The following is a 72,089-nucleotide window of genomic DNA, read 5'->3' as shown; positions in this document are numbered from 1 at the left end:
TGGAGTGACTAGTATGGCCCAAATAGGATAGAAAATATGGTTTGCGTACCATTAATTTGAATGTAATTGGTCTAATGCACCAAATTTGTTTTTCAATTTAAATATGGTCTGCGTACCATCAAATAGTTGTAATTAGTTTAATTATAGCTTATCCTATTTGAAGAAAATGGCGCCTCCCACGGTGAAATTCAAGACGAAGTTACCATTTTCAAGACGAACTTTGAAGTTGAAGCTTCAAGATGAAGTCGGGCCATACTATATCACATGTATCTTATGCATGCTTTAAGTTATTTATTGCTTTAAATATGTCTTAATTATGCATGAGATTGTGGCTTGATTATGTTGCATGATTAAGGATTTTAGTTCACTTAAAATCTAACCAACATAGTAAGAGCCTTAAGTTTCCAAACTTAAAAATTGAGTTAAAAGGTGCCATGCCAAAATAAACACTTACTTGGATATCCTTTACATCAATCTAGTAATAGTTTTCGCTCAGCTAGGTGTTACTTATTGGTCCTAAAGGGGTAAGGTACACAAATAATTGTGAGTACATGTTAGTTTTGGTGAAACTCAACGATATAAGTAAGGAGTCCTTTTATGTCGTGGAAAAATCGATAGGTTTACCTAATAAGTTCTTAGACGTACCTATTAACCAAGAGTAGTTTCTAGATTATTAGCAAAAGGCTTTTGCTTACCTAAAATGTTTTAGAATTGAGTCAAAATTCATAATGTGCTTAATTCTTCAATGGTTTTAGAGTCTTGGAATCATTTTATTCACACCTGCCAGAACAATAAAATCGAATAAAATGCTAATAACTTGTTTGAATTGCATGATTGCTTTAATTTCAAGTTATTATTCATGATAAATGTTTAGACTTAGCATGCTTCAATGTATGTTTTAATTATTGTTTATAATTAAATATCTTGCACTGCAATAAATCCTTTTAGAAAGGTAACAGTAAATTTCCTCGATTGGTAATGAATCCAAGAACGATTCATGGAAATAAGAGAAAATGAGCAATTCAAAATGTACGTTTCTTTTAGCGACTCTTATGGTTGTTTTCGAATATCAAAGTCGAATGGCAAACCGATTGGTGCTTGTGAATTCAAAATACAATGTAGTTTTGAGATCATAAAGCATTGAGTTTAAACGCTCAGCTTTACCAATGGTTAACAACCTAATATCTTTGTCCATTTAATTCTCGAATGAGTCTAGTCCTTAGAATTTCGAATAGATCGATTCTTAGAGAACTTTAGAAGCTTCTGGTAAGATCGTCTAGTTGAAACAAAATATTCAACATAAATTAAATGGTAAGAACCTTGTTGGAGTGACATTGGACATGTCTAACAAAGTATAAAAGTCAACACTAAAGAATTCAATTCTTAAGACTATAAGAAAGGGTACAAGAAATAGGAAAACAAGGAACAAATGAAAGGAATTTACGATTCCGTTTCTACCTATAAGTTTATGTTTAAAGAGAAGTGACCTGGCAATCAAACTTCCTTGGTATCATATACCGCTTGAGGTTCTTACTTCGGCAACGACTCAAACAATGGAAGCTAGGATACACTAATGGCCTACAAGTGGGAAATGAAGCATGGCAATGCTACACTAGTTGTAGGGTCATCTGGTTTGTTTTAAGTCCTTTCAAGGCTGGAACTTAATGGCTATTTTGTTCCATAATCAGCATACCTAAATTTCTGCTTCAAACACAGAATGACTCACATTCAAGAAAAGCAAAAACAATGTTTGTTTGTTTATTTGAATAAAATTGTCATTTACGGGTTGAGTCAATATGCTTGATTTAAACAAATAACTCTTTAACAATAAAAACTTTACTAGGTTCAAATCAACCCCTTGATTTGAGTTCCACTAATCTTTGGCATTGTTGCTTAGACCATATCAACAAGTTAACATTCAAAAGCTCTATTTTGATGGACTTTTGAAAGTTCATTGATTTCTAGATCAGTTCAAGACAAGCTAGTCTTACTTGTTGAAAGTAACAAAAGATATGAACTATTGTTAGAACGCCTAGACGATAGAGTTCAAAGCTAAAGAAAGGTTTTATGACTTTATTATTTCACACAGGTTTGAGTGAATATAGGTTTATTTACTCAATGTGATATAAGTTTGAATCTGTTTAGCTAGTTCAAAGATTCAGAAGTATAAGTCCCACTTGGCAAGAAATCATAAAGATCTAGGTTAGATCATGTTAATGATTACTTGAGACCAAATATGATCATCAATGATTGTGTAATGTAATTTCACGATCTAGCTCCATAAAATATGGCATATCTAAATTGGAATGATCGAAGTCGATTAGTACTTGATTCGATCAATGATGGATCATAAAGGCTTTTCCTATAATTTCTAAAACAAAATGCTCAACTACCACCAAACTAAACCAAAATCGGTCAAAGCTATTGAAAAGTAATTTCAGAATAACTTTTCATCATATATCTAGAGAGTTCCTAAACTCAGTGGGAGCTTAGTGTTTGTTATTCAACAAACTAAAGCCCAAGTATAGATATACGTTTCATTGTGATTTATTCAAATGAGACACAAGGGTATTGTTTCTACCACGAATTTTTGAGAACATAATGTTTGTTTGCTCGAAATGATGTCCTTTTGGAGATTCGTTTCCAAAATGACAAGTGGGAGAAAATAGACCTCGAAAGTCTTCGAGGCGAACAACAAACATAAACGGACATTCAGGAGGCTTTTCGAAGTTCTTCAGAAAATCCGAACATGTATTCTTTAAGGACTTTAGAAGTGGCTTTAAAGAATAGACATCTCTTAGAAGACTTTACAAGTGCTTCAAGGAGAACAGAATATTCAAAGGACTTTCAAGTGGCTATTGATATTCTATTGTTTGATGTTCTATACCCAAGTAGGCATAGAGTTCAAGTCACTGAAGCTATGCAATTCTTCTATTAGATAGTGAAGAAACCTACAACTTGCAGTCAAACTATTATCATGTAGATTAATAAGTTTGTGACTTGTAAGAAAGCTATGACGAAACCTAGATTCCCTAAATGGTTAGAGGCCATATATAGACTCCATGTTTTAAATGGTTAGAGGCCATAAAACATACTCAATGTTTTGATGACAAAATTGAAATTTTGTTGATTAGCAAGAATAGTTTCACACCTATTGGTTGCAAGTTTGTTTTAAGAATAAAAACCATCAAACATGAAATTGTGTTCACACATAAAGCTAGATTAGTTGCTAAAGGTTACAAGCAAATTCACAGTGCGGATTGTGTTGAAACCTCATGCAAAATCATAATGCTTAAGTCTATAATTCAAGCAATGATTGCATATTGGTACATATGGCAATTGGATGACAAAACGTATTCCTCAATCAAATGTTGGAAGAAAACTATGTCATGGCATGTCATAGGATTTGTGGATCCAAATAATGCTTGAAATGAATGCTAGCTTATGAAATCTAAGTACAGATTTAAGCAAGCAATTGGGAATTGGAATTGTATTTTAGTGAAGCTAATAAGTATTTTAGTTTATTAAAATGTACATGATTCTTATAGATATATAAGAAGTTTAGTGGGAGTACATAAAAACTTAATTGGTCCTATGTGTATCACACACATATCTCTCTATTGTGAAATAACATTCAAATGCTAATGACTTAGGTTTGAAATTATTCATCAATGATGGACCAAGGCGAAACTTAGTACATACTGGGTATTAAGATCTATTTACAAAGATCTTATGATATTGTTTTGGATTAAGTAATGGCATTTACTAAATCAAGCACGAAAGAGTCCATTGGAGATATTCGACCCATATGAATAAATCTAAGTATAGGATGTTTGAACTATGTATAAGCATTTACTAAGTTAAACATCAAAGGATCTAAGTGAGATTCTTAACCTATATTATATGTCAAAGAATTTAGTTGGATTTAGCATCTACTAAAACTGAATGAGCTAAAGCTACATGAGTAGAATTCAATTGGGAATTATTCTGCAAAAGAATTTATCATGTATGATATAATATGAGGATCGCCAAAAATGTATCGTATGGCTTTAGGCATGACGAACATATACCAATCTCTATTAATCTAAGTAAAGATCAACTAGATTGAGATCAAGAAAAACTTATGGTACTTGAAAAGGTACATAGGATTAGTTCTTGATTCAAGGAAATAAAGATATGCTAAATATTGATGCTACACGCATAAACACTGGTAAAGGATCAAGCAAGATCCCTTTGGAGTTAACCATTGGCAAGGACGAGCTATAGAGCATCGTGTTGGCAACATGGATTGGAGACCATGAGTTGTTGCGTGGGAAATTAAATATTAATTTCTATGTTCTAAGATACAGCTGGAAAGTCTTCCACATATCTGTGAACTGCTTGGATAAGTAAATCCAACCAAAGCATCACTAGCAACCTAAACAGTTGAAGTAGAAGTACTTATTGCCTAAGAAGCAATAAAATAGAGTTGTTTGTATTAATGAGTTTTTCATTGAACTTAGGTAGATCATATGTCTGCTGACTTGATGATTCTTCATTGAAAAATGCGTAGAACCACTCTTGTAGCTGGACATACTAGATCACAAAATAAACATACTCAGAAGATCTTATCATCATATCTCGAAGAACATTCGAGAAAAGGATATCAAGATTGGCAAAGCATGATAACTAAACCTATGCAACAAGTGAGAAGCAACACTCACATTGTAGCACTGGAAATCAAGCATAGCTTTGAATTCCATGAATTGTTTTAAAGATGGGTTCGAGGCCCATGGTTGTAAAACATTGGGGTTGAACATTGATCATATATGAAATAAATTTTCATATTCCATTTAATCTTGGTTTAGTATTAAATGATGTGTCTCTTCAAATTTGACGATATATTCAAGATAGACTGTAAGGACCAGTCCTGTGACTAAGAAATGTCTATCAAGTGAACTTGAATGTCAAAGGTTGAAAATGGTCCCTGATCGGAGTTTTCTATAAAATTGGACGCATAGAAAACGTTAGACGACTGGAATGCAAGATGACTAGTAGTTCTGTTTCTTGAACTATGTGGACATGGCAATGTCGTAATCATTTGCATAGATACTTACTTTGAAAGACTAGTATCGGACAGACCTATGAAACTTTACTGTAAGAGATGAAAATCTGTCATAAGTAAATTTCATTAAAATTATTAGACACTAAATCCTCAATACCTGAGTGATTTGAGATTACTTGTTTGAGAACTGGTTGCTTTGACGTTGACCAACCGTCACACCGTAAAAGGAGGCTATAAAGGAAACGCTCAGGTAATCACCTATCAAACGAAGTCTAATCTCAAGATCGCAAGATTGGGATTGTCCTCCCATAAATCGGGATGAGATGCTTAAAAGTTGTACAAGGCCACTCGGAGAGCTAGAAACTGTAAAATGCATGGCCGTGCTCGGATGAATCATAGGCTATGATTATCTGTTTATTTGATCAGTTGAACTTTGAAACCGAGAAACACCTCTGGACATAATAAGGATGACAACTCTTACCTTATGTTCAAGAGCAAGCATCGAGCAACAAAGGAATTAGGTCATGCACACTTGTCCCTAAGGACAACTGGGAGACTGAAGGAAATAATGCCCTTGGTCCAAGTATGCATATAATATTAAGTCTAATAAATGCGGTTCAGTATTAATTGACAAGTTAATAATTCAGTGAGATCAAGTGAGCTGAATGCCTAGCTAGAGGCCGCTTCAGTTCAAGTGGAATTAATGATATTAATCCACAGCTTACTCTTGACTGAACCCGTAGGGTTACACAAATAGTACGTAAACGGATCAAGTATTTAATGGCATTAAATACTCCATCTATGGATATTCAGAATCGACGGATCTTGGTTTCAGTGGGAGCTGAGATCGTCACAAGCAAGAAATGAATACTCCGGAAACGATGATATTGCCGGAAACGGAAATATGGATCGTATCGGAAATATAAATATTATCTAAGTCGTAGATGTTGCCGGAAACGGAAACATGGTACGTATCGGAAAATATTATTGGAAATGGAAATATTACCGGAATCGGAAATATTGGCGGAAACGGAAATATTGTCAGAATCGGAAATATTATCGGAATCGGAAAATAATTCCGGAAACGGAAATATTAAATATTTGTTCGAAACGGAAATTAATTCCGGAATCGGAAATATTAAATATTGTTCGTATCGGAAATGAATTCCGGAACCGGGAATTTAATCGGAAGCGCATCGTACGAATTAGCATCGGACGAGGCTTGCTAGACGAAGGCCCAACACGAAGCCAGGCCCGCGCCCAGCAAGCCAAGCGCCCAACATGGAGCTGCCACAGCCTAGCCAGGCCCAGCGCAAGGCCAGGCCCAGCAAGGCCTTTGGCGCGCGCACGCTGAGCGTGCTGTTGGGCTGCGAGCAGCGACTGCTCGTGTGGGCCGCAAGGCCTGCACGGGTGGTGCAATGCTCGTGGCCATACGATGCTCATGTTTGTAACGAATTCTAATCCTATCGGAATTCGTGTATTGATTAAATCCTAATCCTAATAGATTAAATTTATTATTTAGAGTTCAAATAGGATTCTAATTAATAAATCCAAAATCCTAGTTGGATTATAATTCCTTTTCCATACCTCTATAAATAGGTGCCTAGGGTCATAATTTATAGACACAATTGAAGTATTCAAAGGTAAGATTTTCAAGAAAAATCAGTCACTCTCTTGCCCCTATTTAGCCGAAATCTATACTACCTTAAGGGCGATTCTAGTTGGTCAAGCTTAAGGCGGATCCGGACGTGCTGTGGACTATCTATGGAGGGACGACACTTGGAGTCCTAAAGACTTGTTCTTGTTCGGTTCGGGCGCAGCTAGGGAGGGCACGCAACAAAGTGTATGCATCTGAATTATGCTAAATGATTATGTGTGAATAATATGTTTCCTGGCTTTATGGTTTTTCCGCATGATTTATGTTTTGTCATATGTATCATAACTTAACAGATTTAGCTTGGGAAATGTTTTTCGATGAAGGAACTAGGAGAAGCACAGTACATACTGGGCATCAAGATTTGCAGAGATAGATCTAAAAAGATGATTGGACTCAGTCAAAACACTTATATCAATAAGGTGCTTGAAAGGTTTAATATGGCAGACTCCAAGCGAGGCTACCTACCCATGTCTCATGGAATGACTCTAAGCAAGACTCAGTGCCCAAAAACACTAGATGAGCGTAGACAAATGAGTGGGATTCCATATGCATCATTGATTGGTTCAATAATGTATGCTATGATATGTACCCGCCCGGATGTTGCGTACGCACTTAGTGCTACGAGCAGATACCAGTCAGACCCATGAGAGGCACATTGGACTGCTGCCAAGAATATTATGAAGTACCTGAAAAGGCACAAAGATGATTTCGTGGTCTATGGTGGAGATGATGAATTAATTGTTAAAGACTATACGGACGTAAGTTTCCAAACCGACAAAGATGATTTCAAATCACAGTCTGGGTTTGTCTTCTGCCTCAAAGGAAGTGCAGTAAGCTGGAAAAGTGCTAAACAAAGCACCATTGCGGATTCCACAACTGAAGCGGAGTACATTGCTGCACATGAAGCATCAAAGGAAGCTATTTGGCTAAGGAAGTTCATAGGTGAACTTGGTGTAGTCCCCTCCATTAAAGGACCAATAGCTCTATATTTTGATAATAACGGAGCTATTGCACAGGCAAAGGAGCCTAGACACCACCAGAGAGTAAAGCATGTACTTCGTAGATTTCACCTTCTACGAGAGTTCGTTGAAAGAAAAGAAGTCGAGATAAGCAAAATTGGAACTGATGACAACATATCAGATCCATTGACTAAACCTCTGCCGCAGGCGAAGCACAACTCGCACACTGCAGCTATGGGAATCAAGCATATTGGAGAATGGCTTTGATGTCTCTGTTTAATGTTTTAAAGTTTTAGAGTTTAAATCTTTGTAAAACATTATTGGTTAATCATTCACAATAAATGAAAAGAATTCATTTTTCCATTTAATTTGTGGTTTATTAAATGATGAGTCCCTTCAAATTGACGATATATTCAAGATAGACTGTCAGGACCAGTCCTGTGACTAAGAAATGTCTATCAAGTGAACTTGAATGTCAAAAGTTTAAAATGGTCCCTAATCGGAGTTTTCTATAAAGATGGACGCATAGAGAACGTTAGACGACTAGAATGCAAGATGACTAGTAGTTTTGTTTCTTGAACTATGTGGACATAGCAATGTCACAATCATTTGCATAGATACTTACTTTGGGAAGACTAGTATCGGACAGACCTATGAAACTTTACTGTAAGAGATGAAAATCTGTCATAAGTAAATTTCATTAAAATTATTAGACACTAATCCTCAATACCTGAGTGATTTGAGATTACTTGTTTGAGAACTGGTTACTTTGACGTTGTCAACCGTCGCACCGTAAAAGGAGGCTATAAAGGCAACGCTCGGGATGAGATTGCAAGATTGGGATTGTCCTCCCATAAATCGGGATGAGATGCTGAAAGTTGTACAAGGCCACTCGGAGAGCTAGAAACTGTAAAATGCATGGCCGTGCTCAGATGAATCATAGGCTATGACTATCTGTTTATTTGATCAGTTGAACTCTGAAACCGAGAAACACCTCTGGACATAATAAGGATGACAACTCTTACCTTATGTTCAAGAGCAAGCATCAAGCGACAAAGGAATTAGGAAATGCACACTTGTCCCTAAGGACAAGTGGGAGACTAAAGGAAATAATGCCCTTGGTCCAAGTATGCATTTATTGCTAAGTCTAATAAATGCGGTTCAGTATTAATTATACAAGTTAATAATTGAGTGAGATCAAGTGAATTGTATGCCTAGCTAGAGGCCGCTTCAGTTCAAGTGGAATTAATAATATTAATCCACAGCTTACACTTGACTGAACCCGTAGGGTCACACAAATAGTACGTGAACGGATCAAGTATTTAATGGAATTAAATACTCCATCTATGAATATTCGGAATCGACGGATCTCGGTTCCAGTGGGAGCTGAAATCGTCAAAGGCAAATTATGGATGCTCCAGAAACGTTGATATTGCCGGAAACGGAAATATGGATCGTATCAGAAATATAAATATTATCCAAGTCGTAGCTGTTTGCGGAAACGGAAACATGGTACGTATTGGAAAATATTATCGGAAATGGAAATATTGCCAGAATCGGAAATATTACCGGAAACGGAAATATTGTCAGAATCGGAAATATTATCGGAATCGGAAAATAATTCCGGAATCGGAAATATTAAATATTTGTTCGAAACGGAAATTAATTCCGGAATCGGAAATGTTAAATATTGTTCGAATCGAAAATGAATTCCGGAATTGGAAAATTAATCGGAAGCGCGTCGTACGAAATTAGCATCGGACGAGCTTGCTAGACGAAGGCCCAGCACGAAGCCAGGCCCACGCCTAGCAAGCCCAACGCGCACAACAACAAGCCAAAGGCACGCCAGGCCCAGTGCAAGGCCAGGCCGAGCGCGCCATGGCTGCGAGCAACACGGGCTGCGAGCAGCACTTGGGCTGCGAAGCAGCGTGTGGGTTGCGAGGCTGCTGCGGGCTTCTCGCGCGCGCGGGAATGGGCTGCTCGCTTGTGGGCCGTGCTCGTATGCGTGTTGGAGTTTGTGCATGAATCGAATCCTTAAGCGATTAGGATTAGATTAAAAGATTAATTTTCAGTTACTAGTTTTAAGTAAACTCTAATTCTAATAGACTTAGAATACTTGAATCCTAGTAGACTTCTTATTCCATATTCCTACTCTATAAATATGTGATGGCATTCACAAATTTATGAACAACATAATGTTAGGTTATGATACATATGAGAATTCATAAATCATGCGGAAAAACCATTTAGCCAGGAATACATATTATTTACACATAATCATATAGCATAATTTAGATGCATACTCTTTGTTGCGTGCCTTCCCTAGCTGCGCCCGAACCGAACAAGAACAAGTCTTTAGGACTCCAAGTGTCGTCCCTCCGTAGATAGTCCACAGCACGTCCGGATCCGCCTTAAGATCGACCAACTAGAATCGCCCTTAAGGTACTAGAATTTTCGGCACTCTTAGGTAAGAAATATGACTGAATTTTTCTCTCAAAACTCACTTTGAATACTTGAATTAATCTCATAAAATATGTGACCCTAGGTACGTATTTATAGAGTTATGGAAAGGGAATTGTAATCCTAGTAGGACACGAATTAATTAAACTTAGAATCCTACAAGAACTCTATTTAATTAATTTTATCCTTTTAGGAATAGAAATTTAATCATGTACTAATTCTAATAGTTTTAGGAATCGTGCATGAACACAAACTCACACACACACGGCAGCCACAAGGGCCGCCCATGCGCGTGCGTGCGAGCAGCAGCCCACGCAGCGAGGCCCACGCAGCCGTGGCCTTGGCGCGCGCTGGGCCTGCCTTGCGGTAGGCCTGGGCGCTGCCTTGGCTGGGCTTGTGGCGCGCGTTTGGCTTGCTGGGCGATGGCCCGACTTCGTGCTGGGCCTTCGTCCGGCAGGCCTCGTCCGATGCTAATTCGTACGATACGATTCCGATTAAATTCCCGGTTCCGGAATTCATTTCCGATACAAACAATATTTAATATTTCCGATTCCGGAATCAATTTCCGTTTCGAACAAATATTTAATATTTCCGTTTCCGGAATTATTTTCCGATTCCGATAATATTTCCGATTCTGACAATATTTCCGTTTTCCGGCAATATTTCCGATTCTGGTAATATTTCCATTTCCGATAATATTTTCCGATACGTACCATGTTTCCGTTTCCGGCAACATCTACGACTTGGATAATATTTATATTTCCGATACGATCCATATTTCCGTTTCCGGCAATATCATCGTTTCCGGAGTATTCATTTCTTGCCTGTGACGATCTCAGCTCCCACTGAAACCAAGATCCGTCGATTCCGAATATCCATAGATGGAGTATCTAATTTCATTAAATACTTGATCCGTTTACGTACTATTTGTGTGACCCTACGGGTTCAGTCAAGAATAAGCTGTGGATTAATATCATTAATTCCACTTGAACTGAAGCGGCCTCTAGCTAGGCATTCAGTTCACTTGATCTCACTGAATTATTAACTTGTTAATTAATACTGAACCGCATTTATTAGACTTAACATAGAATGCATACTTGGACCAAGGGCATTATTTCCTTCAGTCTCCCACTTGTCCTTAGGGACAAGTGTGCATTTCCTAATTCCTTTGTCACTCGATGCTTGCTCTTGAACATAAGGTAAGAGTTGTCATCCTTATTATGTCCAGAGGTGTTCCTCGGTTTCAGAGTTCAACTGATCAAATAAACAGATAATCATAGCCTATGATTCATCCGAGCACGGCCATGCATTTCACAGTTTCTAGCTCTCCGAGTGGCCTTGTACAACTTTTAAGCATCTCATCCCGATTTATGGGAGGACAATCCCAATCTTGCGATCTTGAGATTAGACTTCGTTTGATAGGTGATTAGCTGAGCGTTGCCTTTATAGCCTCCTTTTACGGTGCGACGGTTGGTCAACGTCAAAGCAACCAGTTCTCAAACAAGTAATCTCAAATCACTCAGGTATTGAGGATTTAGTGTCTAATAATTTTAATGAAATTTACTTATGACAGATTTTCATCTCTTACAGTAAAGTTTCATAGGTCTTGTCCGATACTAGTCTTCCCAAAGTAAGTATCTATGCAAATGATTATGACATTGCCATGTCCACATAGTTCAAGAAACAGAACTACTGGTCATCTTGCATTCTAATCGTCTAACGTTTTCTATGCGTCCAATTTTATAGAAAACTCCGACTAGGGACCATTTTCAACCTTTGACATTCAAGTTCACTTGATAGACATTTCTTAGTCACAGGACTGGTCCTGACAGTCTATCTTGAATATATCGTCAAATTGAAGGGACTCATCATTTAATACTAAACCAAGATTAAATGGAATATGAAAATACATTTCATATATGATAAATGTTTAACCCCAATGTTTTATAACCATGGGCCTCAAACCCATCTTCTAAAACAATTCATGGAATTCAAAGCTATGTTTGATTTCCAGTGCTACAACGTGAGTGTTGCTTCTCACTTGTTGCATAGGTTTAGTTATCATGCTTTGCCAATCTTAATATCCTTTTCATCGAATGTTCTTCGAGATATGATGATAAGATCTTTTCGAGTTTGTTTATTATGTGATCTAGTCTTTCTTACTTCGATGGTGGTTTTACTCATTTTTCAATGAAGAACCATCAAGTTAGCAGACGTTTTTCTTGCTTCAAGAGTGGTTCTACGCATTTTTCAATGAAGAACCATCAAGCCAGCAGATAGGTGATCTACCCAAGTTCAGTGAAGAACTTTAAACAACCCTGTTTTATTGCTTCTTAGGCAATAATTACTTTTACTTCAACTGTATAGGTTGCTAGTGATGTTTTGTTTGGATTTACCTATCCAGGCAGTTCATAGATATGTGGAAGATTCTCCAACTATATCTTGGAACATAGAAATTATTATTTTAATTTCCCACGCAACAACTCATGGTCTCCAACCCATGTTGCCATTTTCAAAACACAATGCTCTATAGCTCGTCCTTATCAATGGTTAACTCCAAAGGGTCTTGCTTGATCCTTTGCCAGTGTTTATGCGTGTAGCATCAATATTTAGCATATCTTTGTTTCCTTGAATCAAGAACTATTCCTATGTACCTTTTCAAGTATCATAAGTATTCTTGATCTCAATCTAGTTGATCTTCACTTAGATCAATAGAGATTGGTATATGTTCGTCATGCCTAAAGTCATACGATACGTTTTTGGCGATCCTCATATTATATCATACATGATAAATTCTTTTGCAGAATAATTCCCAATTAAATTCTATTCATGTAACTTTATCTCATCTAGTTTCAGTAGATACTAAATCCAGCTAAATTCTTTGACATATAATAAAGGTTAAGAATCTTACTTAGATCCTTGGATGTTTAACTTAGTAAATGTTTATACATAGTTCAAACATTCTTTACTTAGATTTATTCACATGGGTCGAATATCTCCAATGGAGTTATTCGTGTTTGATTTAGTAAATGCCATTACTTAATCTAAAACATTAATATAAGATCTTTGTAAATAGATCTTAATACCCAGTATGCACTAAGTTTCGCCTTGGTCCAACATTGATGAATAATTTCAAACCTAAGTTATTAGCATTTGAATGTTATTTCACAATAGAGAGATATGTGTGTGATACACATAGGACCAATTAAGTTTTATGTACTCCCACTAAACTTCTTATATATCTATAAGAATCATGTACATTTTATGAAACTAAAATACTTATTAGCTTCACTAAAATACATTTCTAATTCCCAATTGCTTGCTTAAATCTGTACTTAGATTTCATAAGCTAGCTTTCTTTTTCAAGCATTTATTTGGATCCACAAATCCTATGACATACCATGTACATAGTTTATTCTAACATTTTATTGAGGAATTTTTTTGTCATCCAATTGCTATATGTACCGATATGCAATCATTGCTTGAATTATAGACTTGAGAATTACGATTATGCATGAGGTTTCAACACAATCCATGCCATGAATTTGCTTGTAACCTTTTAGCAACTAATCTAGCTTTGTGCGTGAACACAATTCCATGTTTGATGGTTTTTATCCTTAAAACAAACTTGCAACCAATAGGTGTGAAACTATTCTTGCAAATCAACAAAATTTCAATTTTGTCATCAAAACATTGAGTATGTTTTATGGCCTCTAACCATTTAAACATATAGTCTATATATGGCCTCTAACCATTTTAGGGAATCTATATTTCGTCATAGCTTTCTTACAAGTCACAAACTCATTAATCTATATGATAATAGTTTGACTGCAAGTTGTAGGTTTCTTCACTATTTAATAGAAGAATCTCATAGTTTCATTGACCTGATCTCTATGTTTCTTCACTATCTAATAGAAGAATCTCATAGTTTCAGTGACTTGAATTCTATGCCTACTTGGGTATAGAACATCAAACAATAGAATATCAATAGCCACTTGAAAGTCCTTTGAATATTCTGTTCTCCTTGAAGCACTTGTAAAGTCTTCTAAGAGATGTCTATTCTTTAAAGCCACTTGTAAAGTCCTTACAGAATAAGTTCGGATTTTCTGAAGCACTTCGAAAAGGCCTCCGGAATGTCCGTTTATGTTTGTTGTTTGCCTCGAAGACTTTCGAGGTCTATTTTCTCCCACTTGTCATTTTGGAAACGAATTCTCCAAAAGGACATCATTTCGAGAAAACAAACATTATGTTCTCAAAAATTCGTGGTAGAAACAATACCCTTGTGTCTCATTTGAATAAATCATAATGAAACATATATCTAGACTTGGGCCTTAGTTTGTTGAATAACAAACACTAAGCTCCCACTGAGTTTAGCAACTCTTTAGATATATTTAATTGAAAAGATATCCTGAAATTACTTTTCAATAGCTTTGACGAATTTGGTTTAGTTTGGTGGTAGTTGAGCATTTTGTTTTAGAAATTATAGGAAAAGTTTTTATGATTCATCATTAATCGAATCAAGTACCAATTGACTTCGATTATTCCAACTAAGATATGCCATATCTTATGGACCTAGATTGTGAAATTACAACACACAATCATTGATGATCATATTTGGTCTCAAGTAATCATCAACATGATCTAACCTAGATCTTTATGATTTCTTGCCAAATGGATTTTATACTTCTGAATCTTTGAACTAGCCAAACAGATTCAACTTATATCACATTTGAGTAAATAAACCTATATTCACTCAAATCTGTGTGAAATAATAAAGTCATAAAACCTTTCTTTAGCTTTGAACTCTATTGTCTAGGCGTTCTAACAATACTTCATATCTTTTGTTACTTTCAACAAGTAAGACTAGTTGTCTTAAAATGATCTAGAAATCAATCAATTTTCAAAAGTCCATCAAAATAGAGCTTATGAATGTTAACTTGTTGATATGGTCTAAGCAACAATGCCAAAGATTAGTGGAACTCAAATCAAGGGGTTGATTTGAACCTAGTAAAGTTCTTTAAAGAGTTGTTTGTTTTAATCAAGCATATTGACTCAACCTGTAATTGACCATTTCATTCAAATAAACAAACAAACTGTTTTTGTTTTTCTTGAATGTGAGTCTTTCTGTGTTTGAAGCAGAAATTTAGGTATGCTGATTATGGAACAAGATAGCCATTAAGTTCCAGCCTTTGAAAGGACTTAAAACAAACTTAGATGACCCTACAATTAATGTAGCATTGCCATGCTTCATTTCCCACTTGTAGGTCATTAGTGTATCCTAGCTTCCATTGTTTGAGTTATTACCGAAGTAAGAACCTCAAGCGGTATATGATACCAAGGAAGTTTGATTGCTAGGTCACTTCTCTTTAAACATAAACTTATAGGTAGAAACGGAATCGTAAATTCCTTTCATTTGTTCCTCGTTTTCCTATTTCTTGTACCCTTTCTTATAGTCTTAAGAATTGAATTCTTTAGTGTTGACTTTTATACTTTGTTAGACATGTCCAATGTCACCCCAACAAGGTTCTTAACATTTAATTTATGTTGAATATTAAGTTTCAACTAGATGATCTTACCAGAAGCTTCTAAAGTTCTCTAAGCATCGATCTATTCGAATGTCTAGGGACTAGACTCATTCGAGAATTAAATGGACAAAGATATTAGGTTGTTAACCATTGGTAAAGCTGAGCGTTTAAGCTCAATGCTTTATGATCTCAAAACTACAGTGTATTTTGAATTCACAAGCACCAATTGGTTTGACATTTGATTTTGATATTCGAAAACAACCATAAAAGTCGATATAAGAAACGTACATTTTAAATTGCTCACTTTCTCTCTTTTCCGTGAATCGTTCTTGGATTCACTACCAATCGAGGAAATTTACTGTTACCTTTCTAAAAGGATTTATTGCAGTGCAAGATATTTAATTATAAACAATAATTAAAACATACATTGAAGCATGCAAAGTCTAAACATTTATCATGAATAATAACTTGAAATTAAAGCAACCATGCAATTCAAACAAGTTATTAGCATTTTATTCGATTTTATTGTTCCGGCAGGTATGAATAAAATGATTCCAAGACCCTAAAACCATTGAAGAATTAAGCACAGTTTGTCGACTCAATTCTAAAACATTTTAGGTAAGCAAAAGCATTTTGCTAATAGTCTAGAAACTACTCTTGGTTGATAGGTACGTCTAAGAACTTATTAGGTAAACCTATCGATTTTGCCACGACATAAAAGGACTCCTTACTTATATCGTTGAGTTTCACCAAAACTAACATGTACTCACAATTATTTGTGTACCTTGCCCCTTTAGGACCAATAAGTAACACCTCGCTGAGCGAAAACTATTACTAGATTGATGTAAAGGATATCCAAGCAAGTGTATATTTTGGCATGGCACCTTTTAACTCAATTTTTAAGTTTGGAACTTAAGGCTCTTACTGTGTTGGTTAGATTTTAAGTGAACTAAAATCCTTAATCATGCAACATAATCAAGCCACAATCTTATGCATAATTAAGACATATTTAAAGCAATAAATAACTTAAAGCATGCATAAGATAAAGGTGATCTAGTATGGCCCGACTTCATCTTGAAGCTTTGACTTCAAAGTCCGTCTTGAAAATCTCCGTGGGAGGCACCATTTTCTTCAAATAGGATAAGCTATAATTAAAACTAATTACAACTATTTGATGGTACGCAGACCATATTTGAATTGAAAAACAACTTTGGTACTTTAGACCAATTACATTCAAATTAATGGTACGCAGACCATATTTTCTATCCTATTTGGGCCATACTAGTCACTTCATAACCTGCAAAACAGTACATATACAATATATACCATTCACCCATTCATTATCATGAATGGCCCACATAGCTGGTTAGTAAAACACATTATGCATCACGTAAACATTTGCAGCAATTAATCAAGGGCACCAATAATCTACCAATTATTCAGTCCTTATTAATTCTAATCAAGTTGTTTTAACCTTAAGGATTTGTAGACCTAATCAAGAGTTTATGACTAAAAGGGCTCCCACTTAAACCAATAAATTCATATGCTTTACTAATTTTAAACATAAAAATGTATTTCAAGTCTAACCGGAAACATACAAATTTAATTAAAATTTAAAGCTCATATAAATTTATAATTGAATCCAAAAAGTTTAATTTAATTTCAGTCGTATTTAAATTAATTCATGATTTTAATTTTAGTAAAATAATTAGAATAAATAAAATTTATTATAATTACAATATTCAAAATTAAAATCCAAGAAAATAATTTAAATTATTAATTTTAAAATTAATTAAAATTACGTAAACTGAAAAATTTCAAATTAAACATTCAAAACGATTTAATCGCAACGCAAACACCCTACGCATTGCACGCCCATGGGTCGCACGCACACAGCCATTGCTGGCCATGTGCGCGCAGCCCATGTGCTCGTCGCATAGCTGCTGCATATTCCATCGCAAGCCATCGCACGCTGTAGTGCTCGCTGCGCGCGCGCCAGCGCTGGACGCACGCGAGCCATCGCTCGCTGTGCGCGCTCGCCAACGCTCGCTGCGCGCGCTCCATCGCTCGCTGTGCGCGCAAGCCATTGCTCGTTGTGCGCGCGAGCCATCGCTCGTTGTGCGCGCGAGCCATCGCTCGCTGTGCGCGAGCAATTCCGCGCGATCAACGCTGGGCGCAGCGCTCGTGGCACGCGAGCTTGCGCTCGCTGCGCGCGAGGCTGCGCGCCCTTGCGCGAGGCAGTGCGCGTTGTGGCGCAGCTCGCTTGCTGCCCACACGCGACTGCCTTGGCTTGCCTTTCGCCCATGCCCATTTGTTCATAGCTCGTGGCCCACGACACAAGGCAGGGCTGCTGCCTTGTGCTCGTGCACCATGCCCTTGCTCATTGCATTCGTGCCGCACGGGCGACGAGCTCCCTTGCTCGTCGTCGCATGCCCGCACTATACAACACCCCTTAAGGGTAACACGAAGCGTCCATTGCTTTGTGCGTGCAAGTTATATGAACGAATCGCATAAAAATTTAAAATTTATATTTAAAATTAATGACAAATTAATAAATAATATTAATTTCATAATTTTAGGGCGAAAAAATCGAAAATTTATTATTCAATTGATTTCCGATTGTCATGGATTCAAGTCTAGGTCATAAAAATTTAAAATTTATCATAAATTTACAATTTTTATGGTGGTTTTTAATCATAGGTTTCTAATTAAATTATAATTAATTATGAAAATCAAATTAATTCTAAATTATTCTAATTTTCAACAAATTAATCATAATTACAAATTAGATTGCATAACTAACAAGGCTAGGCATTCAAACTTGTTAAACATATACAGTAGGTCAATCAAAAATTCAAGATTTATCAACAAGAATCGCAAATATTTAATTTAACATCTTAAATTTACGAAATTTTGCATTCGAAAAACTAAAACCTTCGAAAAGTCATAGTTAGGCTTCGAATTCGAAAATTTTAGAATGCCTTTTACATGCGGAATTGACACAAAAATCACTCGATATGGATGAGTAACGAAGAAACTGCCGAAAAACTGCGTACGTATAATTAAATAAACGCAATTTGCAATTAATTAACAATTACGAAAATTAATCACCCCTTTTAATTCTTGCAAATTTGTAATATTTAACCATGTTCATGCAATTTAGATTATGAAAATAATAAGGGGCTCGTGGTACCACTGTTAGGTTATGATACATATGACAATTCATAAATCATGCGGAAAAACCATTTAGCCAGGAATACATATTATTTACACATAATCATATAGCGTAATTTAGATGCATACTCTTTGTTGCGTGCCTTCCCTAGCTGCGCCCGAACCGAACAAGAATAAGTCTTTAGGACTCCAAGTGTCGGCCCTCCGTAGATAGTCCACAGCACGTTCGGATCGCCTTAAGATTGACCAACTAGAATCGCCCTTAAGGTACTAGAATTTTCGGCACTCTTAGGTAAGAAATATGACTGAATTTTTCTCTCAAAACTCACTTTGAATACTTGAATTAATCTCATAATATATGTGACCCTAGGTACGTATTTATAGAGTTATGGAAAGGGAATTGTAATCCTAGTAGGACACGAATTAATTAAACTTAGAATCCTACAAGAACTCTATTTAATTAATTTTATCCTTTTAGGAATAGAAATTTAATCATGTACTAATTCTAATAGTTTTAGGAATCGTGCATGAACACAAACTCACACACACACGGCAGCCACAAGGGCCGCCCATGCGCGTGCGTGCGAGCAGCAGCCCACGCAGCGAGGCCCACGCAGCCGTGGCCTTGGCGCGCGCTGGGCCTGCCTTGCGGTAGGCCTGGGCGCTGCCTTGGCTGGGCTTGTGGCGCGCGTTTGGCTTGCTGGGCGATGGCCCGACTTCGTGCTGGGCCTTCGTCCGGCAGGCCTCGTTCGATGCTAATTCGTACGATACGATTCCGATTAAATTCCCGGTTCCGGAATTCATTTCCGATACGAACAATATTTAATATTTCCGATTCCGGAATCAATTTCTGTTTTGAACAAATATTTAATATTTCCGTTTCCGGAATTATTTTCCGATTCCGATAATATTTCCGATTCTGACAATATTTCCGTTTCCGGCAATATTTCCGATTCTGGTAATATTTCCATTTCCGATAATATTTTCCGATACGTACCATGTTTCCGTTTCCGGCAACATCTACGACTTGGATAATATTTATATTTCCGATACGATCCATATTTCCGTTTCCGGCAATATCATCATTTCCGGAGTATTCATTTCTTGCCTGTGACGATCTCAGCTCCCACTGAAACCAAGATCCGTCGATTCCGAATATCCATAGATGGAGTATCTAATGTCATTAAATACTTGATCCGTTTACGTACTATTTGTGTGACCCTACGGGTTCAGTCAAGAGTAAGCTGTGGATTAATATCATTAATTCCACTTGAACTGAAGCGGCCTCTAGCTAGGCATTCAGTTCACTTGATCTCACTGAATTATTAACTTGTTAATTAATACTGAACCGCATTTATTAGACTTAACATAGAATGCATACTTGGACCAAGGGCATTATTTCCTTCACATAATTCAATTCTTCACCTAGTTTTAAGGATTAAAACTAAGTCTAATATTTGCCTAAAAATATTCAAACATATTCATAGAACCTTAGGTGAAATTCTAGTTAATTAAATCTAAGGCGGATCCGAACGTGCTGTGTTCTATCTACGGAGGGAAGACATTTGGAGTCCTAGACTTGTTCTTGTTCGGTTCGGGCGCAGCTAGGGAGGGCACGCTACAAAGTGTATGTGTCCTAAATTATGCTAATTGTTATGTGGCAATTAATTTGGATTCTTGGCTTTATGGTTTTTCCGCATGATTTATATTCAATTATATGTATCATAACCTAACATAAAGTTGCAGGATAATAACCCATTAGGCGAATTACCTGATTGTTTGAGCAGTTTGGTAAACTTGCAGACTCTAGATCTATCCCACAATAAGTTTACTGGTTTTATACCAAGTAGCTGGGCACAACTATCCAATCTTAAGCACCTGTAATTCCTGGTTCATTGTTTCTAATAGTATTTTCTCTATCTTGTAGCTCACGTGAAAGTCGATGGTACAAACTTCCTTACTTTTGGCTTTATCTTTACACGGATCTTTCAGAAAATGATTTAAGTGGCACAATCCCATCACAATTCTTTCCAGCTCGAACATTCAAGTAATTACTTAAACAGAACTTGGTTTGTTTACCTTTATTTTAACTGCTACAAGCTTGGTACATGTTTTAACTTCAATGAAGAGAAGAGTATTAACATATGCTTTATTAGTTCATTGCAATTAAAACTATGTGTTTTATTCTCAATTTTGAGTACTTAGAGCTAGAATCTCTACACTAATTGATTTTATATTTTCGTATTCAATTTTACTGGAACGGACCTTGAATGTGGTGCCAGATTTCAGAAACCTTGTGATTCAGGCTCTTCTTTAGAAGGTATCATTGTTGTGAAGAAGCATTCTACTCTATGTGTTTCATTTTCCTTAATAGTTTTTTGTTTATCAAACGTTACAATGCATCTCCGGTTGCAGCTGGAAAATCAAAAGTCGAACTTTTCATGATTGCTGCTAGCTGTGGTGCATTCTTCCTTTTGTTACTGGGGGCGGCCTTCACATACCGACATCAACTACAGGGAACATGTATGCTTTGCTTCCAATCACAACCATATTAAGATTGATTTGGACTGCGGAGTAATGGCTGGGGGAAGGTCTCAAAAGAAATTCTCCATTATATACGAGTCCACCTATAATGATTTTCATTTCTTATTGTACAATTTTGTTACTTGAGTCTACCTAAATTACCCTTGAATCTTATGAGTAGCATTTTGCATTATTACTTATTAGTGTACGTGTTGATGATGTTGAGGTTGTACATTAATTATAATGCTTTGAGGTAGTCTCTTTGTCAAGTGAAACACATTGAGAAGATATTATTTTTCCCGTGATACGATTCTTAGTAATTCATGACGAAGATCGTATAACTACGGACATTATTATCAGATTTATTCCTCCCGATATCAATGTTTGAGTAGACCATACATTTGACAATACGAACCATCCTTTAGTCTCTATTTACAATATTTAGTGGCTATCTAGGTAGGCTGAAAGAACATTGGCATATATATAGATATTGTTGAGACCTAAGGATTATTATGGAGAAATTTTCCAGAACAAGAACCCTCTAAGCCATAATAGAATATATGTTGTTTCCGTCTTCTCATCTTAGGTAGGAGTCAGAAAGGGAGTAACTTAAGAGGTACATGTGTATGGCATGTTGCATTAGTGAATTTTTTGATGTGTCTCCCATAATGGGTAAAATAATAAAGTAAGGGGAGCCAAGTGAAGATCTAGGAGAATGGTGGATCTCAAGGGTGAACTATGAATTTCAGAGCTAGAGTTGTATGATGCTGGTGGAAAAGCAGAAGGAAGAATCTGATATGTGGGACTCTGGAATTGAAGTTAGGGAAATTTGAAAACGTTGGCTAGGAAAGGCTGAGATTGTGTATAAATCTAACTGCTGTGACATCAATGAAGCAAAGGTCTTTGTAATGGCCACTTATAGGATGCGCAAAAAGACTGGATACAAGAGTTCTATAAAGATAATGGCCAGGAGCTCAATGAGGTCCATGAGCTCAAGATGTTAGCATTTTGAAGTTCCAAAAGAGAGGGTTACTGTTAGGTTATGATACATATGACATTACATAGATCATGCGGAAACAACCATTAACCCAGGAAACATATTATTTACACATAATCATTTAGCATAGTTTAGATGCATACTCTTTGTTGCGTGCCTTCCCTAGCTGCGCCCGAACCGAACAAGAACAAGTCTTTTAGGACTCCAAGTGTCGTCCCTCCGTAGAAAGTCCACAGCACGTCCGGATCCGCCTTAAGATTGACCAACTAGAATCGCCCTTAAGGTACTCAGAAAATTCGGCACTTTTGGGGCAAGATGGGTTTTAATTTTCTCTCAAAAAACTCACTTTTGAATACTTTGAAACTTGTATGTAAATTATGACCCCTAGGCCTTTATTTATAGAGTTATGGAAAAGGAATCGTAATCCTAGTAGGATGCGAATTAATTGGAATTAGAATTCTACATGAATTCTACTTAATCAATTTATCCAATAGGAATAGACATTTAATCATACACTGACTCTTGCAGATTCAGGAATCTCGCATGAGCTCAAACTCACACACACACGGCAGCCACAAGGGCTGCCCACGCATGCGAGCAGCAGCCCACGCAGCGCGGCCCACGCATGCGCGGCCTTGTGCGCGCTGGGCTGTGGCGTGCGTGCTTGCTGGGCGATGGCCTGGCTTCGTGCTGGGCCTTCGTCCGGCAGGCCTCGTCCGATGCTAATTCGTACGATACGCTTCCGATTAAATTTCCATTTCCGGAATCTATTTCCGATACGAACAATATTTAATATTTCCGATTCCGGAATTAATTTCCGTTTCGAACAAATATTTAATATTTCCGTTTCCGGAATTATTTTCCGATTCCGGTAATATTTCCGATTCTGACAATATTTCCGTTTCCGGCAATATTTCCGATTCTGGTAATATTTCCATTTCCAACAATATTTTCCGATACGTACCATGTTTCCGTTTCCGGCAACATCTACGACTTGGATAATATTCATATTTCCGATACGATCCATATTTCCGTTTCCGGCAATATCATCGTTTCCGGAGTATTCATTTCTTGCCTGTGACGATCTTAGCTCCCACTGAAACCAAGATCCGTCGGTTCCGAATATTCATAGATGGAGTATTTAATGCCATTAAATACTTGATCCGTTTACGTACTATTTGTGTGACCCTACGGGTTCAGTCAAGAGTAAGCTGTGGATTAATATCATTAATTCCACTTGAACTGAAGCGGCCTCTAGCTAGGCATTCAGCTCACTTGATCTCACTGAATTATTAACTTGTTAATTAATACTGAACCGCATTTATTAGACTTAACATAGAATGCATACTTGGACCAAGGGCATTATTTCCTTCAGTCTCCCACTTGTCCTTAGGGACAAGTGTGCATTTCCTAATTCCTTTGTCGCTCGATGCTTGCTCTTGAACATAAGGTAAGAGTTGTCATCCTTATTATGTCCAGAGGTGTTCCTCGGTTTCAGAGTTCAACTGATCAAATAAACAGATAATCATAGCCTATGATTCATCCGAGCACGGCCATGCATTTCACAGTTTCTAGCTCTCCGAGTGGCCTTGTACAACTTTTAAGCATCTCATCCCGATTTATGGGAGGACAATCCCAATCTTGCGATCTTGAGATTAGACTTCGTTTGATAGGTGATTACCTGAGCGTTGCCTTTATAGCCTCCTTTTACGGTGCGACGGTTGGTCAACGTCAAAGCAACCAGTTCTCAAACAAGTAATCTCAAATCACTCAGGTATTGAGGATTTAGTGTCTAATAATTTAATGAAATTTACTTATGACAGACTTTCATCTCTTACAGTAAAGTTTCATAGGTCTTGTCCGATACTAGTCTTCCCAAAGTAAGTATCTATGCAAATGATTATGACATTGCCATGTCCACATAGTTCAAGAAACAGAACTACTAGTCATCTTGCATTCTAATCGTCTAACGTTTTCTATGCGTCCAATTTTATAGAAAACTCCGACTAGGGACCATTTTCAACCTTTGACATTCAAGTTCACTTGATAGACATTTCTTAGTCACAGGACTGGTCCTGACAGTCTATCTTGAATATATCGTCAAGTTGAAGGGACTCATCATTTAATAAACCACAAATTAAATGGAAAAATGAATTCCTTTCATTTATTGTGAATGATTAACCAATAATGTTTTACAAAGATTTAAACTCTAAAACTTTAAAACATTAAACAGAGACATCAAAGCCATTCTCCAATATGCTTGATTCCCATAGCTGCAGTGTGCGAGTTGTGCTTCGCTTGCGGCAGAGGTTTAGTTAATGGATCTGATATGTTGTCATCAGTTCCAATTTTGCTTATCTCGACTTCTTTTCTTTCAACGAACTCTCGTAGAAGGTGAAATCTACGAAGTACATGCTTGACTCTCTGGTGGTGTCTAGGCTCTTTTGCCTGTGCAATAGCTCCGTTATTATCACAATACAGGGCTATTGGTCCTTTAATGGAGGGGACTACACCAAGTTCTCCTATGAACTTCCTTAGCCATATAGCTTCCTTTGCTGCTTCATGTGCAGCAATGTACTCCGCTTCAGTTGTAGAATCCGCAATGGTGCTTTGCTTAGCACTTTTCCAGCTTACTGCTCCTCCGTTGAGGCAGAAGACAAACCCAGACTGTGATCTGAAATCATCTTTGTCGGTTTGGAAACTTGCGTCCGTATAGCCTTTAACAATTAATTCATCATCTCCACCATAGACCAGGAAGTCATCTTTGTGCCTTTTCAGGTACTTCAGAATATTCTTGGCAGCAGTCCAATGCGCCTCTCCTGGGTCTGACTGGTATCTGCTCGTAGCACTGAGTGCGTACGCAACATCCGGGCGTGTACATATCATAGCATACATTATTGAACCAATCAATGATGCATATGGAATCCCATTCATTCGTCTACGCTCATCAAGTGTTTTTGGGCACTGAGTCTTGCTTAGAGTCATTCCATGAGACATGGGTAGGTAGCCTCGCTTGGAGTCCGCCATCTTGAACCTATCAAGCACCTTATTGATATAAGTGCTTTGACTAAGTCCAATCATCCTTTTAGATCTATCTCTGTAAATCTTGATGCCCAATATGTACTGTGCTTCTCCTAGATCCTTCATCGAAAAACATTTCCCAAGCCAAATCTTGACAGAGTTCAACATAGGAATGTCATTTCCGATAAGCAATATGTCGTCGACATATAATACTAGGAAAGCAATTTTGCTCCCACTGACCTTCTTGTATACACAAGATTCGTCCGCGTTCTTGATGAAACCAAAGTCACTGACTGCTTCATCAAAACGTATATTCCAGCTCCTGGATGCCTGCTTCAATCCGTAGATTGACTTCTTTAGCTTGCATACCTTTTTAGCATTCTTTGGATCCTCAAAACCTTCAGGCTGTGTCATAAACACAGTTTCTGTTAAAACGCCGTTTAAGAAAGCAGTTTTGACATCCATCTGCCATATTTCGTAATCGTAATATGCAGCGATTGCTAATATTATTCGAATAGACTTTAGCATTGCAACTGGTGAAAAGGTTTCATCGTAATCCACACCGTGGACTTGCCTGTAACCTTTCGCAACCAATCTAGCTTTGAAAACTTCAAGTTTCCCATCCTTGTCCTTTTTCAGTTTGAAAACCCATTTGCTTCCAATGGCTTGGTAGCCATCTGGCAAATCGACCAAATCCCATACTTGGTTTTCAGACATGGAGTCTAATTCAGATTGCATGGCTTCTTGCCACTGCTTGGAGCTAGGGCTCGTCATAGCTTGCTTGTAAGTCGCAGGTTCATCACTTTCAAGTAATAGAACGTCATAGCTCTCGTTCGTCAAAATACCTAAGTACCTTTCCGGTTGAGATCTATATCTTTGCGATCTACGCGGGGTAACATTTCTAGATTGACCATGATTCTCACCAGATTCTTCTAAAGATCTCTGAGTTTCATCCTGAATGTCATCTTGAGCATTCTCTAGAGTTTGTTGTTCGACTCGAATTTCTTCGAGGTCTACTTTTCTCCCACTTGTCATTTTGGAAATGTGATCTTTCTCCAAAAAGACACCATCTCGAGCAACAAACACTTTGTTCTCAGATGTATTGTAGAAGTAATACCCCTTTGTTTCCTTTGGATAGCCCACAAGGATACATTTGTCAGATTTTGGATGAAGTTTGTCTGAAATTAATCGTTTGACGTATACTTCACATCCCCAAATCTTAAGAAAAGACACATTTGGAGGTTTTCCAAACCATAATTCGTATGGAGTCTTTTCGACAGCTTTAGACGGAGCTCTATTTATAGTGAGTGCAGCTGTATTTAGTGCATGTCCCCAAAATTCTAATGGAAGTTCGGCCTGACCCATCATTGACCTGACCATGTCTAGCAAGGTTCTGTTCCTCCGTTCTGACACACCGTTCCATTGTGGTGTTCCAGGAGGAGTCAATTCTGATAGAATTCCACATTCTTTCAGATGGTCATCAAATTCATAGCTCAGATATTCACCGCCTCTATCAGACCGCAGTGCCTTAATCTTCTTGCCTAATTGATTCTCTACTTCACTCTGAAATTCCTTGAATTTGTCAAAGGATTCAGACTTATGCTTCATTAGGTAGACATAACCATACCTACTGAAGTCATCAGTGAAAGTGATAAAGTAGCTGAACCCACCTCTAGCATTTGTACTCATTGGTCCACATACATCTGTATGGATTAAACCCAATAGTTCATTTGCTCTTTCTCCAACTTTAGAGAAAGGTTGCTTTGTCATTTTGCCAAGTAAACATGATTCGCATTTACCATAATCCTCTAAGTCAAATGGTTCTAGAATTCCTTCCCTTTGAAGTCTTTCTAAGCGTTTCAAGTTTATATGGCCTAATCGACAATGCCACAGATAGGTGAGATCTGAATCATCCTTTTTGGCCTTTTTGGTATTTATGTTATATACTTGTTTGTCGTGATCTAATAAATAAAGTCCATTGACTAATCTAGCAGATCCATAAAACATCTCTTTAAAATAAAACGAACAACTATTGTCTTTTATTATAAAGGAAAATCCCTTAGCATCTAAGCAAGAAACTGAAATGATGTTTTTAGTAAGACTTGGAACATGGAAACATTCTTCCAGTTCCAAAACTAGCCCGGAGGGCAACGACAAATAGTAAGTTCCTACAGCTAATGCAGCAATCCGTGCTCCATTTCCCACTCGTAGGTCGACTTCACCCTTGCTTAACTTTCTACTTCTTCTTAGTCCCTGTGGATTGGAACATAAGTGTGAGCCACAACCTGTATCTAATACCCAAGAAGTTGAATTAGCAAGTATACAGTCTATAACGAAAATACCTGAAGATGGAACGACTGTTCCGTTCTTCTGATCTTCCTTTAGCTTCAAGCAATCTCTCTTCCAATGCCCCTTCTTCTTGCAGTAGAAGCATTCGGATTCAGAAGTGGGTTGACTGACCTTCCTCTTTGCAGATTTGGCGCCAGTTTGCTTAGTTGGGCTGGCCTTGTTGCCACCTTTCTTAGCATTCCTCTTCTTTCCAGATTTCTTGAACTTGCCCCCACGCACCATAAGCACATCCTGCTTATCACTTTTGAGCGTCTTTTCAGCGGTCTTCAGCATACCGTGAAGCTCAGTGAGCGTTTTGTCCAGACTATTCATACTGTAGTTCAGTTTGAACTGATCATACCCGCTATGAAGAGAATGGAGGATGGTGTCTATAGCCATTTCCTGAGAAAATTGCTGATCCAGCCGACTCATATTCTCAATGAGTCCAATCATTTTGAGAACATGTGGACTTACGGGCTCGCCTTTCTTAAGCTTGGTCTCAAGAATTTGCCTATGAGTCTCGAATCTTTCGACTCGAGCCAGATCTTGGAACATGTTCTTCAACTCACTGATGATTGTGAAAGCATCTGAGTTGATGAACGTTTTCTGCAGATCCGCACTCATGGTGGCGAGCATTAGACATTTCACATCCTTGTTGGCATCAATCCAACGATTGAGGGCTGCCTGAGTGATCCCGTCGCCTGGAGCTTCGGGCATCGCCTCATCTAGGACATACTCCTTTTCTTCCTGCATAAGAACTATTTGCAAGTTCCTTTGCCAGTCAAGGAAGTTTTTCCCGTTCAACTTCTCCTTTTCGAGAATTGATCGAATGTTGAATGAATTGTTGTTTGCCATATTAAAAACTACAATTGAAAAGAATAAACAAATAAATAACCATTCACAGTTTCTCTTAATAAACTTAAATTCTAGCATTCATGCATAATTCAATGTTTATTAAGCATTTTATTCAAGTTATGTGTTCCGGCAGGTGTGAATAAAATGATTCCAAGATCCTAAAATCATTGAAGAACTAAGCACAGTTTGTCGACTTAATCCTAGAACATCTTAGGTAAGCAAAAGCCTTTTGCTAATAGTCTAGAAACTATTCTTGGTTGATAGGTACGTCTAAGAACTTATTAGGTAAACCTATCGAATTTGCCACGACATAAAAGGACTCCTTACTTATATCGTTGAGTTTCACCAAAACTAACATGTACTCACAATTATTTGTGTACCTTGCCCCTTTAGGACCAATAAGTAACACCTCGCTGAGCGAAAACTATTACTAGATTGATGTAAAGGATATCCAAGCAAGTGTATATTTTGGCATGGCACCTTTTAACTCAATTTTTAAGTTTGGAACTTAAGGCTCTTACTATGTTGGTTAGATTTTAAGTGAACTAAAATCCTTAATCATGCAACATAATCAAGCTTTTGATCTCATGCATTTTAAGACATATTTAAAGCAATAAATAACTTAAAACATGCATAAGATATTTGTGATCTAGTATGGCCCGACTTCATCTTGAAGCTTTGACTTCAAAGTCCGTCTTGAAAATCTCCGTGGGAGGCACCATTTTCTTCAAATAGGATAAGCTATAACTAATTACAACTATTTGATGGTACGCAGACCATATTTGAATTGAAAAATAACTTTGGTGCTTTAGACCAATTACATTCAAATTAATGGTACGCAGACCATATTTTCTATCCTATTTGGGCCATACTAGTCACTTCATAACCTGCAAAACAGTACATATACAATATATACCATTCACCCATTCATTATCATGAATGGCCCACATAGCTGGTTAGTTAAACACATTATGCATCACGTAAACATTTGCAGCAATTAATCAAGGGCACCAATAATCTACCAATTATTCAGTCCTTATTAATTCTAATCGAGTTGTTTTAACCTTAAGGATTTGTAGACCTAATCAAGAGTTTATGACTAAAAAGTGCTCCCACTCAAACCAATAAATTCATATGCTTTACTAATTTTAAACATAAAATTGTATTTCTAGTCTAACCGGAAACATACAAATTTAATTAAAATTTAAAGCTCATATAAATTTATAATTGAATCCAAAATTTAATTTAATTTCAGTCGCATTTAAATTAATTCATGATTTTAATTTTAGTAAAATAATTAGAATAAATTCCATTTATTATAATTATAATATTCAAAATTAAAATCCAAGAAATTAATTCAAATTATTAATTTTAAAATTAATTAAAATTACGTGAACTGAAATTTTCAAATTAAACATTCAAAACGATCTAATCGAAACGCAAACACCCTACGCGTTGCACGCCCATGGGCTGTACGCATACAGCCATTGCTGGCCATGTGCGCGCAGCCCATGCGCTCGTTGCATAGTTGCTGCTGTCCCATACGCAAGCCTCCGCACAGCGCCCCATCGCACGCGAGCTATCGCTCGCAGTGCGCGCGCGAGATCGCTCGCTGGGCGCGCTGGTTCGCTCGCTGGCGCGCGAGATCGCTCGCTGGCGCGCGAGATCGCTCGCTGGTGCGCGCGAGCCATCGCTCGCTGGGGCGCTGCATCGCTCGCTGGCGCGCGAGATCGCGCGCTGGCGCGCGAGATCGCTCGCTGGTGCGCGCGAGTGATGCTGGGCGCAGCGCTCGTGGCACGCGAGCTTGCGCTCGCTGCGCACGAGGCTGCGCGCTGTTGTGCGAGGCAGCGCGCGCTGTGGCGCAGCTCGCTTGCTGCCCACACGCGACTGCCTTGGCTCGCCCCTCGCCCATGCCCATCCGTTCATTGCTCGTGGCACACGACACAAGGCAGGGCTGCTGCCTTGCGCTCGTGCACTACGCCCTTGCTCATTGCATTCGTGCCGCACGGGCGACGAGCTCCCTTGCTCGTCGTCGCATGCCCGCATTATACAACACCCCTTAAGGGTAACACGAAGCGTCCATTGCTTCGTGCGTGCAAGTTATTTGAACGAATCGCATAAAAATTTAAAATTTATATTTAAAATTAATGACAAATTAATAAATAATATTAATTTCATAATTTTAGGGCGAAAAATCGAAAATTTATTATCCAATTGATTTCCGATTGATATGGATTCAAGTCTAGGTCATAAAAATTTAAAATTTATCGTAAATTTACAATTTTTATGGTGGTTTTTAATCATAGGTTTCTAATTAAATTACAATTAATTATGAAAATCAAATTAATTCTAAATTATTCTAATTTTCAACAAATTAATCATAATTACAAATTAGATTGCATAATTAACAAGACTAGGCATTCAAACTTGTTAAACATATGCAGTAGGTCAAAAAATTCAAGATTTATCAACAAGAATCGCAAATATTTAATTTAACATCTTAAATTTACGAAATTTTGCATTCGAAAAACTAAAACCTTCGAAAAGTCATAGTTAGGCTTCGAATTTGAGAATTCTGGGTTCGGCAGAAAAATACTATTTTTGTCAAAATTTTAGAATGCCTTTTACATGCGGAATTGACACAAAAATCACTCAATTCGGATGAGTAATGAAGAAACTGCCGAAAAACTGCGTACGTATAATTAAATAAACGCAATTTGCAACTAATTAACAATTACGAAAATTAATCACCCCTTTTAATTCTTGCAAATTTGTAATATTTAACCATGTTCATGCAATTTAGATTATGAAAATAATAAGGGGCTCGTGATACCACTGTTAGGTTATGATACATATGACATTACATAGATCATGCGGAAACAACCATTAACCCAGGAAACATATTATTTACACATAATCATTTAGCATAGTTTAGATGCATACTCTTTGTTGCGTGCCTTCCCTAGCTGCGCCCGAACCGAACAAGAACAAGTCTTTTAGGACTCCAAGTGTCGTCCCTCCGTAGAAAGTCCACAGCACGTCCGGATCCGCCTTAAGATTGACCAACTAGAATCGCCCTTAAGGTACTCAGAAAATTCGGCACTTTTGGGGCAAGATGGGTTTTAATTTTCTCTCAAAAAACTCACTTTTGAATACTTTGAAACTTGTATGTAAATTATGACCCCTAGGCCTTTATTTATAGAGTTATGGAAAAGGAATCGTAATCCTAGTAGGATGCGAATTAATTGGAATTAGAATTCTACATGAATTCTACTTAATCAATTTATCCAATAGGAATAGACATTTAATCATACACTGACTCTTGCAGATTCAGGAATCTCGCATGAGCTCAAACTCACACACACACGGCAGCCACAAGGGCTGCCCACGCATGCGAGCAGCAGCCCACGCAGCGCGGCCCACGCATGCGCGGCCTTGTGCGCGCTGGGCTGTGGCGTGCGTGCTTGCTGGGCGATGGCCTGGCTTCGTGCTGGGCCTTCGTCCGGCAGGCCTCGTCCGATGCTAATTCGTACGATACGCTTCCGATTAAATTTCCATTTCCGGAATCTATTTCCGATACGAACAATATTTAATATTTCCGATTCCGGAATTAATTTCCGTTTCGAACAAATATTTAATATTTCCGTTTCCGGAATTATTTTCCGATTCCGGTAATATTTCCGATTCTGACAATATTTCCGTTTCCGGCAATATTTCCGATTCTGGTAATATTTCCATTTCCAACAATATTTTCCGATACGTACCATGTTTCCGTTTCCGGCAACATCTACGACTTGGATAATATTCATATTTCCGATACGATCCATATTTCCGTTTCCGGCAATATCATCGTTTCCGGAGTATTCATTTCTTGCCTGTGACGATCTTAGCTCCCACTGAAACCAAGATCCGTCGGTTCCGAATATTCATAGATGGAGTATTTAATGCCATTAAATACTTGATCCGTTTACGTACTATTTGTGTGACCCTACGGGTTCAGTCAAGAGTAAGCTGTGGATTAATATCATTAATTCCACTTGAACTGAAGCGGCCTCTAGCTAGGCATTCAGCTCACTTGATCTCACTGAATTATTAACTTGTTAATTAATACTGAACCGCATTTATTAGACTTAACATAGAATGCATACTTGGACCAAGGGCATTATTTCCTTCAGTTACCTCATACTCATATACTTCTATGGCTACAAGGAAATGTAATACAGCTCATGCAAGCAGAAGTTCATCAAGAATTTTAATTGGATAGTTGGATGTTATAAGATGTTTTTTTTAAAGTAAGTAGTACGGAATAGTTGTTTGAAGCTTATTGATAATAAATGGTGATTGTGGTTTAAATTACCTTAATAATATTTATAATACGAAGTATGAACATATGATCATAGTGTTTAATTCACATTAAATATTTGCAAGTAAAACAAAAGTTTGTTGTCTAAAACGCTTTAATTAAAACCAACAGTTGGCTACACCCTACAAAAGCATATTCAATTGGAAATGGATAGAACAATCAAAGAAGAAAAATAGATAGAATAATAAATACAAAGTATATACTTCGTATAATGATTTTCTTTAGATTCCAATGAATATCTCACTAGCATTTTATAAGTTCGGTTTTTCTATGAGTGTAATATTTTATATCTTAAGAAAATAATTATGTTCTAGTTTGAATATGGACCGATTTAACTTTTCATTATAGGCATAATTTATAAAAATACTTATGTATAGATGATGATATAATAAGACAAAGATGTATAAAATTGACAAACCCGTGCTTCGCACGGGCTTCAAAACTAGTAATTCAATGAATTAGAGTATGTTTAGGAGAGATAATTAAGGGAACTAAAAGAATTAATTGTATTGGGAATCAAATAATGGGAAGGAGAGAGAATTTGGAGAGTTTGATTGTTGCAGACTTGTAGGAAGTCACGCGAGGAAGGGAAGAGCCGAATAAAGAGTATTTGATTTTTTTTATCCAGCATTATTTTTTAAAAATTGCACCCCCAAAATTTGGGGCCCTATGCTGTAGATCCGACCGTACCTCCAATGGCCGAGCCTGTATTCAAACTAGGGGTGTTCATTAGCGGGTACCCGGCATAACAGGTACCCGAAATGACGAGTACCCTGTCTTCAGGTAGTCAAAATATTGCCCCATGACCCGACCCGCAAAAACCGGGTACCCGACATTTCGGGTACCCGATTATCACAGGTCGGGTTATAGGGTACCCGGATTTTTAACTTTGTTATTTTTAATTTTGAAATTTAGCTCCTGCAAGTCTGCAACATAATTGCCCATTCACATTTAACAAGCAAAAAGTTCTTGACTCTTGTATACAACCTCTAAACGTCCATTAACATTTAAGAAACACCACTGCACAAATGTTTTGCCAACCGTAAGAAACATTAACTTACAATTCAAACTACATCTACTACTCAATTCAAACAGAAACATCAACAAGTAATAAGTAACAGTAAAAAAATAAAATAGATGAGAGTTGCTTATCAATGTTTATTGAAATTTCCAAGATCTTCACGAATGTGCCAAGCTTAAGTTGTTCATCTTTATTCATTGTATAGCATTTCAAAATTTCATAGCCACAACCAGAAAAATACATTAGGAATGCACAGATCCAACAACGAATTAAAGAGCTTTATGTTTCCACAATAATCAAAACAATTACACATTTAACCCAAGATTCATACAAATTAATAAAATTAACACAATTCATAGAAAAGTATCACGTTAAAGGATATTACAGTACAAATTGATTGCAGCGAAGAAGTGTCGGGATTGATTGCAGCGAAGAGGATATCGACTAAAGGTCAAAGATCGGGGCGCAGGAGAGAAGGAGACCCACTGGAAGAGTAGAAGCAGGCCCGACCCAAACAAAGTAGAGGCCCTGTGCTAGGTTTGACAATGTTAAAAAATAGGCCCCCGTATTATTTTGAATTTTTTTCTACTTCATTAACTTAGTATAAAAAAGATAAGGAAATGAAAAAGTACAAAGTGATAGGCACAAAAACAAAATCTTAAAAATAATACTCAAGTTTGACGTGGGAGTAATGATAGGAAGAAAATGACAAAAGTTTCTTGGCTTTATTTAAGCTGTAAAAAAAATTCTGACAATTTGACGTGGGAAACAGTAAAATAAAACAATGAAACTTACGGAAGAGAATTAGATGACCCCTTTTACTCAAGTACACGTGATGTCTGCTACAATTCCAAGAGTAATTTTATTTTACTTTAACCAACTCAGTCATTTTTGGGGCCCTTTACTTGGTTTTTTGCCTTTTAAGTTCGTGGGCCCTGTTCCGTGTCCCATTATGGACATGTATAGGGCCGAGCCTGAGTAGAAGACGAGGTAGCCGATAGAGATTAGGAGAGGCGAAGGAGAGTAGAGGAGAGATTAAAACATTGAAGGTGGGAGATTCTGTGGATCTTTGAGAGACAAAGAAGATAGTGAAATTGAAAATAGAATCCCATCCAATATCATCAACTATCCAAATTTTCTAATTAAAAAAAATTACCGTGTATTCGGGTACTCGATAATACGAAAATTATGTCCTGCCCCCGACCCGGATACTCGCAACTTTTAGCGGGTCGGGTACCCGATCCGTAAATTATGTGATTTTTGAAAAAATACCTGGTTAATTTGAAGCGGGTCAACGAGTTAGCGGGACGGGTTATACGGGTCGGTTTTTTTTAACACCCCTAATTCAGACGGTAAGTGGTATGAAACTATGAACGGTACAGTCGCAATGTGGATTATACACCCGGGTGCACAATGCTCATTGTGCACCATGTTGAACATTTATTGAAAATTTAATGAACATTGAGAATGATTTCAATGTGCATGAACTAGTGAAATATTTAAACTATATGTTCTATGAATTTGAACTATATGTTCATTGGTTATATGTTCTATAGGTATGAACAATATGTTCTTTGTATTTAAACTATATGTTATTTGTAAAATAGGGTGAACAATGAACATTGTGCACTTGGATGCATAAACCATATTTTGGTACAGTAACGGTTAATGAAAAATGCCGTTTTCGATTGCCGAACCAAAAGGATGTTTCGGAATGGTTAACCCCCTACGAACACCCTGGCCTGGCTGATGGTAGGGGTACTCACGGCCTCACGGAGTCACGGGGTTGTGTTGTGCCTTAAGGGCGGGAAAGCGCGCGGTACACAAAATTGAAGAATCAACGTAGAGAGAGAAAGAGCAGCAACATCAGAAAATGGAGAGAGAGAGCGCAGGCGACGATTTACAGAGCTTGATAGAAGCCATTAAAGCATCGGAAGTAAGATTTCTTCATAATCTCTCTCATTTCAACTTCCTTAATTTGCATGAATTTCAAATTCTGCATTTCACCAAAAAAAGTTCGGTACACACTGCACTCCATTTTCGCCTAAATTAATCATCCAGATGTTTCTTATATCGCTAATTCCTCCACTATTAGCTGCAATTTGCTTATTGTTGCCGTTAAATTGCTGTTTTTGTTGTTATTTCTGACCTACTTGATGTTTCAATCGTTCTATGATTATAATTTAATGAGATGAAATTTAGGGTTTCAAAGGCTATTTTAATAAGCGAGCTCTTTTGATCTGTGATATTTGAAGATAAGAGATCAAATGTAGTTTATCTTGAAATAGTTTGAGTTTTAATTGGAACTAGTAATTGTCACTGACACCTTTTGGTGTATTTTCTTATGGTGGCGCTGAAAGCCCAAAATAGCTCTTGTTGTAATGCTTGAATGACAGAAAATTAATGCTCAATAATGGTTAATGATGTTCTCGGAGAATATTATAAGCTTATTAAGAAATCGTTTGGAAATGTGAAATTATTTAATACGAAGTATAAATTTCAGCCAACTCTTTGATATTTATGATTGAAGAATTAAGAAAATAGTGTATTTAGATAAAGTATGTACTGTGTGCCTTCCCGCCCAGGTAGAAGTAGTGCTACTTACAGGTGGAAGTTGTTAAGGCTTTAACATTGTTAAATATGCAAAACAAATGTAGTGCAACTTCCAGGGGAAATTAGTGCAAAAGTGGTATTAACTACAGTAATGACCACTAGGGTTTATGTAAGATTCAGTGAGATAAAAATGTTTTGTGGCTGGCTTCTGGTGAAGAATGACTAGCATACTGGTTTCTGCATAGTCAACTTGTCAGCGTTACAAATGCTATTATGGTATAGTCAATATAGTTGTAACCTTGATGCCGTAGTTCATTGTGTAATACAGGACTAATATCACATATGTAGAGATGATGAGATGGAAGTATATATCTGTTGAATAATTCAAGAAATAGTAACTAATGTATGTTTGTTGTTATTCTTATTGTTTGTAGTTTCTGCCTTGTTTGTCGCAAGTAATGACAAACTTCTCGTGCTTTTTTTCTAATTGTCCCATCTCCAAGCTAGTGAACATTTTCCTGCCTTTTAGTGATACTTTTGTCTTGATTGATTTAAGTTCTTTGTGCTTGTTGTATGATTGAATTACTTATTGTTGAAACTGTGTGATATCACAGCTTGTCGAGACTCGTATTCAGCTGATCGCGAAGCTTGGGGTTCCAGTGCCACCTAATAAAAGTTCGGACTTGGATGCTCTTCTAGAATTTTTCATTGTATCCTATGTATGTATGACAGTTATGTGTGGCAATGCAACAAAAGTTAATTTCTTAAAATGGAATCCACATGAACGTATATTTTTGTAGTTCTGTTCTTCGACTTCTACCCAAAGCTTGAATATTGATGATTATATTCTTGGCGTAATGAATTTGCAAGATATATTATATCCTAGTTAGAGCAACCTCAATGGTAAGCTAATTGTTAAATTAGCTTGTCATGCCACCTAAGATTTTAAGCTAATTTATTTTCTAGGTAGTTTATGTCCTAATGGCAAGCTAATTTAACAAACTAGCTTGCTATTAAATTAGGTTCACTTTTCAATTAACCATTTAATTTTAACTTTATTCTAATTAAAACTTGCATTCCAATTGGGCAGATTTTTCCCAAGCTAATTCAAGCTAATTTGCTTGGCCAATCTATTTTATCAAAATCACTCCAATGGTTAAGCTAGTAGCTTGAGACTTTTGCAAATTGCAAGCAAGTCCGTAGCTACAACCATTGGAGTTGCTCTTATTCTATGCAAGTTACGTTAATAATTTAAATATGCGGAGTGAAAAATAGTTCTTGCAGTTATAGGAAGCTGTTGTTAAGGAAAATAGTAAGGGGTTATTATTTTCAAATAACACCAAAGGTTGCTTGACAATATTATCTTAAGTAATCAATATACAAATATACAATGTTACCTACCTCGTTCTTGTCGCCCCATATATATTTTTTACAAGGTAGTTTACAAGCTTGTAATGAATGATTGATATGTGCTTTAAATTCGTAGCTTTGTAAATTCAATACTTCGTTGTTGACTTGATGAGAAGAACAATATATTTTCTGATGTCTCATGGATATGAATGGATCCTTATGATGTTCTGCAATGATCATTGGCATGATTACACTTCCTCGCAGCTGGAAGACTAATCATAATGTTATTTATATGAATCTTATTATAGAGAACACCATATAGTTGTCATAGAGCTTGACTCTATACTAAGGGTAACTCCTAAGAATTCACTATTTGTGAAAAGAGTCCTGAACGTGTTTCGCAACCAAGTATATGGTGTTTCTTGCAGAATATTGAAGTATCTAAGTTGGGTTTGAGGGAACCATTTTTAGTTTTTTGGTTTCTTGTATCCTATTTCTGCACCATTGTTCTTCTCTTAATGGCCTCCTTAACGAGTAGTTGGACATTATGGGAAGGCTTTACATGTCTGGATGAGTCTCAGTGCTTACTGAACAAAGCAATGTTAGATGTGGCTGCCAAATACCTAGAAGGAGACAGCTTCGGTGGCCAGGAGAAGTTTCTCACCCTGGGGGCTAAGGTAATCCTAGTGTTTTGTAATGGCCTATTACGGCAAGATGTTTATGCTTAATCCCATTTTGTATAAGTAGGCTAGTGAGTGGTGTGCGAAGCATCTAAAGATGACACTTATGTCAACTGATGATTCTCAAGAAGAGGAGCATTGCAGTGTCTTTTTTCAGGTATTCCACTGTTTAGCTGTGATTTGACCTTTCGTTTTGTCTGAATTGTTTTACTATTGGCTTTTCCATGGTTAGTCTTTTGAATATTGGTTACTTTCTAAGAAGTATCAAATCAGGTTGCTTCTAGCTAATTGCTGTCTTTTTCCCCTTGGAATATTAGCTTTATGGCAAATTAGCAAAAAAGTGAGTGGGGAGGGACTTGGAGTTGATTCTTAAGGCAGTAAGTTGCCTAATAATATAATTTTGTTACCTATGAAAAAAAAGAGAATTGAGTTTTGTGAATATCACCTTGTCTTGTCAGTTTCCTTGTTGATAATTAATATTCATAATTGTCCCATAGATACTAAGCAAGGGAATTTTTGAATTCGCAGTTGCTGTTGGAGTGTTTGAACTTTTCTGTTGGTTGCTTTTTGTTGGTGATAAGAAACCCGACATTTGGAGATGAGGGGTTGATGGATGCCCTTGTCAAGTTCATCTTGGAGAATCTGAACCTGATTAAAGATTTGATTTCTGAATTCAAGGTAGTTAAATTTTTAAAGCTCTTTTGGTTGTTATTACTTCATGATAGAATATTTTTGGCTTTTCTTAAAGTTGTTGATCCTGCTAGATGAGCACTTCCTATTTCAGTTAACAGGTCTCTGAATGGCTATTTTCCTTTCTGCACTTTCTATTTTATATAAAATCTTTGACCCTCTTGTATATAAAGTGGGGTGAAGTTGCTTTGAGGACTAGAAACTCTTAAAATGGCTTTATATAGATACTTGACCATATGTCAACTAATAGTGACCAAAATTCTTCAGCTGTAACAACTAGCATTTTCACCCGTATAATAGCTATTTAATTCCCGTTAATAATTGTATATGCTACCTGCTGCATCTAAAGGGTTACTATGTGTAATATTTATACAATGCTATTTATCTTGGCGTTATAAAATTTGGAGCTTTCTTGTGACACTGATATAATTCATGCAGAAAATTCATTTATCCACTTCAGAATTACTGAAGGGAGTTGAGTTGGTTCTAGATTCTGTGATGAAACTCTGCAAAGTGTATTCACAAACTGTAAACTGGGACCTGTGTGGTCAGATAGCTGTTAAAGATAGCAGTGGTTTGGATGGAGAAGGAGGTGCAGACTTAAATTATGTTGTTAAAATAATCAAATGTACTATAGAGAAGCTTTCTGAACTGGGGACCCTAGCTGCAGATAGTGGTGGAAGCCTGGTTACTGTTCTGAATTTGTCATGGAAAGGTGTTGTTTCCCTGCTCCAGCTTGGAGAAGGAAAATTGGCAGAGAAAGTAAATATAGGAGACATCATTCTGATTCTCTTCTCTCTGGCTACCGATTCACTGAAATGTGCTGCTGAATCTTGGTATTCCTCAGTTGGTCAAACAATTTCAGTTACTGAAGCAAAAAGGGCATTACTTCCAATAAAATTTTACCTGATCAATGCAGTTAGGATTTCTTCTCAATACCCACATCAAGCATTTTCAGTATACCAGGAAGCCACTCTTTGTATCTTGCTGCTTACAACCTTGAGAGTTACATTCAGCAGCGAGACAAGTCTGAAAAATGTCTGTGAAGCTATGGAAGAACTCTTGAAGCCTACATCTCTTCATGTACTGAAGTCTTTACTAAATTCAGCACAACTGTGTAAAGATCAGAAACTCAAAATTCTTGATTGGTTATTTGCTTTTGATAGAGGCTTACCCTCCAGCAATTCACATCAGGACACTGACATCCAAAAAGGTTTGTTGGATGAAATATTCTCAGTGACATGTGAAGCTATGCCTACAGCCAGAACATTGTTGCTTGGTCAGGTTGCCCTTTTTATTGATCTACTAAAAGTTTGTCCTGATCTAGAAGAGAATGTAATACTTGGGATCACTACAAAAATGCAGTTGTGTTTGGATGTTCTGGTTGATGAAGAGGTTTATTCATCTGCTTTGGTTTTACTGATTCCTGCATCATTTGCTGATGGCAAATCATCAATTCTGACTTGGGAGCCTTTTTTGGTTTCTTTTCTGCGTGCGCTAAAGATCTTTATGATAGTTATCTCTAGAACTCAAGTTTGGAGTGAAATGGAGTTGTTCCTACTTCATAACTTCTTTCATCCTCACTTTCTTTGCTGGGAGATCATCATGGAACTGTGGTGCTTTTTAGTGCGTCATGCCGAGGACACCACAGTCAATGCTGTTATAGATAAACTCTGTTCATTATACAAAATGATTGCATCTTCTAATTCCCTTAGGACTCTGCATTGCACATCGTTGAGGAAAATGGCAAGATCAATGTGTCTACTTCTTTCTTCATGTACCCCATCCACGGTTGATCGAGTTTATAGGATCATTATGACTGATGACAGATCGCACGATTCTGCAGTCATGTATGCAGCTTTGTTAATGGAAGGCTTCCAGCTGAATTTATTATCAGATAACTTGAAGATTGCTGCCACTGAGAGAATCTTTAGTGAGTATATTCACTTTGTTGATAACTATACGGAAAGTCCATTGGACTCGTGTAGTTCTGATGCCCTAATGCTACCAGCTATCGCACTTTGCTCTGCCTTGCAATCAATGTGAGTGATCCTATTTTCAGTTCTGTACTTTCGACTATCAACAATATAATTTGAGTTGTACATGCCAGTGAGATGGCACCAAATTGTTTTCATGTCTGTTGTCGTTTTTGGTGGTGTTACTAAAATGCCTATGTATGTGACCTATTTTTGTATTATTCTGCCTGTCTTTTCTTGGCACTACACCGTGTACACACATTAATCATGAACCAAACCTGTTTTGATTTGATTATGTTCGAAGTTATCTGAATGTTTCATATGCTTACTGACAGTGACATTCAAAATTTAATGCTTACTGACAGGGATACAAAATCTTGGTTCTTTGAAGACTATTTATTACCTTGGACAGTTGGGAATGGAGATGTTATATGTAAAATGTCTTTGACCTTATTGATATCCTAAGCCTTCGATTTAATTTTATGTTTGTGTGTGCATATTCCAATTTTTTTTGTTGAAACCGCATACATGTTTACGATGGTTGGTTGTCCCACTTCAGATACGAAAAGGGAAAACAACTATTCCTTCCATCCCAAATTCCCAACTACATATTCCACTTGATCATTACTGTCCGTCCTAAGAGTTAATCTGTTGTTACCTAAAGTGAAAAAACCCATTACAGCATATGAAGTGGTTTGTTTTTTCTCTTTCTGATATTGTGTTGGTCGACGAAACGAAGGTGTAGAAAGTAAGTTGGAATTATAGAGACTTTCTTTGGAATCTCGTGGCTTTCAGTTGAGCAGAAGTAAGACAGCATATTTAGAGAGTGAGTTTTGCGGTGATGAGGCCGTGACGATCACCTTGGATGAGAGCACTTTTCTACCTAGGACCTTTTATCCAAAAGGATGGGGAGTTGGATGGAGAGGTTGCCATAGAGTTAAATCAGGTTGGTTGAAGTAGAAGAATGCTTCAGGGTTTGTATGTGATCCAAGCATGCCTCATAGATTGAAGGGAAAATTCTACCGTACGACAAATAAACCTACATTATTTTATGGTAAGGAGTTGGCTTGTAAAACAATGTCACATTCTCCATATGAAAGTGACGGAGATGCGTATGTTGCGTTGGATGTGTGGCCATACAAGAAAGGATCGGTTGACGAATGAGGTGATTAGGAAGAAAGTGGGTGTTGCACCTATTGAGAACAAGATGAGGGAGAATCGACTAAGGTGGTTTGGCAATGTCCATGTAAGACATAAGCCAAATGATGCTCCATTTAGAAGGATTGAAGAGTGGATGGAATTGTGAGGGGTAGGGGAAGACCAAAGAAAACATGGAAAAGAGTGATTGAGATTGATATGAGTTTATTGGAGATTGAGGAAAATATGGCGTTAGATAGGGCGGAGTAGAGAGAGATAATACATGCTGACAACTCAACATGACTTCTTTTCCATCTTTTTTTTTTTTTTTCTATGTTTGCAAACTTCTCTTATTTTCATACATGCCGACCCAATCATTTTCGGATTAAGGCTTGGTTGTAGTTAGGGTTAGGGAATGGTTGTACTATTTCAGTCACCATTCCATCAATTATTTTCTCTGTCAGTTCCTATACTCTCTCTATCTACTTTTCCCTTCTTTATCCGCATTCAATTTTTTTCATTGAACATCAAACATGCAAATGCCCCTCCCCCTGCTCCTCTCCCCACCCCTATGAGTATTCTCAACTTGGGCGCGAAATAGTGGAAGATCAGATTGGGGCGGAGGCAGTGGATAAATCCAGAGATTTGTTCCATTGCCAATTAGTTTTGGGGATGGAACATTGGAATATCAATTGTGTTCATGTTTTGTTTGACCCTCTGCCTTGGGCACGACCCTTTGTTGTCAAGATGTAACATAGCTGTATCATTTGAAAGATAAGTTGTGGTTCATGGACATTCATAAAGGGACGTAGATCTTGGATACTACCCCTCACGACTTTACATCTAGCTGACATCTACTGGTAAAATAGATCTTTGTCATGTTGCATTTTTTCTGCATCCAACATCATGCTAATAGAGCTGCTTTTTAATAAAAATTGGCAAATGAAGGGTCTGTACTGAGTTACATAGCTATGCAGTTGCTTATACAACAGTACAAGCTACCCAAACAACTGCTAATTATGTTTCTATAGGGCATCTGTTTCAGTTTTGTAGCTTGTATTTTTTTCCGTTCTAATTTCCTTGTATTTTCATTACTTGTTTGTTTGCCATTTGCAGTATGGCACTAATTAATATGTGCACATTATCTAACCGAGGACGTGCATGCCTTTGAATTTGATTAATGAAAGGGAAAACTCTTTTCATGTCAGGCAAATTGATGCTTCCGGAATTGATAGGAAGACATTAAAATTCTTATTAGTTGTTCTCCAAACATATAAGAAGTCTACAGACAGGATCACCAAGAACAATTGTTGCAGGCTTTTAAGTGAAGCACTGGGGATTATATCAACTGCAAAACACCTATATGGCAATGATCAAATGGAAGACATAATCATTGAACTAAAAAACATGTTCATCTCAGGACCAACTGGTGGGGAATCTGAATTGCAGAAGTGCAAGAGTGCCCTAGCTTCGTTCATGTCTAGCTTGGGTCATATGGAAATGGCAGAAAATGAAGAAAATGAAAAGACTTCAGCTGTGTTGCATTTATATCATATGCTGCTAAGAGAGAGACACTGGGCCCTCATTCATCTTGCAATATCTGCATTTGGATATTTTGCTGCCCGCACTTCTTGCCGTCAACTTTGGAGATTTGTCCCACCTGATGCAGCACTATCATATGATGGAAACACCGGAACTGATATAAATGAGGAAAAGTTTATGTCCGAGTTGAAGGTGATCCTGGAGAAAGAGGCAGCTCTTCCTGCAGCAACAGCTTCTACCACTGAGCAGCTTCAACTTGTTTTGAAGGATGGTCTTATTCTAAGAGAGCTATTTCAGAAGGATTCACACCTCAGTATAGATGCTATGGAGTGTGACATCAAGGTGACGCGTCGTGAAAATATATCCAACAAAAGGAGGAAACTTCCTGATGGATTTTGTAGAGGAATGGAGTTGTTGCAGAATGGTTTGAAAACCATGAAGGATGGTCTGTCTCTATGTCAACAAGATCAGCCTGATTCTATTGAGGTTGATGATAAGATCTTGATTCAGTTCTCTCATCTTGAAGATATGGTTAATCGGTTGGTAGGGTTGGCTGATGATGGATGAACTGTCAGGGGCACAAGATTATACATCTTCAGAATAACAAACGAAGCAGGGGGGTTGGTTCGACCTTCATTACTCGCTTTCATTTGTTTGCAAACAAGGGATTGGTTTCCTTCTCTGTCTAGTACAATGTTGGTGGCTTCTGGATGGACGTTGTAACGCTCTTCATGAACTAGATTTAGTCGCTTCGCCATGTTGGTTTACTCGATATAACTCACAGAAGCCATTCTGTTTATGTTGGATCATTGTTACACAAATCAAATGACTACATTTCTGATTTCTGGTTGGTAAAGAAGATATCTGTCATTTGACAGTTTCTGCACACCAATTATTGATGAACTAGCCTATTGACTACGTTGCAAAATGAAGGATCTGCGAGGTTGGTTTTATCTGAGATGGAGAATAACGAGATCATATTGCACAACAAACACCAGACAAATGTTGCTGACTTGTGATGGTTCCGTAAAGTTGCCTGTGTAATTTTGAGTTTACTTGTAAATAACATTTACCTATAAGATGCTGGTTTAGTTGTCATGTACGTCGAGTCCGTCAATTATTTTTCTTCTTGTTTGGTTTAAAAGCTCTCTCGCGCCTCTCTATTATCATCTATGTTGACTTACACCACCAACAACTTGCCTCTAACCACCTTGTACTTTCCTTTGATTTCTTGTTATATCCCTACGAACTTGTCTTCGGCCTACCAAATTTTCATTACTCAAAAAACGCACAATAAGCTTTATTTCACACCATCCTTCGGTGTCCCGTTCTTTTTCCTTCTAAAAAACTCCTCCTTTAGACATTTTAGAATCAATGCCGCAAATCAAAGCGGATGTCACAACCCATGGACGAGGCAAGCCCACGAGCTCGCAACAAGGCAAGCTCATGGGCGTGCCATGAGCAGCGCGCCAATCAAGCGCCAAAGCAAGGGCCAACACGTAAGCCTGCCCAACGCCATTCCAAGGAAAATGCGCATGGGCCAGCGAGCAATGCCAATGCAGGCCAACACCCATGGGACCTGCGACCAGCGAGCAGGAGCATCGAGCAACGTGCAACGCCACCCATCGCCAACGCGCAAGCCCAAGGGCATTGCTTGGGCGCCAAGCTTACTTGCGCGGCAAGTTGCTTGGGCGCCAAGCTTACTTGCGCGACAAGTAGCTTGGCCCACAAGCAGGTAGGCGTTTGGTTCTCCCCTAGGGTTCGTCTTAGTTTACTAAAACTAATTGAATTAGGGTTTTGGTAATCTACGTATTTCCGGTAAGCTATAAGTATAGGCTTATGCCTGTCACCTAAATGTGAGATCCCGAATGAATCTATACCTTACATTGAGATCCTAAGCTAATCGAATTAACGCGAGTCCAAAAGTAATGTGGACTACTATATATGGAGGGTCGAGATTTGGAGTCCTAGCTAATACTTGTTCTTGTTCGGTTTGGGTGTAGCGAGGGAAGACACGCATCATATTGTGGGTAACCCTCATTATGCTAATTGATTATGTGAATTTTACATGTTTCTTAGCACTCTAGGTTTATTCAGAGGGACAATTAGATTGTTCATAACCTAATATTGAACTTGAAATTCGTATTTTAAACTTGAAACTCGAAATTATATATGAAGTTTAGACTTGAAAATTGTATTTGAAATTTAGACATGCAAATTTGGCAGTACGAAGCCATGATTTGGACTTTGAAATTGAAATGACTACGGGTTTTTGACTCAGATTTTCGGCATTATAACGCCTTTGCTTGACTCAAAGGGGTTAGGCTCTTTTGCCTGAGGCATGTTTGAGGGTTTTTGAATTGAACGAAGTGACACTCCTAAATGATGACCCTAATCGAAGATTTATGCATGAGACTCAAAGATGATCCTAAGGGTTTGGTTTAGCTAATTGGAGGCTAAGAGGTTTGGCAAAGCTAGATCTCGAAGTTAGTCAATCACGTGTGCAAAGATGCCCACACAAAATGCACAACAAAGCACATTGTCACACTAACATGGATATGAATGCAACATGCAAAGTTCTCAACCTAAAGGGTGTTCAAAGTTCACCATGATGCAAACGTATGTTAGAGTTGCAAAGGGTCCTTGACTAAAAAGGGATTCGGAACAAGGCCCCTCCAAGGGACTTTTCTGTTTGCGAACACCCTCCGTGTACAAAAATGCCGGGAGCATAATTGACAAATGCCAAGGTTTAGTAAACTGGGAAATTATCAAAAACTTCGGCCGTGAGCCATATGGAGAATGAATCTTTGTCCCCATGGTTTACCTCGAATGTACAACACATTCGTTAAGGCGCAAGGTAGAAAATTAATTTTTTAAATATTCGAAAAATGCATGCAATGCCTAAGCAACAATTGAATAAAACAAAGCTAAAATCAATTATTTCGTTGCTCGTTCTTGATTTTAGAAGCTGATTTTTCGAAAGACAATGTTCGAACTAATTCCCAAAGTGAGCTTTTAAGACAAATGTGCTAAGGGCACTCCGCTAGACGCTAAGACTTGCGCCAGGGGAAGTTGAAAACTTACGCCAGGGGCAGACTTTTGCGCCAGGAGCTTAAGCTTGGCAGTGGCCATTTGCTCAGTTTGTTCTAGTGCTCAAATGTTTGTTTAGAACTCCCCAGTTGAGTTATCAGATTGTAGGGGGCTACTAATTTCTCCCTTTTTTCGGACATGTAGTTTTTTGGGAAAAATCGGTTTTTGAATGCAAGTTTTAGTGGTTTAACAAAATTCGTTTGAAAATTACTAAACACACCAAAATTTGACTAATTTATCAAAATCAATGATTCACAAGAGTTGACTTGAAGTTTGACAATCCCACCCCCAAAGGGAGCCAACTACAAGAATCATACTTATTGGTGTTAATTAGTTTTTGAACATTGAAAAATCAAAATTCAAAAGGGATGGAGTCGCCACCAAACATTTAAGGGTCGGACTGGAATGACCATGACTCATGGATATGTTAGGTTAAGAACAATGCAATCGTCTTGCAGAATAAACTTAAAGTGTCAGGAAACATGTAAAATTCACATAATCAATTCGCATAATAATTGGGAACAAACTTTATGATGTGTTCCTTCCCTATCTGCTCCGAAATCGAACAAGAAAAGTTCAGGACACCAAATGGTGCCCCTCCATAGTAGTCCATAGTATGTAAGGACCTGCCTTAATTTGATTAGCTTAGAATCTCAATGTAAGGTATGAAATTATTCTAGGATATGACTTTTTGATGATAAGCAAAATGTGAAAACTCACGTGCAAATATTATGGTCATAGGCCTATATTTATAGCAAACCATAAAACAATAGATTTCCAATACCTTGATTAATTAGGTTTAGGAAACATTCATACTTTAGGAACTTTAGGAAGATTGCACAAACCCTATCATACACCAACAAGACGGTTGGCCTTACTGGTGTCCCTACGTTACTTGCGTGGCAAGTATACTTGTTGCCCATGTATTGCTTTTGGGCTTTTGTGCTTAGTTGGCCTGGCCCTTCGCTTGCGTGCGTTGGAAAGAGGGAGGTCCTCCATTCAGATAATAGACCATTTAGTCCTCCATTATACCCAGCTAGAGGACTTACCCACTACCGTCTTATAACCCCGCCGGCTATACAAGGTAAACCATCCCTGGGGAGAACGAGAAGAAGGAGCGATGTGTACAAGTCTAACAAAGGAAGAAAAGGAGGGGGTGACGTCACTCAACGCACACTTGGAAATATAACCAAAGACATTCGCCCAAGAATTAGGGGTCAGCTGGGCTAGGCCAATGTCATAACCATCCAGAACGTCCATTACAAAAGGGTGCAAGGGAAACCTAAGGCCCAATCTGAAGGCGGCCGTATAGACAGCAACCTCTCCCGGAAAAAGACGGTCTACAGTACTATGGGGACGAGGGCACTTAAAACTAAAGCCACGAGGCAAGAGAAAGAAACGCTCAAAGTCACGCCCTTGCTCCATTAGGTATCTCAACCATTTCCTGATGGGGAGGATGTCAGAAGGAAACAAGTCCACATCCTCTTTTCCACGAACCATAGGAGGAAGATTTTTTGCAAACTCCTCGTCCGAAGAGCTGAAAGAATCATCTTCAAAATCCTCACGTGGGATACGAGGACGGCAAGCCACACTCTTTCTTCTCCTAGAAGAACGTGCCGCCCTGGAACCCCCGTCTCCTGAATGATGGGAGGAACTAACTCCACCCCTATTTCCATGGGACGGGTTCGAAAAAGGAACCCTGCTATCCCTCTCTCGTGGTGCTCCCCATGCACCTACGTTGGCTGTCTGCTTAATACGAGCCATGCCGTCCTGCATAAGGAACAGGACGCCTGACTTAAGAAAAGAGGAAAAAGCAAAGAACGGGTACGCCGTCCAGATACAAGAGAAGCGGCAGCTGACATGACGCTTCCCAAGAAATAATAGCATCAAAAAAAAAGTAAAAAATTTCAAATACATGCAAAAACAGGAAACTAATAAAAATACTTACCAATAAGTGATCAAACTGCTGAAATGGTCAGGCAAATTGTCCAAACTCCAAGAACAACGAACAAAGAATCCAAGAACACTCAATACAAACACAAGAAGGTCTTCGAAGGGAAATTTCTCTCTCTCTAGAAATCTCTTTGAAAATAACAAAAGGCAAATGAGGGAAAACAAACGATTTCTGAAGATTTTAAAGGCAAAGACCAGGCTCTGAAAAGCAACCACACGTGGCACTCCACCATGACAAGAAGGCTACCCCACCTGTGCAAGGGGCACCCTCCTTGAGGGGAAAATGATGTGGCCTAAAGTAATAGACTGCCACATGGCTTTACTAGGATGGCCAAGAAGGAAGACAAAGGTTCTTCAGCATGAATATCCCGAATTCATACTAAGCCCATATCCGCATCCAGACCCAGGGCCCATCACTAAGGCCCATGGCCCCATTTGATTGGTAGAGTCCCTGGTGAATTCATGTCTAAAAGACCAAAGCCAACGTGCAAAGGGCCCAACAGGTCTAAATCAGACCTCCTATTATCGGACACATGTCCTAATCTCATAAAGCATCCAGTCATGCAGCCAGGGTTTAAGGATCAAATCCCAAGAAACCCTAGCACTATAAGTAGTGCAGATCCCTAGGTAAAAGGGGCATTCAATTCATTCCCACCAACCTAAAACTATCTTTGCTCTGCCTTCTCTCTACAAATTACTTATCTCTCTAGCCAATACTTACTTAGGCATCGGAGGGAATATTCCTACGGGAATATTCTTGTTTTGCAGGTTGCAGGAAGATCGTGCCAGCGCATACTTGATACCTCTGAGGAACGCGTGACACGTCATCACCACAAAAGATCCCACAACAAGGTTGATAAGATTGAGCAACAAATTCCAGTTAAAAAGCATACGAGTTTTAGGGAAGCGGTAGCAGCTTCATCTTAATGGTTTGAGGAAGCAAGAAAGATCGTGACGTTATTGACAGAGTGGGAGGATGTATAGGAAATAACTTCAGATGGTCAACTGACGGTTCAGTTTAGCAGGGTTACCTTGTATAGATTGAGATCTCAATGGAAACTAACATTGGAGGGTAAATGCATGGGTTTAAACGTTATATCGAGCTATATGGAAGAAAGAGTAAGAGCTATGTGACGTATTAAAGGGAACCTGGAAGTAATCTATTTAGGAAAGACTGTCTTCCTTTTCAGATTCACAATACTGGATGATTATGAAAATGCCTTATTTGGAGGGCTATGGTTTAATTTGGATTATTATCTTATGATTTCAACGTGGAAGCCAAATTGCAGGCCATCGACAAATATCTTTGATCGCATGTCGGTTTGGATAAGGTTCTCGGAATTAACGGTGGAATATTACCATAAGGAGGCCTTATTTGATCAAGTGGTCGGGAAACCAATAAGGGTGGATTATGCGACTAATAAATTAACAAGAGCTAGATATGCACGAGTGTGTATAGAAATAAATTTAAATCCGCAATTGATTAAGAAAGTGTGGGTAGGAGGAGCTTGGAAACATATTAATTATGTATGAAAATATAAGCTCGTTATGCTTTGCATGGGGGAATATTGGACACTTTAAGAAAAATTGTGGTGATCAATTTTTAATACAGCAAGAAAGTAGTGGGTTAACAAAGTGGATCTGGATCAACAACAGATAATAAGCCCAATAGTGTTGCTATTAAGGAAAAGCTAGATTCAAATCAGAAGGATGAAGTGGAGATTATTGCACAAAGAAAAGATATGGATGGGGTGGATAATTATGGGACTTGGATTGTAGTTACAAATAAAAGATCGAGTAAGGAAATATCAAATGTCAATTGGTATAAGAATTCCAACTATAAAGGAGGAAACTCAAGAATTAATGAGTATAGGGGAAGCATTATTACGCCTGCACCGATATCAAAGAAACTTACTGGTTCAATACGAGAGGGAAAATTATCACCAATGGGAGAGAATTAATTCTCCGACTAGTTTAAAGTCCCAATGCAGGCTTAATGATGAAGAAAACAGGAATGGTTCCGCAAGCAAGAAATCGAACGACCATGATGGTGCAATTGGACACGTGCTAGACCCAAATCCATGATTTCCGAATATCCATTATTAGAGTAGTTACTGGATATAATATTTACCTAAATGCTTGATCTGTTTACGTACTATTTGTGTGACCCTACGGGTTCAGTTAAAAGTAAGTTGTGGCGTTAATAATATTAATTCTACTTGAACTGAAGCCGTCTCTATCTAGGCATTCATATCAATTGATCTCACTGAATAATTAACTTGTTTAATTAATACTCAACCGCGTTTATTAGACTTAAAATTAAATGAAAACTTGGATCAAGGGCATATTTCCCTCAAAAATGTCAAATCCATCATCATGAAAATTACAAGGAATGGCCACAAAAGCTTCATTTATCATTTTGGGCGTACCGAACATCAATCCGCACTTCGATCGGCGCAACTCAATTTTCTTTGTTCTATGGAATGGAATTCGTACAACCCATCAAACTTGAGCTACCTTCTCTTAGAATAGTTCTTTGAAAGAAAAATCCCCGAAGTTGCATGGGTACAAGCCAGATACAATGAGCTAATCCTGCTAGATGAACGACGGCTCCAGGCCGCTCATCATGTTCAAGTTTATCAGCACTGAGTTGCCAGAAACTTCAACAAGAAATTCAAAACTAGCAACATCAAAGAAGGCGAGATTTTCCTGAAAGCCCTTCGGAAAAGTGTCATGGATCCAAGGGGAAAGTTAAGACCCAACTAGGCCGGACCATACATTGTCAAGAAAATCCTCTCCGGGAGAGCAGTCGAGCTAACGGATGTTGATGGTATTGAGTTTCGTTCCCTAAAAAACTTAGACCAACTCAAGAAATTCTATGTCTGATTCGAAAAATATTTTGTATCTAGAGCTATGCACGACCTGATGTTAGGTTATGAACAATCTAATTGACATGCTGAAAAACCATAAATTGCCAGAATCCAAATTAATTGCACATAATCAATTAGCATAAATCAGAATACATACTTGTAGACACCTACTTTTGTCCCCATTCCCGAAAGGGAAGGTTCGATGATGAAAACGTAAATCTCCACTTGACAACGCATCTCCTATAAAATAACGAATCTCATTACCCCTTTTCATTTCACCCGAAACCTGCTATTTATAGAAACCTGCTATTTATGGAACCCTGCTAAAAATAGTAACTGCCGTAATGGGTAGTTGTTAAAAGTGGCAAGTCATAAAAGATAGAAACCTGTCAGAATTAGGTGTTGCACTCCAACATAAATCCTAAATGAGATAGAAATTGCGAGAGAATCCTGTTCCTAATACGATTCGAAAATAAGAGTTACGTATTAATTAAAATCCTAACGAGCCTAGAGTTCGTAACGGGCCCAGACGCATCCCGTCACAAGGAATCCGAATCTGACTAAGAAAAACAGCCCAGATCCTATTTTCAACGCCTGGCTCTGGGCGCCGAAATCTTCGGCGCCCAGGCCTGGGCGCTGAAAATACCTGGTACGTGTTTTTTCCTAATTCCTCGTGGATTAGAGTTCTGCAATTCTATCTTTCCACGAACTCTTTTCTATAAATAGGGCCTTAAGTTCGACGTGAAAAGGACAACAACACACAATTATATTTCTGAGTATTGACTCTAAACCCCTAAGCCTAAGCCCCACGCTGCAAAACTGATCACGCGTTCTGTCGCAATCGATCCATAAATCGCACAGAACGTATCCTGTCCCATAATTTGAGATTCGTTAAATAAAAGGAGAAATAGCAAAGTCAAAGTGGTTAGTTTTCTGAGAACCGTGACGCACCTCTCAAGGGTGCGTCGTAATGTGTCCCTTTTCTATGATTTAATTGCTTTCCTCGCTCTTTTATGAACTGTTAAACTAACTAAAATCTGATTGTTCGATCACGCTTAATAAATATGATATTTTTGGGAAATTGGATTATCATGCTAGGTCCCTTAAAACAATCTAAATCAGATAATCGCGCTCGATCTAGTACTATATGTTGCATATTGTTAAAACCAACTCAGATTAGTTTAATAGTTAACGCATGTCCCTTCAATTATTTATGCTGGGCTAGTAAGGATATCCTGCCTCTGGAGTTACCGAAGAGCGAAGTACTCCTCTCGGTAGTTACAGTCCCCCGAACCCTCAATCTCTATCCTGCGGGTGTACGTTGAGCGATCCCCACCACCAGGGATCACAAGGGAACCTACGGCCGTCGTGGTCAAACATAATTGCACTCCCTTTATGTCACGATAACCGGGTTTTGTCAGTTTTTCTCATTGTCCTTAAAAACTGAATGGCGACTCCTATATTACTAGTCAATTGGGTGTAAACTCACAGGAAATCCAATTACACTTGATTTGACAAAAAGAAGCGTCACACCCACGAGGGACGAGGTCACGCATTAGCCTCGTACTTTTTCGACCCCCTCACAGTGGCGACTCCACTTGGGATAGTGAAGGAAATACTCGTGCTTGTAGGTAATCAAAATAGCCGAAGGGTGAAACGATCCTACCCCGCGTTTATTTCCCCGTCAAGTTGGGACGACCTGAAAATCAGCATATTAATGTGATCGGGCAGAACCGCATAACGAATCTTGGCTCCCTTGGTGTTTCATCTCGGGAGTTGGGACTAAGGATACCCATCGCCAACTGGGGGGTGCATACGCTTCGAATGTTGTCCACTCGGCACTTTCGCTAGTAGTACACCCGTCCCAAACCCAATCGCTCGCTCATTAGGTCCCTCTCGCTTGCATGCCCCCTTGGCTTGCACTTGCGGGTTGGCCTCTTGAGCGAAATTCGTCTGTTGAAGACACTACCTCGACCGGGGCATGTGTTGGATCTACGATAGAAGCGGTACCAAGCCAGGCGCAAATAACTACCCATACAAGCCTATCATAAACTACATGACATATTATTATTGCCTCATGATGGAATGTTAGTTATGTGTAGCGAAATATATGATTGTGTGTGACAAACTATCCTAGAAAAACCAACGACCTTAAAAACTGCCCAAACATTCATAAACCAATTTGCCAAAGAGTTATACCGAAATACGTGTTCCGCAAACCCGAACGATCGCCACAAAAATAAGCGACGCTCAGGATGGCCTGTAACGAATCCCACAAACGCTGCACAACGCGTAAAGGACGTTATTAGGCAAGCACGCAAAATCGAAGTCGCATAAACAAAAGTAGACGCAAACCGAAAACGAGAACCAGCCAGGGACGCATTTTCAACGCCCCTGGCTGGGCGCCAGAATTTCTCACGCCCGACGCTGGGCGCTGAAGTTGCTGTTTGGCCTTCTGGTCAGGCTCAGCAGCCTCGGTGCCCGCGCAAAAGGAAAATTCGTAGCAAAAAAAACCGTTCATAAAAAGAATTGCTACGAGGGCGTAAGAAAAGCACTCGATACTAAAAGCGACTCATAAAAAAGAATAACTCTTTGCGTCGTTGTTAGGCCTCCTACGACGACAATGCTCGGCACCAAAACCGAACATGCTAATAATTATGAATGTCACACGGGCAAGTGTTTCGAAAATCCAAAGAATGACCAAAAGAAAGAACTAAAAAGTGTACCAACAAAAGAAAGAGTGAAAAACCAATAGAGAGAGTCGAAGTCTAGACTATGTAATACTTGAAACTTTGGGACCTAAACTTTAGCTTATCTTATGCATAGGACTGGTCCTGCCACTTGGTGCCGATCAGGAAATCAACGGTTAGTGCGCCTCGAAGATACATCGCCAACACCAGGTTTAGTGACTCCAAGCTCCGTCCGTCATACCTCATTTCAAGGATCTCCGCTTCCCCAACCTCGATTCGCACCCTCAAACATGTCCATCGAAGAATTGCAAGAGCAGATGGCTCAAATGACCCGACTCATGGGCCAACTGAAAATGGAAAACGAGGCCTTAGCGGCTGCACAAGCCAAAAATGACCTCGATAACGAGAAGAGGATTGAAAAAATGGTCCTACAACAAACCATGGGGAGCAAGTACTTCTCCCTCGATCCTGAACCTTTTCCTGGCAAACTACCAGAAAAGTTTAGTTCATCTGACTTACCAAAGTTTAAAGCCACGGACAATCCCCGTGATCATCTATTGAGCTTTGTGAATGCCATGAACTTGAAAGGCGTGGACAAGTCCATGTATTTACCTGCCTTTCCTTTGTCTTTGGAACCTGTGCCACTCAAATGGTACTATCACCAGGACCCTAAGCTCTTCCCCACTTGGGAAGACTTTGTCAATGTCTTCATCAAGCAATACTCGTCAAACATGGATTTTCAAGTCACCATGCGCGAGCTGGAAGTCCTCTTCCAAAAGAAAAATGAGGGTTTCACAACCTACTTTGCTAGATGGAGGGATTAGGCGGCCCAGCTAATCAATAGGCCTCCCGAAATAGAATTGGTCCAAAAATTCATTGACAACCTGGACCCGGCCTACAGACAACACCTTAGGTACCTGGGACTTGACACTTTCAAAAGAGTTTATGATGTGGGAATAAAAATCGAGGATGATCTCGCAAAAACAATACAAAGTAAACCCGCATACAAAAGCAACACCTACAACAGGGGAAACACGTCCCAAGCCCAAGAAGTCCATGCCGTAGAGGAGACTCTCGCCCGAAGAAGCCCTGGAAGATGGGTCCGAGACCGAAAGTTTGCCCCACTCGGGTCAACTTTGGTACAAGCCTTTGAAAGACTAACCAATCAAGGAAAGTTGAGACCTATAGGCCCCACCCGTGACCCTCCTGTCAAGGGCAAATATTGGGTCGAAGGTACTTACTGCAAATTCCATCAAGGAAATGGGCATGACACCGAAAACTGCTGGAATCTAAAACATACGATCCAGGACATGATAGAGGATGAAGTGATACCTCTCCCTAACGTTGGCAAACCCAACAACAACAAGAGCCCACTCGACTCTTGTCACTTCTCTCTCGATCGACCAGAGAACTTCGACCCCACGGTGTATATTACACCTCAAGGTGCACCACTCGCTGTGGTCCCTATGGATCGAATCGAGAGGGAAGTGTGCGGTGTGTGGGATGATGATGCTGAAGATATTTACCTATCTCAAGTGTGGGGCCAGGACCTCTTTACCGAAACTTGGCCCGGGTATGCTCTCATTGACACCACCCCTCAGGAACCCGAGGTCGACAACCTCACTCGATCCGGAAGGATATACCAACCGGATATTCGCCCACCTCCTATGGACGATATCCCAGTTAGGCAAACTCCTGAGAATGGATGGCACACCACCGTCGCGGAAGTCATTGAAAATCCTCTCCTGAAACAACTAAAAAGAACTAAAGCCGAAATTACCATCTGGGATCTCATGTGTACTTCAAAGGAACATCGCGAAAAGCTTATTCGCTCACTCGACCTCATCTCAGTACCTACAGATATCACACCTGACTCACTGGTTAGCCATGTCACGAGAGATGCCGGAGAAAAGGCCATAGTTTTCACTGACAAAGACTTGCCCAAAGAGGGGGGTGCTCACAACAAAGCCCTTTATCTAGTGGTTGGATGCAAAGGACAAAACATCCCCCTAGCGCTCGTAGATAACGGTTCGGCGGTCAATGTTTGCCCATTGCGAACCGCACATTGCTTGGGGCTAGGAAATGATGACTTCCAAACCTCCACGCAAGGGGTACGGGCTTATGATAACTCCCGAAGGCCTGTGTTGGGAAACATCAACCTCACCATACAAACCGGGCCTGTGACACGCACCACGGAGTTTCAAATAATTGACATCAAGCCCACTTTCAACCTCCTCTTGGGGCGACCTTGGCTCCATGACTTAGGAGGTGTGGCTTCTACCTTGCACCAAATGGTTAAACTTAACCATAACGAGGTAATACTAGAAATCCGCGCCCCTCCTCTCGACGTCAGCTGTACTATGGTTGGAACGGCCGAAACTGAAGACGAACTTTACGGGTTTCAAATGGAAGAAACAATCCAGTTCATCGAAGATTATGATCCAGCATTCCTAGACCCGCACGCATCCCGAGTCATCCCTAGAATGCTGTTAGCTCAAGGTTATTTCCCTGGAACCCCATAAGGAAGAAGGAATGCACATTCCATCCTTTACCCAACAAATCTACTCCATTTGGCTTAGCCTATGAACCACCGGAGGAAGATATTGTTGACCGCCTGTCTGGGATACGCCTTAACAAGGCCAAACAAACCACCCTCCTTCCCCCATATCAAAGAACCCTTAACGGGATGTTTGTTCGGGAAGGAGAAGGACACCCATGCTGTGATTTCCCTGAACCCTTCGTTCAGGATGGCTTGCTAAAACCAGGATTTGAAATCTTCCATGACTGCCACACCTTGGATGAGGCACCCCACCTCACCAAGACTAAAACAGCTGAAATATTGGACGACCAGGATCTATGGACATTGTTTAACGAATCAAGGCCTATGGAGGACGAGACTGTGACGACTACCCTAGCTTTACAAGATGAAGGTTTCGATCCAACCCGGTTAATCGCTCCTGCATCAACACTAGAAGAGATCGAGAACGGATGGGTGAAGACATATCAGTGGGTCAATGCAAAAGGAATAGAATTCAAGATGAGTACCGGTGAAGGACCAAAGTTTTACGAGACTAAACCCAAGGCTTGAGCCACATAGAGCACCGTAGTAAAAAGCGCCTAGTAGTTCTTTAGATTGGTAGAAAAATAATAAAGACTTTAGATGGTCCTAAGACCCCTTAGAATACAGGTCAGGTTTATTTCAGTGTGTTTTCCTTACTTTCCAAATTAATAAAGGCGTAATATTTCTCCTAAATTTTTTTATTCTAACACTAAGTAAACACCAAATGTACTTGCAAAATACAAAAATAAAGAGGCGGCCCACTCTAGGCCCAACAAACGAGGCCCATTCGGTCTTGAAATAGTGCCATGGGAACCAGTTCCCGATAACCCACAAAATAAACCACACCATATCTCCAAAACATAAGGGTCTAACCCGTGCAACCCAAAGAAACAAAAAAAATCAAATCCAAACAAAGCAAATATTCCCAAAAAAACAGATTCATGAAATATAATTCCATCATACCCTTCACTAACAACGCACACCTCAACCCACCTCAAAAGCCTACACAAAAATCTTCATATCTTCCACACCCTAACTCCATTTTCAAAACCGTTTCGTGTCACGGATAGAAAAAATTAATCCGGACAAAAATGCATCTCACGCTAACAGTCATAAAGTCTCCGAAGTAGCCTCAAAATTAATTTTAAATACGAGCAAAAATCAAAGCACTAAAACAAAAAAAAGAGAAAAAAAAAGAAATGCAAGAACACGTGAAGCAAAACGTCAAAATTGACCGCCCAAATCATTTTTAGCGCCCAGGGCTGGGCGCCGAAATCTTTGACGCCCCAGCCTGGGCGTTGAAACTCTCTGCCTGCCTAAATTTTTTTTAGAAGTGATCGTCATTTTATCCGCACATAACGGAAAAATAACGAACACTTGGGGGGTACAACACGTATCCAAATAGGCTCACCAAAAAATATAGCCATACAAAAAGTAGTCGAATTTCATTTTTTACGCGACTTACGGAAAACAAAAAACGGCTGACGAAAATAATGATAATACTTCACTCATTTGACCGGTTAAGTAATATGCTACCACCTCAGGGCATATCTATTAAAATCTGGCATCCTAGAACTTATTCTAGCTAGAACTACGCGCGACCTGATTCTGACAAGATACGTAGGCAATCCTTACCAAGGATTCGGTCCAATCAAAAAAACAAACATACATAAATTGTGCAAAAAAGTGTTAGACATATAAAAATATAAAAAAAAAGAGGAGAAACAAAAAAATGAAAATGAAAAAAATACGCCTTTATTGAAAAATAATACTCCCTCCGTCCCTTAATACTTGCACCGCTTTCCTTTTCGGGCCGTCCCTTAATACTTGCACCGCTTTCCTTTTCGGGCCGTCCCTTAATACTTGCACTGTTAGGTTATGATACATATGACAATTCATAAATCATGCGGAAAAACCATTTAGCCAGGAATACATATTATTTACACATAATCATATAGCATAGTTTAGATGCATACTCTTTGTTGCGTGTCTTCCCTAGCTGCGCCCAAACCGAACAAGAACAAGTCTTTAGGACTCCAAGTGTCGTCCCTCCGTAGATAGTCCACAGCACGTCCGGATCCGCCTTAAGATTGACCAACTAGAATCGCCCTTAAGGTACTATTATTTTCGGCACTTTTAGGCAAATGTGTGACTGAATTTTTCTCTCAAAAACTCACTTTGAATACTTGAAAACTCGTTGTAAATATGTGACCCTAGGCACCTATTTATAGAGTTATGGAAAAGGATTTGGAATCCTATTAGGATACTAATTTATTTAATTATAATCCTACTAGGACTCTAATTAAATAATCATTATCTAATAGTTTTAGGATTTAATCATATTTCGAATCCCGATTGCTTTAGGATTCCCGCACAAGCATTGCACGAGCACCGTACACCCGCGCAAGCCTTACGGCCCACGCTAGGCGCACAGCGCTCGGCCCACTGTTGATGTGCTCCCGCGCGCGCGCCCCAGGCCTTGGCTGGGCCTGGCCTTGCGCTGGGCCTGGTCGAGGCTTGGCACGCGATGGTGCGTGTTGGCTCGCTGGGCGATGGCCTGGCTTCGTGCTGGGCCTTCGTCTAGCGGGCCTCGTCCGATGCTAATTCGTACGATACGCTTCCGATTAAATTCCCGATTCCGGAATTCATTTCCGATACGAACAATATTTAATATTTCCGATTCCGGAATCAATTTCCGTTTCGAACAAATATTTAATATTTCCGTTTCCGGAATTATTTTCCGATTCCGATAATATTTCCGATTCTGACAATATTTCCGTTTCCGGCAATATTTCCGATTCCGGCAATATTTCCATTTCCGATAATATTTTCCGATACGTACCATGTTTCCGTTTCCGGCAACATCTACGACTTGGATAATATTTATATTTCCGATACGATCCATATTTCCGTTTCCGGCAATATCATCGTTTCCGGAGTATTCATTTCTTGCCTGTGACGATCTCAGCTCCCACTGAAACCAAGATCCGTCGATTCCGAATATCCATAGATGGAGTATTTAATGCCATTAAATACTTGATCCGTTTACGTACTATTTGTGTGACCCTACGGGTTCAGTCAAGAGTAAGCTGTGGATTAATATCATTAATTCCACTTGAACTGAAGCGGCCTCTAGCTAGGCATTCAGCTCAATTGATCTCACTGAATTATTAACTTGTTAATTAATACTGAACCGCATTTATTAGACTTAACATTGAATGCATACTTGGACCAAGGGCATTATTTCCTTCAGTCTCCCACTTGTCCTTAGGGACAAGTGTGCATTTCCTAATTCCTTTGTCGCTCGATGCTTGCTCTTGAACATAAGGTAAGAGTTGTCATCCTTATTATGTCCAGAGGTGTTTCTCGGTTTCAGAGTTCAACTGATCAAATAAACGGATAATCATAGCCTATGATTCATCCGAGCACGGCCATGCATTTCACAGTTTCTAGCTCTCCGAGTGGCCTTGTACAACTTTTAAGCATCTCATCCCGATTTATGGGAGGACAATCCCAATCTTGCGATCTTGAGATTAGACTTCGTTTGATAGGTGATTACCTGAGCGTTGCCTTTATAGCCTCCTTTTACGGTGCGACGGTTGGTCAACGTCAAAGCAACCAGTTCTCAAACAAGTAATCTCAAATCACTCAGGTATTGAGGATTTAGTGTCTAATAATTTTAATGAAATTTACTTATGACAGACTTTCATCTCTTACAGTAAAGTTTCATAGGTCTTGTCCGATACTAGTCTTCCCAAAGTAAGTATCTATGCAAATGATTATGACATTGCCATGTCCACATAGTTCAAGAAACAGAACTACTAGTCATCTTGCATTCTAGTCGTCTAACGTTTTCTATGCGTCCAATTTTATATAAAACTCCGACTAGGGACCATTTTCAACCTTTGACATTCAAGTTCACTTGATAGACATTTCTTAGTCACAGGACTGGTCCTGACAGTCTATCTTGAATATATCGTCAAATTGAAGGGACTCATCATTTAATACTAAACCAAGATTAAATGGAATATGAAAATACATTTCATATATGATAAATGTTCAACCCCATTGTTTTACAACCATGGGCCTCAAACCCATCTTTAAAACAGTTCATGGAATTCAAAGCTATGCTTGATTTCCAGTGCTACAACGTGAGTGTTGCTTCTCACTTGTTGTATAGGTTTAGTTATCATGCTTTGCCAATCTTAATATCTTTTTCATCGAATGATGTTCGAGATAGGATGATAAGATCTTTTGAGTTTGTTTATTATGTGATCTAGTCTTTCTTACTTCGATAGTGGTTCTACGCATTTTGCAATGAAGAGCCATCAAGTTAGCAGACATGTGATCCACCCAAGTTCAATGAAGAACTCATTAATATAAACAACTCTGTTTTATTGCTTCTTAGGCAATAAGTACTTTTACTTCAACTGTTTAGGTTGCTAGTGATGCTTTGTTTGGATTTACTTATCCAAGCAGTTCACAGACATGTGGAAGACTTTCCAGCTGTATCTTAGAACATAAAAATTAATATTTTAATTTCCCACGCAACAACTCATGGTCTCCAATCCATGTTGCCATTTCAAAACACGATGCTCTATAGCTCGTCCTTATCAATGGTTAACTCCAAAGGGTCTTGCTTGATCCTTTGCCAGTGTTTATGCGTGTAGCATCAATATTTAGCATATCTTTATTTCCTTGAATCAAGAACTATTCCTATGTACCTTTTCAAGTACCATAAGTATTCTTGATCTCAATCTAGTTGATCTTCACTTAGATCAATAGAGATTGGTGTATGTTCGTCATGCCTAAAGTCATACGATACGTTTTTGGCGATCCTCATATTATATCATACATGATAAATTCTTTTGCAGAATAATTCCCAATTGAATTTTATTCATGTAACTTTAGCTTATCAAGTTTCAGTAGATACTAAATTCAGCTAAATTCTTTGACATATAATATAGGTTAAGAATCTCATTTAGACTCTTTGATGTTTAACTTAGTAAATGCTTATACATAGTTCAAACATCCTTTACTTAGATTTATTCACATGGGTCGAATATCTCCAATGGAGACTTTCGTGTTTGATTTAGTAAATGCCATTACTTAATCCAAAATAAGATCTTTGTAAATAGATCTTAATACCCAGTATGTACTAAGTTTCGCCTTGGTCCATCATTGATGAATAATTTCAAACCTAAGTTAATAGCATTTGAATGTTATTTCACAATAGAGAGATATGTGTGTGATACACATAGGACCAATTAAGTTTCACGTACTCCCACTAAACTTCTTATACATATATAAGAATTATGTACATTTTATGAAACTAAAATACTTATTAGCTTCACTAAAATACACTTCCAATTCCCAATTGCTTGCTTAAATCTGTACTTAGATTTTATAAGCTAGCTTTCCTTTTCAAGCATTTATTTGGATCCACAAATCCTATGACATACCATGTACATATTTTATTCCAACATTTGATTGAGGAATACGTTTTGTCATCCAATTGCTATATGTACCAATATGCAATCATTGCTTGATTTATAGACTTGAGCATTACGATTATGCATGAGGTTTCAACACAATCCACGCCGTGAATTTGCTTGTAACCTTTAGCAACTAATCTAGCTTTGTGTGTAAACACAATTTCATGTTTGATGGTTTTTATCCTTAAAACAAACTTGCAACCAATAGGTGTGAAACTATTCTTGCAAATCAACAAAATTTCAATTTTGTCATCAAAACATTGAGTATGTTTTATGGCTTCTAACCATTTAAAACATTTGAGTCTATAAATGGCCTCTAACCATTTTAGGGAATCTGGGTTTCGTCATAGCTTTCTTACAAGTCACAAACTCATTAATCTACATGATAATAGTTTGACTGCAAGTTGTAGGTTTCTTCACTATCTAATAGAAGAATTGCATAGTTTTCAGTGACCTGAACTCCATGTTTCTTCACTATAGAAGAATCTCATAGTTTCAGTGATTTGAACTATATGCCTACTTGGGTATAGAACATCAAACAACAGAATATCAATAGCCACTTGAAAGTCCTTTGAATATTCTGTTCTCCTTGAAGCACTTGTAAAGTCTTCTAAGAGAAGTCTATTCTTTAAAGCCACTTCTAAAGTCCTTAAAGAATAAGTTCGGGTTTTCTGAAGCACTTCGAAAAGCCTCCGGAATGTCCGTTTATGTTTGTTGTTCGCCTCGAAGACTTTCGAGGTCTATTTTCTCCCACTTGTCATTTTAGAAACGAATCTCCAAAAGGACATTATTTCGAGCAAACAAACATTATGTTCTCAAAAATTCGTGGTAGAAACAATACCCTTGTGTCTCATTTGAATAAATCACAATGAAACATATATCTATACTTGGGCCTTAGTTTGTCGAATGACAAACACTAAGCTCCCACTGAGTTTTGCAACTCTCTAGATATATTTTATGAAAAGTCATTCTGAAATTACTTTTCAATAGCTTTGACGAATTTGGTTTAGTTTGGTGGTAGTTGAGCATTTTGTTTTAGAAATTATAGGAAAGTTCTTTATGATTCATCATTGATCGAATCAAGTACCAATTGACTTCGATCATTCCAACTTAGATATGTCATATCTTATGGAGCTAGATTGTGAAATTACAACACACAATCATTGATGATCATATTTGGTCTCAAGTAATCATCAACATGATCTAACCTAGATCTTTATGATTTCTTGCCAAGTGGATTTTATACTTTAGAATCTTTGAACTAGCCAAACAGATTCAACTTATATCACATTTGAGTAAATAAACCTATATTCACTCAAATGCATGTGAAATAATAAAGTCATAAAATCTTTCTTTAGCTTTGAACTCTATTGTCTAGGCGTTCTAACAATAGTTCATATCTTTTGTTACTTTCAACAAGTAAGACTAGTTGTCTTAAAATGATCTAGAAATCAATCAACTTTCAAAAGTTCATCAAAATAGAGCTTTTGAATGTTAACTTGTTGATATGGTCTAAGCAACAATGCCAAAGATTTGTGGAACTCAAATCAAGAGGTTGATTTGAACCCAGTAAAGTTTTTATTGTTTAAAGAGTTGTTTGTTTTAATCAAGCATATTGACTCATCCCGTAAATGACCATTTCATTCACATAAACAAACAAACATTGTTTTTGTTTTTCTTGAATGTGAGTCTTTCTGTTTTTGAAAACAGAAATTTAGGTATGTTGATTATGGAACAAAATAGCCATTAAGTTCCAGCCTTTGAAAGGACTTAAAACAAACTAGATGACCCTACAACTAATGTAGCATTGCCATGCTTCATTTCCCACTTGTAGGCCATTAGTGTATCCTAGCTTTCATTGTTTGAGTTATTACCGAAGTAAGAACCTCAAGCGGTATATGATACCAAGGAAGTTTGATTGCTAGGTCACTTCTCTTTAATCATAAACTTATAGGTAGAAACAGAATCGTAAATTCCTTTCATTTGTTCCTCGTTTTCCTATTTCTTGTACCCTTTCTTATAGTCTTAAGAATTAAATTCTTTAGTGTTGACTTTTATACTTTGTTAGACATGTCCAATGTCACCCCAACAAGGTTCTTACCATTTAATTTATGTTGAATATTAAGTTTCAACTAGATGATCTTACCAGAAGCTTCTAAAGTTCTCTAAGCATCGATCTATTCGAATGTCTAGGGACTAGACTCATTCGAGAATTAAATGGAAAAAGATATTAGGTTGTTAACCATTGGTAAAGCTGAGCGTATTAAACTCAATGCTTTATGATCTCAAAACTACAGTGTATTTTGAATTCACAAGCACCAATTGGTTTGCCATTCGACTTTGATGTTCGAAAACAACCATAAAAGTCGCTATAAGAAACGTACATTTTCAATTGCTCACTTTCTCTCATTTCCGTGAATCGTTCTTGGATTCACTACCAATCGAGGAAATTTACTGTTACCTTTCTAAAAGGATTTATTGCAGTGCAAGATATTTAATTATAAACAATAATTAAAACATACATTGAAGCATGCAAAGTCTAAACATTTATCATGAATAATAACTTGGAAATGAAAGCAATCATGCAATTTAAACAAGTCATTAGCATTTTATTCGAATTATGTGTTCCGGCAGGTGTGAATAAAATGATTCCAAGACCCTAAAATCATTGAAGAACTAAGCACAGTTTGTCGACTTAATCCTAAAACATCTTAGGTAAGCAAAATGTTAGGTTATGATACATATGACATTACATAGATCATGCGGAAACAACCATTAACCCAGGAAACATATTATTTACACATAATCATTTAGCATAGTTTAGATGCATACTCTTTGTTGCGTGCCTTCCCTAGCTGCGCCCGAACCGAACAAGAACAAGTCTTTTAGGACTCCAAGTGTCGTCCCTCCGTAGAAAGTCCACAGCACGTCCGGATCCGCCTTAAGATTGACCAACTAGAATCGCCCTTAAGGTACTCAGAAAATTCGGCACTTTTGGGGCAAGATGGGTGTTTGAATTTTCTCTCAAAAAACTTACTTTTGAATACTTTGAAACTTGTGTATAAATTATGACCCCTAGGCCTTTATTTATAGAGTTATGGAAAAGGAATCGTAATCCTAGTAGGATGCGAATTAATTGGAATTAGAATTCTACATGAATTCTACTTAATCAATTTATCCAATAGAAATAGACATTTAATCATACACTGACTCTTGCAGATTCAGGAATCTCGCATGAGCTCAAACTCACACACACACGGCAGCCACAAGGGCTGCCCACGCATGCGAGCAGCAGCCCACGCAGCGCGGCCCACGCATGCGTGGCCTTGTGCGCGCTGGGCTGTGGCGTGCGTGCTTGCTGGGCGATGGCCTGGCTTCGTGCTGGGCCTTCGTCCGGCAGGCCTCGTCCGATGCTAATTCGTACGATACGCTTCCGATTAAAATTCCATTTCCGGAATCTATTTCCGATACGAACAATATTCAATATTTCCGATTCTGGAATTAATTTCCGTTTCGAACAAATATTTAATATTTCCGTTTCCGGAATTATTTTCCGATTCCGGTAATATTTCCGATTCTGACAATATTTCCGTTTCCGGAAATATTTCCGATTCTGGTAATATTTCCATTTCCAACAATATTTTCCGATACGTACCATGTTTCCGTTTCCGGCAACATCTACGACTTGGATAATATTCATATTTCCGATACGATCCATATTTCCGTTTCCGGCAATATCATCGTTTCCGGAGTATTCATTTCTTGCCTGTGACGATCTTAGCTCCCACTGAAACCAAGATCCGTCGGTTCCGAATATTCATAGATGGAGTATTTAATGCCATTAAATACTTGATCCGTTTACGTACTATTTGTGTGACCCTACGGGTTCAGTCAAGAGTAAGCTGTGGATTAATATCATTAATTCCACTTGAACTGAAGCGGCCTCTAGCTAGGCATTCAGCTCACTTGATCTCACTGAATTATTAACTTGTTAATTAATACTGAACCGCATTTATTAGACTTAACATAGAATGCATACTTGGACCAAGGGCATTATTTCCTTCAGTCTCCCACTTGTCCTTAGGGACAAGTGTGCATTTCCTAATTCCTTTGTCGCTCGATGCTTGCTCTTGAACATAAGGTAAGAGTTGTCATCCTTATTATGTCCAGAGGTGTTCCTCGGTTTCAGAGTTCAACTGATCAAATAAACAGATAATCATAGCCTATGATTCATCCGAGCACGGCCATGCATTTCACAGTTTCTAGCTCTCCGAGTGGCCTTGTACAACTTTTAAGCATCTCATCCCGATTTATGGGAGGACAATCCCAATCTTGCGATCTTGAGATTAGACTTCGTTTGATAGGTGATTACCTGAGCGTTGCCTTTATAGCCTCCTTTTACGGTGCGACGGTTGGTCAACGTCAAAGCAACCAGTTCTCAAACAAGTAATCTCAAATCACTCAGGTATTGAGGATTTAGTGTCTAATAATTTAATGAAATTTACTTATGACAGACTTTCATCTCTTACAGTAAAGTTTCATAGGTCTTGTCCGATACTAGTCTTCCCAAAGTAAGTATCTATGCAAATGATTATGACATTGCCATGTCCACATAGTTCAAGAAACAGAACTACTAGTCATCTTGCATTCTAATCGTCTAACGTTTTCTATGCGTCCAATTTTATAGAAAACTCCGACTAGGGACCATTTTCAACCTTTGACATTCAAGTTCACTTGATAGACATTTCTTAGTCACAGGACTGGTCCTGACAGTCTATCTTGAATATATCGTCAAGTTGAGGGGACTCATCATTTAATAAACCACAAATTAAATGGAAAAATGAATTCCTTTCATTTATTGTGAATGATTAACCAATAATGTTTTACAAAGATTTAAACTCTAAAACTTTAAAATATTAAACAGAGACATCAAAGCCATTCTCCAATATGCTTGATTCCCATAGCTGCAGTGTGCGAGTTGTGCTTCGCTTGCGGCAGAGGTTTAGTTAATGGATCTGATATGTTGTCATCAGTTCCAATTTTGCTTATCTCGACTTCTTTTCTTTCAACGAACTCTCGTAGAAGGTGAAATCTACGAAGTACATGCTTGACTCTCTGGTGGTGTCTAGGCTCTTTTGCCTGTGCAATAGCTCCGTTATTATCACAATACAGGGCTATTGGTCCTTTAATGGAGGGGACTACACCAAGTTCTCCTATGAACTTCCTTAGCCATATAGCTTCCTTTGCTGCTTCATGTGCAGCAATGTACTCCGCTTCAGTTGTAGAATCCGCAATGGTGCTTTGCTTAGCACTTTTCCAGCTTACTGCTCCTCCGTTGAGGCAGAAGACAAACCCAGACTGTGATCTGAAATCATCTTTGTCGGTTTGGAAACTTGCGTCCGTATAGCCTTTAACAATTAATTCATCATCTCCACCATAGACCAGGAAGTCATCTTTGTGCCTTTTCAGGTACTTCAGAATATTCTTGGCAGCAGTCCAATGCGCCTCTCCTGGGTCTGACTGGTATCTGCTCGTAGCACTGAGTGCGTACGCAACATCCGGGCGTGTACATATCATAGCATACATTATTGAACCAATCAATGATGCATATGGAATCCCATTCATTCGTCTACGCTCATCAAGTGTTTTTGGGCACTGAGTCTTGCTTAGAGTCATTCCATGAGACATGGGTAGGTAGCCTCGCTTGGAGTCCGCCATCTTGAACCTATCAAGCACCTTATTGATATAAGTGCTTTGACTAAGTCCAATCATCTTTTTAGATCTATCTCTGTAAATCTTGATGCCCAATATGTACTGTGCTTCTCCTAGATCCTTCATCGAAAAACATTTCCCAAGCCAAATCTTGACAGAGTTCAACATAGGAATGTCATTTCCGATAAGCAATATGTCGTCGACATATAATACTAGGAAAGCAATTTTGCTCCCACTGACCTTCTTGTATACACAAGATTCGTCCGCGTTCTTGATGAAACCAAAGTCACTGACTGCTTCATCAAAACGTATATTCCAGCTCCTGGATGCCTGCTTCAATCCGTAGATTGACTTCTTTAGCTTGCATACCTTTTTAGCATTCTTTGGATCCTCAAAACCTTCAGGCTGTGTCATAAACACAGTTTCTGTTAAAACGCCGTTTAAGAAAGCAGTTTTGACATCCATCTGCCATATTTCGTAATCGTAATATGCAGCGATTGCTAACATTATTCGAATAGACTTTAGCATTGCAACTGGTGAAAAGGTTTCATCGTAATCCACACCGTGGACTTGCCTGTAACCTTTCGCAACCAATCTAGCTTTGAAAACTTCAAGTTTCCCATCCTTGTCCTTTTTCAGTTTGAAAACCCATTTGCTTCCAATGGCTTGGTAGCCATCTGGCAAATCGACCAAATCCCATACTTGGTTTTCAGACATGGAGTCTAATTCAGATTGCATGGCTTCTTTCCATTGCTTGGAGCTAGGGCTCGTCATAGCTTGCTTGTAAGTCGCAGGTTCATCACTTTCAAGTAATAGAACGTCATAGCTCTCGTTCGTCAAAATACCTAAGTACCTTTCCGGTTGAGATCTATATCTTTGCGATCTACGCGGGGTAACATTTCTAGATTGACCATGATTCTCACCAGATTCTTCTAAAGATCTCTGAGTTTCATCCTGAATGTCATCTTGAGCATTCTCTAGAGTTTGTTGTTTGACTCGAATTTCTTCGAGGTCTACTTTCCTCCCACTTGTCATTTTGGAAATGTGATCCTTCTCCAAAAAGACACCATCTCGAGCAACAAACACTTTGTTCTCAGATGTATTGTAGAAGTAATACCCCTTTGTTTCCTTTGGATAGCCCACAAGGATACATTTGTCAGATTTTGGATGAAGTTTGTCTGAAATTAATCGTTTGACGTAAACTTCACATCCCCAAATCTTAAGAAAAGACACATTTGGAGGCTTTCCAAACCATAATTCGTATGGAGTCTTTTCGACAGCTTTAGACGGAGCTCTATTTATAGTGAGTGCAGCTGTATTTAGTGCATGTCCCCAAAATTCTAATGGAAGTTCGGCCTGACCCATCATTGACCTGACCATGTCTAGCAAGGTTCTGTTCCTCCGTTCTGACACACCGTTCCATTGTGGTGTTCCAGGAGGAGTCAATTCTGATAGAATTCCACATTCTTTCAGATGGTCATCAAATTCATAGCTCAGATATTCACCGCCTCTATCAGACCGCAGTGCCTTAATCTTCTTGCCTAATTGATTCTCTACTTCACTCTGAAATTCCTTGAATTTGTCAAAGGATTCAGACTTATGCTTCATTAGGTAGACATAACCATACCTACTGAAGTCATCAGTGAAAGTGATAAAGTAGCTGAAACCACCTCTAGCATTTGTACTCATTGGTCCACATACATCTGTATGGATTAAACCCAATAGTTCATTTGCTCTTTCTCCAACTTTAGAGAAAGGTTGCTTTGTCATTTTGCCAAGTAAACATGATTCGCATTTACCATAATCCTCTAAGTCAAATGGTTCTAGAATTCCTTCCCTTTGAAGTCTTTCTAAGCGTTTCAAGTTTATATGGCCTAATCGACAATGCCACAGATAGGTGAGATCTGAATCATCCTTTTTGGCCTTTTTGGTATTTATGTTATATACTTGTTTGTCGTGATCTAATAAATAAAGTCCATTGACTAATCTAGCAGATCCATAAAACATCTCTTTAAAATAAAACGAACAACTATTGTCTTTTATTATAAAGGAAAATCCCTTAGCATCTAAGCAAGAAACTGAAATGATGTTTTTAGTAAGACTTGGAACATGGAAACATTCTTCCAGTTCCAAAACTAGCCCGGAGGGCAACGACAAATAGTATGTTCCTACAGCTAATGCAGCAATCCGTGCTCCATTTCCCACTCGTAGGTCGACTTCACCCTTGCTTAACTTTCTACTTCTTCTTAGTCCCTGTGGATTGGAACATAAGTGTGAGCCACAACCTGTATCTAATACCCAAGAAGTTGAATTAGCAAGTATACAGTCTATAACGAAAATACCTGAAGATGGAACGACTGTTCCGTTCTTCTGATCTTCCTTTAGCTTTGGACATTCTCTTTTGTAATGGCCTATTCCATCACAATAAAGACAGCTTGATGTGGACTTGTCCTGCTTTGATTTAGCATTGCCCTTGGACTTTCCACCTTTCTTGAATGGTCTCTTTCTAGCCTTGAGTAAATCCTTGGCTTCACAGTCCAGTACTATTTCAGCCTTTCTGACAAGGTGAATAAATTCTGCAACTGTTTCTTCTCTTGGTTCACTTAGGTATTGTTGCTTGAAGCGACCAAACCCACTGTGTAGTGAATTGAGCAAGACAGAGACTGCCATCCTTTCGCTTATTGGTGTTCCTAGTAGACTTAGGCGATCAAAATATGAACACATAAGATCCACATGGAACCTCAGTGGGACGGCTACCCTCTGTTTAGTGCGAAGGAGCTGAACATGTGTTTCTTGGACCTCCATCCTATAACACCTGTTGGGAGAACTAACCTTTAGTCCAGACATTGATTCAATCAACTCATGGACGTTCAGGTCCCTGTCCTCCGTACTTCCACGACAGATATCCCTCAGATTCTTGATGAGCGTAAAAGGTTCATAGGCTACAAACCTTCTAGCCCAATCATCAGGGATATTGTTCAGCATGAGACTCATAACCTTTTTGAGATCCGCATCCCAGGCGTAAAATCTCTCAGGGGTCATGTCTCTGGCATAGTAGCTTGGCATGGGATGTGATAGTACATACTCAAGTCCATTGAGTTTGACTATTTCAACTAGCTTAGCTTCCCATTCAAGAAAATTTGTCAGGTTCAGCTTGACCATAAGCTCAGAACCCATGATGATGTTTTGATTGTTGTTTGCCATATTAAAACTACAATTGAAAAGAATAAACAAATAAATAACCATTCACAGTTTCTCTTAATAAACTTAAATTCTAGCATACATGCATAATTCAATGTTTATTAAGCATTTTATTCAAGTTATGTGTTCCGGCAGGTGTGAATAAAATGATTCCAAGATCCTAAAATCATTGAAGAACTAAGCACAGTTTGTCGACTTAATCCTAGAACATCTTAGGTAAGCAAAAGCCTTTTGCTAATAGTCTAGAAACTATTCTTGGTTGATAGGTACGTCTAAGAACTTATTAGGTAAACCTATCGAATTTGCCACGACATAAAAGGACTCCTTACTTATATCGTTGAGTTTCACCAAAACTAACATGTACTCACAATTATTTGTGTACCTTGCCCCTTTAGGACCAATAAGTAACACCTCGCTGAGCGAAAACTATTACTAGATTGATGTAAAGGATATCCAAGCAAGTGTATATTTTGGCATGGCACCTTTTAACTCAATTTTTAAGTTTGGAACTTAAGGCTCTTACTATGTTGGTTAGATTTTAAGTGAACTAAAATCCTTAATCATGCAACATAATCAAGCTTTTGATCTCATGCATTTTAAGACATATTTAAAGCAATAAATAACTTAAAACATGCATAAGATATTTGTGATCTAGTATGGCCC

At 38.5% G+C, this 72,089-nt stretch overlaps 1 protein-coding gene across 2 annotated transcripts; it reads left to right on the top strand.

The window, feature by feature from the left end:
* Window positions 1–35,607: 35,607 nt before the first annotated feature.
* LOC110778669 (uncharacterized) lies at window positions 35,608–44,999 on the top strand. 2 transcript variants are annotated; one of them, XM_021983223.2, is made up of 7 exons: window positions 35,608–35,863; window positions 37,095–37,190; window positions 38,373–38,507; window positions 38,578–38,667; window positions 39,039–39,188; window positions 39,639–41,242; window positions 43,522–44,999. In XM_021983223.2, exons 1-7 carry the CDS (start codon window positions 35,801–35,803, stop codon window positions 44,420–44,422), a joined length of 3,039 nt encoding a protein of 1,012 aa, XP_021838915.1. In that variant the 5' UTR covers window positions 35,608–35,800; the 3' UTR covers window positions 44,423–44,999. The 2 variants fall into 2 exon arrangements, with proteins under 2 accessions (XP_021838915.1, XP_021838916.1); XM_021983224.2 differs by having other exon boundaries at window positions 35,832–35,863; window positions 38,369–38,507.
* Window positions 45,000–72,089: the final 27,090 nt, after the last annotated feature.

Source organism: Spinacia oleracea, chromosome 1 (assembly GCF_020520425.1).
Source record: "Spinacia oleracea cultivar Varoflay chromosome 1, BTI_SOV_V1, whole genome shotgun sequence".
Taxonomy (NCBI): domain Eukaryota; kingdom Viridiplantae; phylum Streptophyta; class Magnoliopsida; order Caryophyllales; family Amaranthaceae; genus Spinacia; species Spinacia oleracea.
Note: the sequence above shows the minus strand (reverse complement) of the source record. Positions and strands in the feature narration are given on the sequence as shown.

Coding starts and splice junctions, on each gene's coding strand:
- LOC110778669 (XM_021983223.2), top strand. CDS start 35,801: ATGGAGAGAGAGAGCGCAGGCGACGATTTACAGAGCTTGATAGAAGCC. Junction 37,191..38,372: donor CTCTTCTAGAATTTTTCATT/GTATCCTATGTA, acceptor ACGAGTAGTTGG/ACATTATGGGAAGGCTTTAC. Junction 41,243..43,521: donor TGCTCTGCCTTGCAATCAAT/GTGAGTGATCCT, acceptor TTTTCATGTCAG/GCAAATTGATGCTTCCGGAA.